Source organism: Dermacentor silvarum, chromosome 11 (genome assembly GCF_013339745.2).
Source record: "Dermacentor silvarum isolate Dsil-2018 chromosome 11, BIME_Dsil_1.4, whole genome shotgun sequence".
NCBI classification, from domain to species: domain Eukaryota; kingdom Metazoa; phylum Arthropoda; class Arachnida; order Ixodida; family Ixodidae; genus Dermacentor; species Dermacentor silvarum.
In genome coordinates this window covers 2,989,564-3,061,652 of record NC_051164.1, presented here as the reverse complement: position 1 = coordinate 3,061,652, position 72,089 = coordinate 2,989,564, and the positions used below count along the sequence as shown (strand labels likewise).

General features: G+C 46.3%; 2 long non-coding RNA genes across 3 annotated transcripts in view; both read left to right on the top strand.

The window, feature by feature from the left end:
• The first annotated feature begins 22,491 nt into the window (after window positions 1–22,491).
• Window positions 22,492–32,117, top strand: LOC125941422 (uncharacterized). 2 transcript variants are annotated; one of them, XR_007464260.1, is made up of 4 exons: window positions 22,492–22,976; window positions 24,112–24,213; window positions 27,159–27,294; window positions 32,023–32,117. It is a non-coding gene; the product is annotated as an uncharacterized LOC125941422 (long non-coding RNA). The 2 variants fall into 2 exon arrangements; XR_007464259.1 differs by having other exon boundaries at window positions 22,495–22,976; window positions 27,159–27,281.
• Window positions 32,118–64,105: 31,988 nt separating this feature from the next.
• LOC125941425 (uncharacterized) overlaps window positions 64,106–72,089 on the top strand; it is a 13,703-nt gene continuing 5,719 nt past the window's right edge. The window contains exon 1 of the long non-coding RNA XR_007464265.1: window positions 64,106–64,448. This is a non-coding gene — a long non-coding RNA (uncharacterized LOC125941425). The remainder of the gene's footprint in view (window positions 64,449–72,089) is intronic.

The window sequence follows — 72,089 nt, the reverse complement described above, 5'->3', positions numbered from 1 at the left end:
TGGGCACAGGTTGGCCCAATAAACAACCAGTTTCGTCGTACACAGTTTTACGACTGTTTTCTTCAGCGTCACTACTACGTGACAATATTAATCTTGAAATGACCTTTGATTATTTGGTATAAGAACTCAAGTCTGGAAACGCGATTTTTTTCGGATACAGATGTCAAACCAGCCTTATCTAACAGATCAGTTACTGATGTGCGTCCATAGTTATTGTAAACAAAACGAACTGCTTTCTTTTGTATGTTTTCAATTTTATTAATGTTAGTTTTAGTAAATGGATCCCAAATTATCGCCGCATAATCTAATATTGGAAGGACAACCGATTTGTAAGCTTGAAGCCGGACTCTGGGTGTGGAGGGTTTTAGTGCTCACCTAAGAAAAAAAAGTTTAAAGTTAGCATTGCTTATCACCTGATCAATGTGCTTAGTCAAGTCAAGGTCGTTAGTAATCCATAATCCTAGATATTTGTATTGTGCAACTTCGGAGAGCATATTGTCAGCAAAAGAATATTGGAATATCAGGCGATTTTTCTTGCGAGTTATTCTCATGTAAACGGTTTTTTGAAAATTTATCGGCATCTGCCAGGCATCACACCATTCAATAATCTTTTGGAAGGCCTCGTTCAGTGTTTTTTGATCGGATATAGTTTTAATTTCGGAGTAGAACACGCAGTCATCCGCGTATAATTTAATATGAACTGGAATGTCTTTTACGATGTCATTTATATAAATGATGAAGAGAAGTGGCCCAAACACAGAACCCTGAGGGACTCCAGAGTCAACAGAAAGAGACTGAGATGAATGATTACGAAAAGTGACATATTGTTGACGGTTATTCAAGTATGTTGAAATACAATTAGTATTCTTGTCATTTTTTATTATGCTATTAATTTTGGAAAGCAGCTTTTTGTGAGAAACTTTATCAAATGCTTTTGCGAAATCCATAAAAATGACATCTGTTTGGTTTCCGTTATTAATAGAGTTAGGAAAGTGATGTACAGTCTGGACTAATTGAGTACAAGTAGTACCTTTCCGAAATCCGTGCTGAAGATTTGTAAAAAAATCATGTTTTACAAGAAAATAAGAGATGTGGGTGTGTATTATGTGCTCCATAATTTTGCAACCTGTCGATGTTAGTGAAATTGGCCTGTAATTATTGATGCACTGTTTCTTACCGTTTTTATGAACTGGTTGAACTCTGGCCGTCTTCCAGTCGTTCGGAACCTGTCCTTCGTTTATAGATCTGGAAAATAATATAAACAAGTATTTGGCTACCCACTCTGCATACCTAGTTAGGAATGCATTTGGTATTTTATCGGGTCCGGGGGACTTCTTGGTATCTATATTCAAAAGCACTTTAATGATACCTTGCTCGCTGATGACAAGATCAGGCATCGGAGGTAAACATGTTTCGGAAGCTGGCAGTATGCCATTATCATTAGTGAAAACAGATTTGAAGTATTCGTTAAAAGCAGATGATATTTAGTTTTCGTCATGGGTTAGAGTGCCGTTGACTTCAAACGCACGACAATCTCTGGATGCCGGAGAGATTGTGCCCCAGAATTTCTCTGGTGAAGTTGAAATAAAGTTATGCAACAAGTTGCCAAAATATTTTTCTTTATCGAGTGCTATTTGACTTTTTAATCCATCAGGAAACATCAGCGGACGCAATGGTCACGCCAATGGCAACAGGACAACGCGGACACGGCGCTTATCCGCTGGATGCCGCGTCTGTCAGCGCCCTTGCCCTGTCAGTCACGTTACTGACAGGGCAAGGGCGCTTCCCATAGTACTTTTTTACAGGTTCAACCTGATGCGCGAGCCCCTATGCCCTTGTGTCTCTCGGCGCGAGCCATTCAAACACTACGTCTACGAACGGCCACTGACCTCTGATCTCGCTTAAACTATGACGCCGTCTAGTGACCGGAATAACCCTGTCCTGCTCCGATCGCGTCGCAACATTTTCATCAGATCGCAGCTCTATTCTCGACACGCATGGCGGCTGCACGGCCACCATTATCCGTCTCGTTGGCAGTCGAGAGTTCACGTGTTTTGAAATTTGTGCCGGGAAACGCAAGTTTAGCAAAATGCAATTTTGCGTTTTCAACAGAATGACGAAACGTGACATGGAGCTGCAAATATTATCGACTAATACTTTTTTGTGGTCATATTGCGACTTTAGCGCTCTCGCGAATATGTGGTGGCGTTACAAGATAGCCGGCATGTCAGCTTGTTGATTGGTTGAAGGAATATCCCGAGAGGAGCGTCACAGGAAGGGCCGTTTCGCAAACGTCAATTTGACGTTGCGTGACGGTGCGCTGAGCCGCCATTGCAGAGATTTTCCGCCATAATTTGTGGTGCGACGAGCCGCGTAAATTATGGTAATGAGCGGCCCGCAATGGTGGTCGAGAGGCATGCGTATCGCTCAATTTTCCCTGTCATTTGGGGTCATGAAAATCTTTTGTTCACAACGCGTGCTCATGGCATTTGCATCGCTTTCGTGTGGTGTTGGCATTTGTGTCTTGGGCCATCGTTTTTATTAAGGACACGTTTATTTGAAATAATATTGGTAAAACATTACAAACTTTCTGTGACTTTTTGCATTTTTCACTGCTGCGTTTGTATGACAACGGCGGCTTTTGAATTTATAAAAAGAAATGTAGGCAAGGCGGCGCCTTTAAGTATCCTCTCGCGGTGCGAGTAAGCAGCCAAGTGAACGGGAGATGGCAGCGCTGGCGCTTGCGTCGCGCAACGCTATTGATGATATTCGGCCGCTTCTAAACCCTACCAGTTGGACTGAGTCACTTGCGTCATAGAGAAAGGAATTCAACAAAAGCGGACACTCCCATAGGGCCCAGCGGCCGAATGGACTGCAGCGCGCCAAGCGTCGGCATCAATCACTTCCGTTTTCTGTTTTGGGCGCATGCATTTTGAACGCTAGCTAGCACGCCGGCTGTGCCTTTTCCCCCCCCCCCCCCCCCTTTTGTTGATCGCCGGGACTCGCCCCCAGGAGGCCGAGGAGAACAGACGTGTCTCACATGGGCTCCCGCTTTTCGTGCTTCTCACCCCGGAACAAGGCCAGTGACGAATCTAAGTTTTGCACCGGTGCAACCGGCAAGACGAGATAAATCGCCGGAAAATAGCCTATTTCGGGTAAGTGCACCTTATTTTAAGATATCAAGTCGACCGCACACCCACCCGGCTAAGCCTAACGCCAAAGCAGCTCCCGCAATCCCATCGGAGGAAACGCCGTCGCGGCGCACGCCACGTGAGCACGAGCGCTCGCCTACGCCGCGGCGAAGAGCCCCTACGATGAGCCGAGAGGCAGATGCAGCAAGCGAAATGTCAAAGGCGCAGAAAGAAGAGGAAGCAAATGTAATGCAAACGGACACTACGATGAGCCGAGAGGCTGCTGCAGCACGCGAAATGTCAGAGAACCAGAAAGAAGAGGAAACAAATGCAATGCAAACGGACCGGAGGGAAGAAAACACTGGGGAAGATATGTGGAACTATGATGCAGAAAGCGGCAGAACAATCGAAGCGGAAAGCGCCTGGCTCACGAGGAGCAAAAAGGACAAGAAGGACACCAGGAATGTAAAGACGCCGGCAACAAAACCAACTAATGAGCAGACGTCCAATCCAGCACCGTCACAGCAACAACACAGACCCAGGATACGGTGGCTAGATGGGTAGGTGTGCCGACCGGCGCGTCTGGAGCGTAGTTCACCACATATCGAGCAGCGCTGCGCTGCTACAGGGAAAAGAAAGGTGACTTTATATTGTTTAAATAGCAGGCTATGTAACAAGAAAGTTCCTGCAAAGAACCAAGTGCTGCGATTGCTCAGGGACATTACTGAATTCAACAGAATGAGTAGGTCAGGGCTGTTGCTCCCTTCTGAAGCACTAAAAAAAAAAAAAAAACTGGTAGCATTGCTCGAAGACGCCTTCAAGCTGTGCTTTAGTTTAAATGAGTTACGAAGGAACAGTATCGCCGACTTTGCGTCCTTTCTGCAGCTGAATTCATCCTCCGAATATAATCGGCTGTGAGCGGCACAAGAAAGAGCTAACAAAAAATGTTGTGAAGTTCTATTCAATTACGCTCCTTTACTTTCTTGTCAAGGACAAGAACATGGCGCGCGAAAGCAACAGGGAGAAGAGGAATCTCCTGAAGCGGAGCCGTGTGCTGTGAATAATGTTATGATGTGGTGGACCAACGTTGCGACCTTGCTGGCGCTAGGGTATTTATGTTGGTGCATCTGCTGACTCAAGTTATGAGAGCGTTTTTTGTATTTTAAACATATTCTTGAATGTAGCCCAAGACGTATTGCTTTATTTTATTGGAACCAAACAGTGAACCATGTGCACTTACCAACACAATTCGTCTCGTAACAACTTAAATACCGTAACTGAGGCAGCAATAAGCACAATAGCTAGATTTCTCGAAATTGAAACATGAGAACTTACTAAATATCACGTAAACACGTTTCCGTATACCGTATAAACCACTGCAGTATTGTTTTATTCATGGAAAAAATGCATCTACGTATTTAATGCAATGGGCTGGAGCGCCGCATTTGTACCAATAAATGTGACCAATCGCCAAGCTAGAAAATTTACTTCAGCATATCGTGTCTTCTGAGTAGACGACCGTAACAAATTCGCCATTCTAGCTTTGCCTACACTGCTCAAAACGGCATTGTATAACGCGTACTTCAAAGCTAGAGCAGAGGCTGCAGCGATACTATATCAAACACGCTGCTCGTCTACACAGCGCAGCCGACGTTGCGCGCAGCCCAGCCGTTATACTGTCCGCAGCGTCACTTCTGCGTCATGATGCGGAGAAGTGGGGAACTACGCTCGGTCGGCACACCTACCCATCTAGCCACCGTATCCAGGATGCCGCCCCTGCCACTAGCCGACTTTAAGATCGTCTACCGCTCGCAGGCAGGTCTCGACCTCGTGAAATGGAACATCGTTGCAGTTATGCACGCCATCGGCCGAGCAAGTGGACTATCGCAGCAAGACTTCAATGACAAAGTACGCGTGCAAGTACAGAGAATCGAAAATTTAATCATTGCAAGCACGGCCGACAAGGAACATGCCAAGATGCTTGTCAGCATCAACAAAATACAGCTTGGAGGCACTCATCACAACGTTAAACGCAACATACGAACCCCTGATGACGTCTCCAGAGGCGTCATCAATGGCCTCATACCCGGAACGAGCACCGCAGAACTCATATGAGGCAGGAATCCGAGCACCGGCAAGAGTCACCGTTCTTCACGCCAGAATGCTGGGTCAGTCGACCACGGCAGTCCTATTCTTCGAAGGACCGCACCTTCCCTATTACATCATCTTCCAGAGCGTTGATTTCCGCGGCAGACCATATCGAAAGTCAGTGCAGTACTGCCACAGCTGTGGCACAACGCGACACCGTCACGACGTCTGTCCGAGACCGGTCCCGGATTTCTGCTACAAATGCGGCAAGACCGGACAACCACAAAACCACGATTGCAAACCAACCTGCAAGCTCTGCGGAGAAGGGCACGAAACTGCAAGTACAGAGTGCAAGAAAAGACTGAAGCCAAGCCCCCCACCCTATACAATATACGGCAACAGCGCCTCAACAGGCTCCAAGAAAGAGACAACCGCTGGAGCTCCAGCAGTGAAGAGTTCCCGGAGCTGAGCACCTCGGCTCGAGTAGTATCAGTGCGGGCAGCTCCCCAAGGCGCAGCAGGTCCAAGTCAATACTGTGAAATGCCTCGCGCCCCCGCTCTCGTTCTCGCTCGCGCTCCCACTCGGTCAAGCGCGCGAGCTACGCCGACGTGGCAAGTGGCTCGAGCGCCTCGAGGGGTACGAGCAGCTTGGACTCCTCGTCGACCGAAGCCACAGCCATACGGGTCCTCGAAAACAAACAGCAGAACCAGCAGAGCAAACTGCAGAATCAGCACAGCAAATTGCAAAGCCAGCAAAACCTCATAGACAAACTACTCCGCAGTCAATAGAGACAGCAAGAGCTCACCGACAAACTGATCCAAAATGCAAGGATCAGCAAGAACTCACAGACAAGCTGCATCAGAAATACCAGGAGCTCGAAAACATTAACAGACAGTCGGGAACGACGCTGACAAAGACAGATGTCGAAGCCATAGTAGATGCAAGGTGAATGATATTTCAAGAAGCCTTTATGAACAACATTCACGCCACGATGAAAAAAATCGTCCAATCAGCCGTCGAAAAAACAGCCGCAACCTTCGAAAACAAGATCGCCACGCTAAACGCCAAGATCGATGGGATCGCGCCACAGTTCAACAACTTTATCGCGTATGTAAAGAAAAACTACGTCACCAATGCACAGCTCGACAATTCGCGCCACACGACTAGGAAGAAAGCGCGGGCGAACAGCCACAGCGACTCTCGCTCCATCTCGCCCACTCGCGATCGCCGACGCGAATTCGAATCCATCGACGATGGCGACCACTAACCACAAGGCGAAGAACCAGCATTCAACTATACGCATATGGCAATGAAACTGTCGCTCTTAGCGCCCTCGACACGCAAGCCTGCAAGAATTCGTCAAGCTGAATCAACCCGACGTCATAGCACTACAGGAAACCAATACTCAGAATGTCCGACTGCACGGGTACACCACTTATGCGCACACCCAACGCACTGCCATACTGGTCAAGAAAACTCTCACGGCGCAAGAACACGACATAGAGAACACCCAGACAGAACACACCCTAATCGAGATTTTACCGGAACGAAAGACGCAGAAAAGCCTATTCATGGCCAGCTTGTACAGCCCCCCTCGGGACCAGTTACCGGACTTCGATCATTTTGTACGAAAAATCAAGAAGTCCACGAATGGCCACGAAGTCGTAATAGTGGGGGACTTCAACGCCTCGCACACGGCATGGGGCTATCATACCACCACGAGGAAGGGTGCTAGAGTGTACGATGCCGCCCAACAACACAGATTCACCCCTCTGGAATGATCCTCTCCAGACCACGAGAATTTGAAACAGCGTCTCCAGGGACACAAACCCCGATCTTACTTTTAAGGCGGACGTCCCCTGGGCAGAGTGGAGTCAACTTCCGGAAACCCTAGGGAGCGATCACCATATCCTTCAATTAGATGTAGCACACACCCGTAGACAGACCAAGACCGGAATTGCACGACTAACTGAATAGAAATCCTTGAGGGACAACCTATATTCCAGAGCAACTATAACCGACATTGACGAATGGCTCAAAAATGTGCTAGATATAGCAGAACGCCACACCAAGGTCATACAACTCGATGCCGATACGCCCGCGGTCGACGCGCATCTCCTCCACCTCTGGGAAGTGTTACGAACGGGTTGGCGTTACATCTCAGCGCTGCCATCCGTTGTTGCGGGTCGGAGATTAATCCGCCGCTGCTGCCAGTTTGTTGAGACTCGGGTAGCGTTTAGGCCGGTGATCCTTCAGCCAAAGGGATGAGTACGTCCGGGAGTGAGAGCGAGAGAAAAAAGGGTTTATTTTACATATTTACAGTGGCTCCAAATATCGAAGCCCACTCCATGGGGGAGCACTATGAAAGTCTCAGCTCACTACATGTCTGAGCACCTATCAGAACAGGTCAGGACACACCACTGCACGCAAGGTGTCTCCTTATAAAACATCGGTCTTCCCTAGTCGACCCGGCTAGGGAATCAGATGACCTTCATGCGACCAATCAGAGGGGTCGTATTGTTCACCGAACTCCGCCTCTAATGTTTCACCTTCGAAGCAAGGACGAGGAAATCCGGAAACAGGGGGTTGACACTCCTTCTACGAAAGTCGGTGACCTGTTTCTTGCCCTCCGACGGTCAGCTTGGCCGGGTCAGGAGAATGGCCTTTGCACTAATCCCCGCGTCTAACGAAGGGGGGCAAGCTTCGTGAGCTTCTTTGTCATCGCGTCCCAGCTGGTGTCGCGCCGCGTCGACAAGTAGGCGGCGGCTGATGAAGGTGGTGGCATCGTGGGAAGCACCTAAAGAATGCGCACTGCCTAGTTGGGGCGCTTGTTTGCCTGTCTCGTCGGTGTCTGGCACTGTCGCCGTCTCGGCGATGCTCATGAAAGGGCCGGCCTCGATGGGAAACAATCAAAGAATGCGCCCGGCCGATTCGGGACGCAACAGACTCCTCCCCCGCCGGAAGATCCGACCTGAGGGTGACCAGCTGTCAGGTTGCCCGAAGCGTCGGTGGTCGGTCGAGAGCTCGGGGTTTCTTATTGAAATGATGGCCGATGACACACTCGAGCATGAGGTCCCAGCATCAACCTCTCTGTGGCCTTCTCCCTGGGAATACACAAGCACACACACGACCACAGGGCACAGGAAAGCGCCGTGCTCGCACCGAGAGCCATCGGGTCTAGCGAGCAAATCAACGCGCCTGCCCTTATCTAATAATAGCACCAAAGCAGCCATCAAATCACTGAACCTTCGCTGAAGCCCACAATATTAAGATTAGACCAGGATTCACAATCTTCTCGCAACCTCCGACAGAGAAGAGCAGTCCTGGTGACAAAGCACCACATAGCGCTCAAGCTCCCGAAATCCGTTTAAATCCACCAGGCCTCGCTTGTCCCAATAATTTGGACCCAAAATTTTGTGCCGCCAAAGCGAGCTCACATGTACCTCTGTGTTCAACAAAACCAGATCGCTGTGTTGCAGAGAGCAAATGTAGAATACTTAAAAAATGCTCTAAATAAATGATAAATAAAATATCATACGGAGCACAAATGCCATGAACAGTCTTACATCCGCTAGTATTTCACGTACTAGCGCCACTCAGAGCCACATTAGCATCATGGATGTACTGTTAGAGTCGCTTTAACTTTGCGGACAAACTCACAAGTAATAAGTGCGAATCACGCACTAACAATTTCTTTCTCTTGTCCACATAGGACACACACTTAAGAAACAACAACAACAAAAAAAATATTGCGCAAATTACGCGCTAACACTACCGAAAAGTAAACTGATAATCAAGCGTGTCACTACAGGCTTCAAACAAATAGCCTGGACTTGACACTGCAAGCGTATCTCCTACAAAAAGAAGCCTATCTGCTTAAAAGGGAATGACACGTTGAAAAAAAGTTTCAAAAATTTTAACGCGAGCGAACCATCTCTTTCAGAGTATCGATGAGCTTATAAAACAAACAATTTAAACAAAGCTCGAAACGTGCAAATCGAAATTATCTCTAGTTTCGGAGATCTCAAAACGTATAACCAAACACTAAAAATAAAGAAACAAACAAACAAAATGATGTTTCCGCAAAACCTGAGTCGCTTTTGAGTCCGAGTAGCTTATGGTTGCGTCAAATCTTTAAGCCGTACTCGAGGCGGGCGCGGTCTGAGAGCCTGTCTCGTCAACCAGGTTGTACAAAGGGCATGTAGGTTAATCTCCTCACTGCCCACCCTCGACACTGTACAAACAGGCAGCATGCCTTTTTGGCATCGTACTGCGATTTCACTGCCACACATGCCCAATTCGCGTCGCCTTACCGGCTCGCTCTCCAGTGTCCTGCCTAATACACCTCGAAAAGAACCGGACGAGGGGGAACATAATTGCCCCCTTCGCGCCACCTTCGCTTTTGTACTCCTTCGCGCCGAACGGCCCTTTCTTTTCTTTCTCGTCCGGCGGTTCGGACGCGCTCTGTCTGAAAACATTCCAAGTAACAAACGCGCCGTTCGAACATTTTGACAGCGCTCCCCACTGGGTTTAGCGCCTTTATTCGGCCGCGTTGCCCTGTCTACCGCATTCCTGAGTTTGCGACGCCGCTTCATCCTAGCACGCTTTGTAGTGCTAATTTTCAAGCCTTCCGCTTGAATCTCCTGGTGACCGGCACTTATATCATCGGTCATGATTTCCGTCTCAACCGCAAAGGCACAGTCCGAATGATTTGCGGGTAAATCATTCTTTTCAATGCTACCTCGACTGGCGGAGAGCTTCAAACACTCAGGGACAATGCAGCTATTATCTTTTGCGAAACAGAGCTCGTATTCCTGGGAGTTGTCCACAACTGCACTGCCCTGCCTACAGTGTGCTTTAGCGCACTTTCCTGACCGATTGGACTCTGCACAGGTGCTCTTGTCTGACGACTCGGGGCCACTTTGGGCTTCTGCAAGAGCTACCTTCGCGACGTACTCCCCGGATAACTGTGCCAAATCGTCCACAGCTGGCCTAGCTGCTTCTCTAGTATTCCATTGGCACAGTATCTCGTCGCGCTCAATACGGTCCCCATTAACGGGCTCCTCAAGAACTACGTCACGGTCTACGGATCTGGCCTCACCTGTGAACGTACATTTAGGTTCACTAAGATCAACCTTTCTTTCTACCATCGGTAGAACCGTGCGTGCTAATCCTTCGCACCTTTCGTGCGCTATTTCTACGGGTGCCTGACATTTTTGTTCCTTCACTTCAAAACCCTGTTCCAATCTTTCAACCTCCTGACTGAGAGCTTCTATCTCTTCGTGTTGTTGCCTAATCCAATCCTGTCTTTTCAACTCCTCCTCATTCTCAATTGCTTCCTGTTCCTGCTCTTTTAGAATTGAGTTGCCGAAGTATTCAAAGTATTCCTGATCACTGTTGCTTTCTAAAATTGCTCTAATTTCGGCTTCTGATTTATCATCCTCTATTTCTACGTCGAGTTCTTCACACAACCGCAACAAGCTAGCTCTCGTCAAACTCATGAGGTCCATGGTCACTACTTTAGGCTTTGGCTCAGCTATTCCACAATACTTGCTGCGAAACCCGCACAAATTGCAATGCAAGTAAAAAAACTACCAGCGGTTCAATTCTGTTTTCCCAAGAGAATTTGAAGCCTGGAAAATATAGCAAAAACCAAACGCCTACACACAGAAGTAGCACCAAGTCCCCAAGAACTGCTCCACCGCATCGAATCAATTCAAAGAAGACGAAAATCCTGGGCCGCCTTTAAATGATAAGAATTACGGTAGTTCTCCACTTCCCAATTACTCCCACACAAGAATGAGGTCCGGCTTTAGTAGCTGGTTCAGATCTATGCTGAAAGCTGCTTTCTGCTTGGATGCGCAACAACCACAGTATCAAATGGGCAGTTGTACACGCTTCATCGGTTTTTAGAAAGTCTAGGCTAAATGATCCGATGACTCAAGCGCAAAGCCAGGCACTCACCCTGTACCGTGCAGTCATGATGCGCTGCGTGCATCCAGCCGCTCGCGAACCAGTTGGCGATTGGCGTGGGCTGCAGGTTCCATCTTGCCGCTGTCATCCTGTCGCTCGTGAATCAGTTGTTGGTGACTGGCGTCGGCTGCAGCGTCCATCTCACCACGGCCATCCAGTTGGTCGCGAAAGAGATGCCGGCGACTGGCGTTGACTGAAGGGTCGATCTCACCATGGCCATCCAGTTGCTCGTGGCTCGGGGCTAGGATTCATCCCATAGCTGCCATCCAGTTGGTCGCGAACGAGATTCCGGCGACTGACGTTGACTGAAGGGTCGATCTCACGACGGTCATCCAGTTGCTCGCGGCTCGGGGCTAGGATTCATCCCACCGCTGCCACCAGTTTGTTACGAACGGGTTGGCGTTACATCTCAGCGCTGCCATCCGTTGTTGCGGGTCGGAGATTAATCCGCCGCTGCTGCCAGTTTGTTGAGACTCGGGTAGCGTTTAGGCCGGTGATCCTTCAGCCAAAGGGATGAGTACGTCCGGGAGTGAGAGCGAGAGAAAAAAGGGTTTATGTTACATATTTACAGTGGCTCCAAATATCGAAGCCCACTCCATGGGGGAGCACTATGAAAGTCTCAGCTCACTACATGTCTGAGCACCTATCAGAACAGGTCAGGACACACCACTGCACGCAAGGTGTCTCCTTATAAAACATCGGTCTTCCCTAGTCGACCCGGCTAGGGAATCAGATGACCTTCATGCGACCAATCAGAGGGGTCGTATTGTTCACCGAACTCCGCCTCTAATGTTTCACCTTCGAAGCAAGGACGAGGAAATCCGGAAACAGGGGGTTGACACTCCTTCTACGAAAGTCGGTGACCTGTTTCTTGCCCTCCGACGGTCAGCTTGGCCGGGTCAGGAGAATGGCCTTTGCACTAATCCCCGCGTCTAACGAAGGGGGGCAAGCTTCGTGAGCTTCTTTGTCATCGCGTCCCAGCTGGTGTCGCGCCGCGTCGACAAGTAGGCGGCGGCTGATGAAGGTGGTGGCATCGTGGGAAGCACCTAAAGAATGCGCACTGCCTAGTTGGGGCGCTTGTTTGCCTGTCTCGTCGGTGTCTGGCACTGTCGCCGTCTCGGCGATGCTCATGAAAGGGCCGGCCTCGATGGGAAACAATCAAAGAATGCGCCCGGCCGATTCGGGACGCAACAGAAGCCAGAAGTGCGCTCCTCAAGAGATGGAAGCGACAAAAGCTCAACAGAAAGCTAAAGACACGCGTCGCTCTCCTTACCAAGCAGGCTCAAGAATATGCAGACCAACTCGCCAGGCAGAACTGGCACGCTTTCTGTGACAAGCTACAGGGGACTCTGAGCACCAAAAGGACCTGGCACCTTCTACGAGCACTCCTAGCCACGGAACCTACCAAAGCGGAACAGAAGCAACATCTCCACAACCACGACGGATCAGAACACCTCCTCCGAGAAATACAAAAGAAGCTCTGCGGAGATGCACCTTCTCGTGCGTCAACTAGCAGCAAAGTATACGCTGGAAAACCGAATCTAGAACTCGACCGACCCTTCACGCCGGCCGAACTCCACGTAGCCCTATCCAAGCTGACTAGAAATACCAGCCCCGGCAAAGACCGGATTGCCAACAAGCATCTGCGCAACCTACTGCAGCAGGCCACTGCGGCTTTCCTCCGGTACTACAACGAGTTCTGGGAGAAAGGAGAACTACCTGCTCTATGGAAGCACTCGGAGCCCAACAAACATTTCAGCCTGGAGAACCTACGCCCGATCTTCCTCACCTCGTGCGTGGGAAAGCTCTTCGAACACATGGTGCACGACCGCATTACCCAGATACATCGAAGATAACGGCCACCTACCGGACACCATGTTCGGCTTCAGGCAGCACCTTTCAACGCAAGACGTACTCTTACAACTGAAAGAAGGCCTCCTCGATCACCTTAACAATCGAAACAAGTACTGCATACTGGCTGTAGACGTCAAGGGAGCCTTTGATAACGTCAGTCACGACGCGATCCTCAACAACCTCGAAGGCACCGGCTGCGGCACTAGGACCTACGCGTACGTCAGAAACTTTCTGACCAACCGCACGGCAACCGTCGGGATCTGTAACATCCGCAGCGAAAGCTTCCAACTTCCAAACAGAGGCACCCCGCTTCGGTCATCTCACCACTATTCTTCAACGTGGCTGTGATCAAGTTATCCAAACTCGTCGAGACCATACCAGATCTGCATCACGCGATGTACGCTGATGACATCACGCTCTGGACCAGAGCTGAGAACATTGGAAGGCAAGAAAGCGCCCTACAAGAAGCCATAAACACCATCCAAAGCTATCTCCAAAACTGTGACCCCCGCTGCACCCCCGAGAAATCTGAGCATCTCGTCCTGAAAGCAAGAACGAGAGGCAGGCCACCCAACTACCAAGAGCCCAACGCCTGCATCACCCTCAATGGGACCCCAATCCCGAATGTTGATACGCTACGAATACTGGGACTCCTTATTCACAAGGACGGATCCGGAGCGGCCAGCCTACCAAGACTACAACGCACCCTTTCGCAACTCACGCACCTCGTCAAGAGGATCTCAAGCCAAAGAAGCGGCCTCAAGAAGCAAGAAACGCTAAGAATAATACAAGCACTGCTCACCAGCCGCATCACATACGGCATGCCGTACCTGGCATGCCAGAGATAGAAAAGATCAACGTCATGATAAGGAAGGCAATCAAAGTCGCCCTGGGACTCCCCTCCATGGCTTCTACTACACGTCTGCTCAAGATGGGCGTCCACAACACGTGGAAAGAGCTCGCTGAAGGGCACAAGAACAGCCAACTGGAATGACTGAAGCTTACACCCACCGGTAGATCAGTGCTCCGACTCCTGAACTGCAGCGAGACGTACGTCGCAGACACGGACAAGAAAGATCGAATTCCATCGGACGTTCGAGAGTCCCTCTACATTACACCCATACCGTGCAACATGCATCCCATATACCACAAGAGTAGAAAGCAAGCTAGAGCCAACGCCTACAAACGAAGATTCAAGCAAGACCCACACGCCCGCTACAGCGACGCGGCCAAGTATCCGCATCGAAACGCGTACGCTCTCAGCGTCGTAAACTCCCGAGGCCGTGAGTTAAAGGGAAATTGAGATTTCCACCCAAATGTAGAAATTTGCTACAATGGAAACCCAACCGGGTTCCTCGAAAGAAAGCCTCGCAGTTGAGGAAGTCTCAGTTTCCCTTTAATTACTTATCTCCACCTAGCGGATTTCCGCTGAACTATTACATCAAACAGGCCGCGAGTTAGCATCGGCAACCGTCAAGGCACGCAACCCAGAAACGGCGGAAGAAGTGGCAATCGCTCTCGCCACCTACACATGCACACAGCAGTCATTTTCACCGATTCTCAGGCCGTCTGTAGAAATTTCTCGAAGGGCCGCATCTCGGCTGATGCACTCAAGGTACTACAACGACGTAGCGCTCCGCTCCTGTACACCTGCGTAGCGTGGGTACCTGGACACGAGGGACTAGAGGGGAATGAAGCGGCCCACACCGCTGCCCGCGAGCACGTCAGCCGGGCTACCCTCGCCCCAGACGCCCTCCGACCAGCGGCATATGAGGTGGAAGCCGTACCCAACTATTCGGCGATATTGCAACACTACAGGCTCGAGCGCCGCGTGTGCCCTCCACCGCACCCAAACCTCGGCAAAGAAGAAAGCGTGGTCCTCAGACGCCTACAAAGCAATACTTACACTCACGGAACTATAATGCACCACCTCTACCCGACGCTCCACAGCTACTTCTGCCCACTGTGCAACGTTCCAGACATCCTGGCACACTTGCTCTTGGAATGCCCCTGGCATGAAGACATCGAAATGCAGCCGGAAATGGACGCTAAGCGAACACCACAAGCAAACGAATACCACCTATTCGAAACGTGTAAGGCCAAGCTCGCCCTCGGGGACCTGGAAGACGAACGACAACTCGTCGTCCGGGCCAAGAGGGCAGCCGAAGCCAGAGGGTTCCTGTACTAAGGAACCTTCCCACCTCAGGGTGATACCGGGCCTCGCTCGGGACACTGTTTCAAGAATAAACGTTTCTTTCTCTCTCTTCTTTGCTGATCGCCCGCGTACGGTCTTATTATTCGGTTTATTAATTGGTAAAAATGATTGCGAACGATGTTGTCAAGTCCCACCGAATCGGTGCCTGGTGCAGTTTCACAAAGTAGACGTAAGACCCCTTGTGAAATCAGGAAATATTTATTTTGCTTCATATGAAAGCTCGTTCCATGCTTTTTGTGCGTTCATCCAACGTTGTGAGCCCAGGTAAGCAGTAGTTCCCGAATGAAGCTCCACCGGACGGCATCAGCTGAAACAAAGTAAATTACAAGCAGGTTACATTTACAAGAATGTAACAGCATGTTACAAGCATGTGTCATTTTGGTATTTAGACATGGGAATACTGCGTGTAGAGACGAAACGTGTGAAAGCGGGGAATGGGCGGCATTACAAACGCAAGCAGTTCGCTATTACATACATGGCGTAGAAAATACCCGACTCCTCCCAAACAATATCATAAAATACGAAAACATCTGATTTCCAAACATTCCCCAATTTCTGGGCATTATTTCCTGCACTTTGGCAGCACAAATACATGGACGACTTCGCTTTTCCGAAACTTGGCATCGGGCGACGCGACGGTACGCTACATACACAGAGATGGACGTAACAGAGGCTCCCAGCCGGACCATGCTAGACGTTCGCAGAATGCCTTCTATTCGCACCCAAGACAAATGCGTGGGTGCAAAGCCTGTTTTCAGTCCTTTAGAAGATGGAATTTTCGAATTACAAGTTTCTGATATGTTCCTCAGCGTTATCGTTTGCGCGTTCTGCCGGCGCCAGCAACACACTCCCATGTTATGACTCTTGAGAATCACCTATCGCGTTTTCGGCAGGCGTGAGTACCGAAAGAAGGTATATGTTGTTGCGGGGCCATAAAAAAACGTCACAAACTTGTCCCTCTAAGATTCATTACACGCCAAACGAACTTTCTCATCACACCACGGCCGCGCTGCTTATCGCTAACTGCCGCACAGCACGCTGTGCGGCCAGCGTGCCTCAAAAGTACCCCAAAAAGTAACGAAATTACTTTTCAGTAATGTCTGGCGTCAGAGAAATTGGCACAAACTTCTCCTAGCAAGATGCACTAGACTATGCACCCCGGCCGAGTTGGTTCTCGCTAACTGCGTCACAGCGCTCTGTGCGACCAGTGTGCCTCAACAGAACCGAAATCAGTTACTATAACCCCTAGGAAGCGTTATAAACATGTCCCAGCCCGATTCCTTAACTCAAATTGACTGCGCCGGGACTGCCGAGCTGTTTTTCGCTAACTGGTCCCGTGTCGTAAGCCTAATTGCGTCGTAGACTGAAACAAAATTTCTCACCTTGCCGTAGTCTAACAGTGCAGTGGTGTCTTCTCGCAGTGCAGTAGGAACGCAAGAATACGCCGGGAGCCCAAGAAACCAGGCTAAATTTGAACAAAAAGACACAGAGGGGTCGTCGCGGGCGAGTGTCTGGCGGATGACGCATGAGCCTGTCGCTAGGTAATGCAAGAAAAATAGGTTAAGTTCATTTATACCCAAAATGTTTTAGTTTTCGTGGCAATGAATTAAAAAAATAAAACAATGTTTGTTAACTTAATTTCTCTTTTTTTTCGATGCTCGCGGCAGCTAACGTTCGGCATCAATACTATAGCGTGACGTGTTTCCTGTTGCCAGTTTTTGCCGAGCGTCCGGTCTTGTTGAATTTCTTTCTCTATGCTTGCGTTTCCCGAGATAGCGATAACACGACCTAGAGCGTGCGCTCGTCACCACTGGTAGGTCGCGTGTGTTGTCTCAAGGTTGAAAACAAGCCCGTGGACGCGAATATACGACGACTCATTCCGTCACCCGTGGCCAAATACAGCCATTATTATTTGCAGTTTTATTTGTGTATACATTTTCACATTCCACTATACGTACGGCAATCCTTTTTTTGCACAACCCGGTGTAACAAAATGTGCGTGCCGCCATTACGGTCGGCCCTTGACGTCATCATCAGTGACATCATGCTTGCACAGAACACTTTTTTGTTGGGCCCGGAAGCTCTTAAGTTCTAGCGAATCGCTGCAGCTAGAGGGCGAAATCAGTGCTGTTATTTTATGACAGATAGTACTGAGTTATTATTTTCAGTAATTTACAGTAATAATATTAACTACAAACTCGGCTTTTTAGCTGTCGTGAACGCAAAATAATGTTTACAATCATCGATCTCTCACGTCATCTCTGCCTACGGCGTAAAAGTTCAGCTGTCCAGCGGTCTGCGACGTGTTCACGGCTGCTTTTTTAATGAGCTAAAACAAGTCTTTCGTGCTATGATATCTCGTGTTATTTGTCTCATCGTCTTATCTTGTTTTCACTTTTTTTATTTAGCTTGGCCCGGGTTAGCTGGTACATGTTCATTTACATCAGCCTGGTCGCCATCTTAGGTCTCTAGCACGGCAAGAACATGCGTTAAAGTGTCAGACAACAGATGCCACTCGCTCTCTGAATCGGTATAAGCGAAGCTTTAAAATATTACTGCGCAAAACGGCACACCAGTGTAAGAAGCGCGCAGTCGTTTTCGGCGACGAACACGTCCCGAACATAACTCGCTCGAAATGGTAAAAGCCGCGACAGCACGCAAAGAACAAAGGTAAACAACAAATTGATAACTTGACAACAATTGATAAATTGATTGTTTGTGCTGTGAAAACCGGTTACTGTCAAAAAGCGAATCATGTTGATGTGCTAATAAAGATTTAGAATAGGGGCCCCCATCGTTTGGGGCCCCAAAGAGCTTTGCGGGTGTTAGCGTTGGGTCATAAATATTAAAATAAAATATAACATTTTATGATAAGGGTAATTTAGATTTACGTGTTTAATGACGATTTAGAACTAATTCTATTAGCAGCAAGCAACGTGTTGCGGTTAGTTTTGAGTAACCAATTTTACGTACCTTCACGCAGCCAAGTCTATCCGTGTTAGGCCTACGAGCCAGGAATTCGGAATCAGCGGTGTCTAATGAATCAATCCTCATTACACATGTTAGTTGAGAGAAAGCGATAACCGCCATCACTTCTCCTAGCTTACGAACTTCACGCGTTACCACGAATTGAGCCCAGTTCGGTGCTAGGTTAGAGCCGTCGCTTCGATGGGCGCCGCCATGTTTGTTGACAAAAGCTTTTGGGGGATCTTTTGCGGCTCCTGCTAAATCGCTGAAATAGCGTGCCTGATGCAAAATCCAAGCACAGTTTTCGTCTTGCGCATGCGCAGTGGCTTTGACGCTATTTCTTTGGGGCCCCCCAAAAGTTTGAGGTCCCTATAGTAAAGCTCTCTAATAATTGCTGGGGTTTTACGTGCCAAAACCACGATATGTCAGGAAGGCATGACGCAGTGGGAGACTCCGGATTAATTTTGGCCACCTCTTTTTCTTTAACGTACACCTAAATCTTAGTACACGGGTGTCCCTGCATTTCGCCTTGATCGAAATGCGTACGTCGTGTCCGGGAATCAAACCCGCGTCCTCCAGCCAGCAGCGCGACACCTCACCTGCTAAGCTAACACGGTGGGAGCGGTGAAGTTCATGTGACGTGGTGCACTGATGTCATCGTGGCAAACACGTTTCAATATTATCAAAATGAGTATCTGCATCCGTGACAATACGGGCAAACCATCTAGAAGTAAAAGCACCAGAACCCACCTTTGGCTCGTGGTCTTGCTCCCATTATTTTTTATACGTTCTTGCATACTTGGCCCACTTCCCCATGTTTGGATTCTCCTCTCTGAGGAGGATCCGATCTTACGTCCAACCTATCGAAATGAATCTCGAATGTAAGCACGAACAAAAATTCATCTAGCAGGTGAAAGAAACTGGATGTAAAGCTTCGCGCGAGATTGCTCGGTCGAAAGCTGTGCCCGGCGCGATACTTCATCCAGAATTAAGACATGGCCATGAACACACTGGGGCGTGTCATCCACCCGTGCTTCCATTCTTGCATGTCGGCGCCCCGATCCCTCGACGGCCCCGACCCTATGTTATTGCTCTCCCTTCCTGAGCATACCCATGTTAGTACAGTGTACTGTGAAAAACCCACCACTACTCCCAGATTCATCCCCATGTCCGGGGATAACGCTCAAGCGGGGTGTAAGTTTAAGTGCATCAAAGATCAAAGCCACCGGCTCAGACAACGGCGCAGAGAAGGAAGGGATGGGGAGGGGCGGTCATTTCGCGCACGCACACATGCACAACCGCTCTGCCGGCTCAGCCAGCTAAAACAAAGCCTTCGATATTTGCTTCTACCCCATCAAAGTGACCTCTGGAGCGTGGATTAGGGCGCCACTTATAGCCCAAACAAAGCCAAGTCGCAGATTTTCAGTAGCCCAAATATTGCCACATAGCCAACTCGTCCATGTCGACGCCAAATTATTTTTTCCTGTAGATCAATTTGGCTATATATATATACAAAACTGCGATGCCGCGCACATGTACAAACAGCGTGGTTTCGTTTACAATGACTTGGTTTGGCTCGGCTAGCAAGAGAATAACGACGCCGGGGTCCAGCCAACCATGACGTACGCGCGTACTTTGGCAAAAATGCAGTACACACATGAGAAAGGTCTAGTACAACAACGCAAACTTTTTGTTTCAAAAGTGATTGAAAAGGTAAAAATGTAGGAGGTTAACCACAGTTGCACTCACTCCTGTGAAAGCAGAATGACGAGTGGCTTTCACAAAAAGCAAGGCAGGCCATCCGCATCGCTTTCACTTCTGTATGTTTCCTTTTAAGTTTTAGAGGCTTCTCAGATCGAAAAACTCTGTTTACAAAATATCCACGCACTTTTGGAAGTAACCGCTGGCGGTGTAAACACTACCGAGGTTGAGCCATAAAAAAACGAATTCCTTAAAAATCGGTGGTCAGTCCATTTAAGGGGAGGGTATTGACCCGTGTACTGCTCTCACCGGTGGCCAATTTTCACCGGCAAACAAATGTTAAACGTTATCGCTCGGCGCAAGATGCGCTTGCATGTATCGGAAGCTTCTCAAACGTTATCGATGCTTCTATCGGGTGTCTGTTGTCACCGACGCTTATGTAATCTGATTGCACGAGCGACGCGAATTGTCTAGTACTTTCTGGAAGACACGCGGGCACCAGGGATTAATCTTGAACCTTCGATGAGTCATGTATAAAAGCCGACGTGTTTCGCCGCTGATCAGATTTGCGACGATTGCCGACTGTGTTCGCCGCTATCGTTGTGCTTCGACTGCAATTTGCCCTTGTGGGCAAAGGTTCGTCCTAAAGTCCCTATGTAAGAAAAGTACTGCCATCCTCACACACAGTCACTACCACGCCCGCGTCCGTATGTGTATGTGTGTGTGTGCGCGCGCGCGTGCGTGCGTGAGTGAGTGAGTGTATATACATACATGCACGCACTTATACAGGCTGTTTCACGTAAATTGAACCGATGGTTTTAAAAACAGTGCTTAGCCACAACTGAATGAAACCTAGGGTATAGCTTTTGTAGTCATGTGGCGCTCCTTAGGGTATGTTTTATGTTGCGGTTAATTAGTTTATCCATTAAAATAAATTACACAAACTTCACTTTAGGGCAAAGTGCGTTTCGTTTCTTTTAGAGGGCATTCCAAAACGACCGATCCGATTGTTTTGCGGCAGCATACATGCTGGGTGATTTTTCCCGGCGTTTAATGAAACCCCAAGAATCCCGCGAATGCACGCAAAGTGCTTCGAGCGGCCAATCGCGCGGCAATTCTGCGTGTATTCGCGGACTCCTTTCACGCTCGGAAAACACATGTGGCACGTATTGAGCAACAGAAAGCTGTGTCGGGAGTTTTTCATGTTACTCTACAATTTTGTCATCGACACTTTGATAATTAAGGCAGTACTTCTCGAGTTAGATAATTATTTACAATTACGTAACTAAATCTCAGCAACAAAAAAATTACTGGCGGCTACTCCACAGAACTGGAAACAATACGCCCTAGGTTTGCTTCGCGTAACGCCGTTCCTTTTTTTTTTTTTTTTTAAATAGTGCTGCGTGATAGCTGAGGCGCCCTGTGTACCCTTTGAGAACGCAGTAAAATATTTAGGCAGCATGAAAATTTGGCTTAGGACAAGGCAAAATGTATGCACTGAAACATAAGCAGGGTAATATCATCAGCAATTTCGATGACATAGTAAAAGGAGCGGACGAACTCTATACAGACCTATACTGTACCCAGCGCATCCAAGATACTCTCATTCGAAGTAACGATCAATAAGATACGCAGGAGTCTTCTATAACTAGCGATGAAGTTAGAAAGGCCTCGAAAGACATGACCAGGAGAAAAGCTGCTGGAGAAGATGGAAGTAACAGTTGATTTTACCAAAGATGGAGGAGATATCATGCTTGAAAAGCTTGCGGCCCTTCCCTACTAAAAAATCCTATTTAAATTCAAACAGGGTTATACAGGTTTAAACGGGTTTTAACGGGGTCCTGTTTGGCAACATACAGGTGTAAACAGGACCCGTTTACACACAAACAGGTCTGAACGGGGTCCTGTTTGGCTTGCAAATAGGTTTAAACGGGACCCTCCCACACAGAAATAGGTCTAAACAGGGGCCCCATTTAGCGAACAAACAGGTTCATACTGGGCACTGGCACCAAACAGGGGCCTATTTGGCCCGCAGGCAGGTTTTAACAGGAAACTCCGACACAGAAATGGGTCTAAACAGGGGACCCGTTTGGTAGTTAAACCAGTTAAACTGGCTCATAGTGGTCCCACTTGCACCAAAAAGGTCTACTTGTAGCTGTCATGCTCGATTTAATGCTTGAACTATTTACGGTAAAATTCGATTTGAAATTGGTACACACGAGCGAGCGCTCCGCAACACCCCAACGACAGCCGCTTCGCGTCGGCGCCGGGGCACAACCAACGGCGCTGCCAAGCACAGAGAAAAAAAAAGAAAGAAAAGGTTAATAAATAAGAAGAAAAAAAAAAACAAAAACAAATAAGCCAAAACGGGATTTGAACCCGCGTACCGCAGATCTCATGGCAAGCGTCGTAACCACTCGGCTACGCAGTCCCGCAGATCCGGCGATTGCTGTCCTCACTATTGAAAGGAATGTGGCTGGAACCCGCCGTATAAGATGCATGATATCGAAATACTACCACAGAACACCCATACAAACTACCGCATACTACGCCGTCACGATACATGCGGTCACCAAAGGGCCGAAAGTGGGCAAAAGCACGAAAGCATGGTCGCTTTCGGTGCCCCCAGGAGGCGCTGCCACTGCCCCAGGGGCATGACCGTGCTGTTGCTGCCTGTTGCTGTGTGTGCGCGCTGCATTGAGGCAGGTCGATGTGGATGTTTAATCGTGTGTACGCTGTGCCGAGAGAAAATGTCGTGCCCCTTGTGTGCTTTGATGATCACCTAACCCCTGGGACCGCGTAACGTAGCTCGTAGTACCTTTCGCGTGGTTCGCCGATGTCGATTATCGTAGTTATGGCCCGCTTGCGCTTTCTTTGTTCCCGGCCTCTGATAATATCGCATCGGATCACAGTGCACGGAACAATTTGTTGAGCTATTACGTGCTGTAGTTCATCCGCAATTCAACAGTGTTTACGTCGGAAGGATGGTCGTGCAGTCGACGCCGCGACCTGACATGAAGGAGCGTTTGCCGACTACGCCTAGAAAGGTAAGTCTGGCGCTTGCGCGCATTTTTGTAGTCAATGGTTCGTGAAGTGTGAATTGTTATAACGGATCACGAAATGATTAGTAAAGCGACCACAATGATAAATGTGTTTTTCGAATCTTCGTTCATGTCGCAGTGCACATTTAGCGAACAGTCTCACAAAAAATGTCCTGAAACGTATTGGACGTTGCCAGGAGCTTTATCATGTATTTACTTTCTGCTATAACGTATGCTAACGGTGATTGTTTGACCTGATTGGTAAAGAAAAAAATCAAGCAGGGAAAGTTACTGCTTGTGTACGTAATTTCTGTATAGGTATTTCTAGAAATACAGCCTTCCGCATTTGTAACTATATTGCGCGAGCGTCGATCATGGGCCATTTTAGAGCCTTCAACGGCGATACTTAGCGAGACCGACAAAAGTAAGCAGAGGCGCATAAAGCACTCTCCAGCGCAAGCGTCATCTGCTAAGCTGCTATTCTCAGGACGACGCACACCCATTTCATAGTATGCTGGTGCGATATAGTTAAAAATGCGGGAGGCTGTACGTCAGCTAACGGCTGCGCGAGATGGTACTAGATTGTTGTGTCTGACGCATGGCCAGATTTTAGCTTGTACGCGAATTCTACTACATATAGTGTCGCCAGACAGGCTGTATTTCTTGTGTTGGGTGTCCTGTGTGTTTTCGTGTGCTTGTAGATGTTTATTTCAGAGAAGCCGAGATTACAACAGCCGTGTTTCTTTTTCATCGAATTTTTTTTTCTGCTGAAAAATAGAGCGTTTGTTCTTGGGGTAATTTCCAGTGCATCGTCCTTCGAGACAATGCTTTGTTCCACCGCATAAAGAAATTCGATTTGGAACACTTCATGTGCTAAGGAATTTTCTTCGTAGTACAATTCACATTTAACTTCCTACAGATGTGCGTTTGTGTGAAGCTTTTGATAGATTTATGTTTGCTGCAGTTTCATTTCAGTTAAATAACCGCTTGTGATGTAACAATCAGATGTTTGCACAACCAGATGCAGCTTCGTGTAGTTTGGTTGTATGAGACTTTTCAGAATGTAACATGATCTTGTTAACTTGCAAGCTTGCAGTTTCAGCAGGGATTACAGTAAATTGGAACATTTCTTATTGTTTAGGGATGTCAAGATTTCGTGAACCAGAGGCACCGCATAGGAACCTAAGACATTTCTGCAGCCGGAACAGCACGGCAAAGCATCTGATCTGCATGCTGCGACAAGGTGTGTACAAAATGGTCCCTGCCACTTACACAAGCTGCAGGTTTTGTTGGTATAATTCATACCTGTCAACTCTCCTGAATTTTTCGTATTTTTCGTGAAGATCTCTAACGAGCATACCAGAGGGGGCACTTGCGTTAGGCCAGTTTGTTCAGATAAATTTCTTAAACAGGCTAAATCGGCAGCAGCAAGAACACTGCAAATGTGCTCTGGTGATATAAACCAGTGTTGTAAGTTCTGGTGTTTCAGTTCGCTGCTGCTTCGTGTGCTGTTAAATAATGGTTAATTATGTGTGTATCAATGCAACAGTGTGGGTGCTGAGAGGAAGCTTTAAAAAAATGTGTGCTATCTCGCCAATAAAAATTTTTGTCTGCAGAATTTTTACAAAATATAAAGTTCACAGGTTGGCATGTATGACATAATGTACAGCACTGTTGCTATGAGTATGCTATATTCATAACTTGCTGTTTCGGTCTACTTGAATTGCATATTTTGAATCTGGCCTACCTTCATTTTAATCAGTTCATTTAAGTAGCCTCCTCTGAGTTAAATGTAATTGGAGGCTATTGTAGAAATTCATGGTGCTCCCTACTGACTGCATTGTGGCAATTTCTTTAGGGACCATCTTGTGAGGCATGCATATCCTTTCATGTCTTGCTATGATTTGCCCAACAAAAGCAGCAGGGCTTTGGTTACCTTTGTTATTACGCATTCTTGTAGACTTCTGTTTCTCTCTCTTCTAACATATGTGCATGCGCAAATTCTGTGTTCTTAATTATATTTCTGTAAGTTGACCTAATTGTGTATTACATTTAAAAAAAATTTGGCGGGAGCGGGGTTATTGATTCCCATAATACTAGAGAGAAGGGACCTCAGACCAAAAGGCCACAAAAGGTGGCTTAAAGTGTTCGAAGCTCAGAATTTAACATTCTATCCCCTAAAGCACTACCAGTATGAAACTGTTTCTAATTGCTTTGTTTTTATAACCTAGCTGCCCGATTTGCAGCCACATTGCGAGAGAGTATGTTTTTTTCTTGTTTTGTTTGAGTTCTTTTGTTGAATGTTCTCCTTTTTAGTTCAGAAATTTTTTCCTACCACCTCATGCAATACTCCAACTGGAGCCTATGAGGTATGTTTATAAATAAATAAGCAAATTCCTGAGGCATGCAACAAACCATGCAAATCAGTCCCTAAAAAGCCATAAAGAGGATCTATTATTTTCAGCAGCTGCCTCAGTCGTACTGTGCTCACTGGCGCACTGACAAAAACCATTGCAGCAGCAAAGCACTACTCTAAACATTTTCCTTTCAACATTTTTAACTCTCATATGCTGTCTTCTCCAAATCGTGTTGAGTGCATCTGGAATGTTTCGGCAATTGTTTTTACCTGAACCATTATGCAAAGCAATCATGCAAAGGTTCAGCTTGTTGACTGTTGCTTATTTATACCTAGCCTGATCTGTGGAGTTGACTGTATGCTTTCTTTTTTTTTGCATACCTTTAGTGGCTATGGCGTTGAGCTTCTAAGCACGAGGTCTCGGGATGAAATCGTGACCATGGCGGCTGCCTTTCCAAGGGGGTGAAATGCGAAAACACCTGTGTACTTGGATTTAGGCGCACGTTAAAGAACCCCAGGTGGTCCAAATTATTCCGGAGTCCCTCACTACGGCGTGCTTCATGATCAGACTGTGGTTCTGGCATGTAAAACCCCATAATGTAATTTAATTTTTTTACACAAAAACTAAGGTTGCTTTTAATGATGCCACCTTTTCACATTACTGCATAACCACAAGTTTGTCGAAATAATTGAACAAATGTCATCAGTCTTCTGTAAAAGCAAACTTGTCTTGTACAGCAGCTCGAATAAGCCATTTTCAGTGCAATAGCAGGCTTAGGATGTTGCTAGAAAATTGTGTCGCATAAGGATGTGCTGCATCAGAAGGCACGTTTCTTGTTCATTGTATTCATTCTAGCATTATCTCATCTCTATGTTCCTTTCAATGGTATTCACTGTGCACACATACTAAAGAGATAAGGAACATCCACAGTGCACGCATACCAAGGAAGTCACAGTCAGACAGAGAGCGATAGAGCACAGCACGCTTTCACTCTCTGTCTGTCGCTTATTTCCCTCACGTGAGCACCACCAAAATGAAGTTACCGACTTGCCCAAGCTTCAACTCTTGTGCTTGGTGTTTTTTGTCTACAAAATGCCCATAATCAAGTCATAGTGGTGGTGATTTTCGCATGTATGGAAAAGGCTTATTCAATTCCAGAACAGCTTCATTTGTTCTAGGCATAGTAAAGAATTTGCCAGTGTTTATTTTAAAGGCTGAATTGGTCGAAAACTATTGTAGTATTCCTAATGGCACCCTTTTGCATTAAGTTTGTGCAGATGCTTGAAGCTTGTACTATGTTGATGAAAATAGAGTTGAAGCTATAGAAGCATATTTGTCAAAATGTAGTGAATGCTTCCCAGTAGAAATCTGGAGTTATGCTTCCTGGGACACTTATTGGTTAGCCTTATTGGGTAATGCGATTAGCCTTATCGATGCTATAATGTTGCAGGATGGCCAGCGTTACAAAAAAATTAACATCATTGTAAGAATACGTGTTCTGCAATAATATTAGGATTGGCCCCCCCAAGTGACAACGCTTGCTTACACTGTATCTGGGATAAACCAGGTTTACTCAGCTAGACAGCCATCCGTGCATGAGGGGGAGGGGGGGGCGGCAAGAAGGGGCTTTCGAGTAATATTCAAGTAGATGGCTTATACATCAGATCTTTCTTACTGTGCATGCTATCTTGCTCAAAGTCAAGTTAGCTGTGGGTACAATGTCTGCATTTTATTACTGTTTATGCCTAATGAAGGTTGCTTTGTTCATAGTGTCACTTTCTATATTGTTTCTCTTATGGCACTAAGTTCACTTGTTTTAATGCTGCTATAGGTATGGCTGGGCCTGGTGATGAAGTGTAAGCAGAACATGCTATGCTGCGAATTGGTGCCAATCTTCACATCCGAGTTGTTCCCACGACAGTCAAGCACCACTGTGATTTGCTTCATTGGCAAGGTAATATACTATGGTGAGCTTGCACCTCAATATTGGTATTGAAAAATATGTCAAGTAAAAGACACAAGAGTTGGCCTTTATGAGAGATACATTCATGTTCTTTTTTTAAAGAGCTCTTTTAGCACTGTTCTTTATGGGCATGTTTTCAGAGGATGCTTATACTCCTTTCTTACAAACTGCCATGGAGCTAGTTTGTGTGTTAAACTAACACTCTTTCACTAAGAAAAAGTCCAGTTTTTACTCGCACAGTGATATGGTGCCAAGGACGAAAGGGGTGGAATGGATCAATCTGAATGCATGTTGCTCACACAAATACAAAAAGGGAGCATGGCATGGCTAGCGCGATTTGTTTTACAGTGATGATAAGCAGTCTCAATGTCTAATAATTCTATTGATAGGGAGCTAACACACTGGTTCCCCGTCATTTGAATAAAGAAAGATTCACATATCTCTGAAGCACTCTGGTCCTTATATTTTGCCACATTCAAGTGGTTTTTAAATATGGGTGCACATTGCACTGAGAGCAGTGCAATACTAATGCCAACTGACCCACACATCAAGTTTGCGTGGTTACGCAGCCTGTCATTTATACATTTGGCTTGTTTAGCCAATGTAGCATCTACTGCACAATAATGGTATGTGATAGACACTGCACCTGTGTACTCTATGCTTTTTTTGCATTCAATTTTTTTCACCGGTAGTGATGCATGCCTTTTCAATATTTATGTGCCTACACAACAAGCCAAGCTTGTTCTTGGCCGAGAAAGAATTCTAGGAAAAGCCTACGTGCTGCAACTTTTCTTGGAACGAAACTAGCTTGGCTCGTTGGGTTAGGTTAAATGGTTCGATGGGTTTTGGAGCCCATACGGGTTCCTTGCTCACACTAAGACACATAAGCTTGTAGACTGTGCTTCTGTAATTTGTACAGCTCACTGACAGTGCAGGTGCAGGCCTCATGAAAGTATGAAATTTTTGTTTATGTAGCTGCTGTCAGCATATTCTATATTATCATTTGGTCTTATGCATATACTGTTTGCTCTAAAAAAATTGAATTCTTGAGTTTCACATGCTAAAACCACGATATGATTATGAGGCATGCTGTAGTAGGGGACTCCGGAGTATCCCTTGAACCCTTGTTAACTCAAACTCTGATATCTGAACATATCAGTTAAGTCGAAAATTTTTTCGTGGCTCGGTATCGACTTTATGTATATTTGACCTCTTATCTAGCAATGCTTCTGTGCTGTGCTTCGGGTATCTCGAAATCTTGACTGCAACACTGTAGGGAAAATGTTATCACCCAAAGGTTTCCATACGTTGTACGCAGCTGCGATATCTCCAAAAGTTGCAAGATCGCAAGTTTGTAGCAAATTCTGCTTCATTTCATGCCACTCTTGTCATCCACTGTTCACGACCGGCAGAGATCTCATTGGTAATCCGGGCAGAGTGTTTCTCTGACCCCTGACAAAATGCAATGAGCATGATAAGGCCTCCCGCTTTTTAACTATATTACATAAGAACACGTGCATCATCCTGAACGGGACATCGCATTAGACGACTTTTGCACAGGATAGTGCTTGGTGCACCTGAGAGTACTTCTACATGTCTCGCTGATTATTGCGCCTTAGAGGTACTAAAATGATGCGGGGTGGACGCTCGCACAATATGGATAAAAATGCGGGAGGCTGTACACCTGAGCACCACAACATACATGCTCATGTGTACGCATAGAGTTGTCAGCTTGCTCATCTCCTGTGCTCTGTGTTTCTGTGTGGATCTGCGCGCTAGGCCATACCGTGTGCTGCGCCGAATGTTTGGCACGTTATTGGTATTTTTTTCATTAACAAGTTCAGGGCCATGATCTTGTAGCAATGCGTTGTCTGATGCAATTTCTAATCGTGCTTCGTCAGTTGTCATAGTGACACTGTGCCCACGTTATCAGTACGGGTTTGATAGAACATCGTATAACAGCGCTGTGTGAGAACGGATCACAGAAAGAATGCACAGAGGACAATCGCCGAACTTCAGCTGAGGTTTACAGCAGAAAAATTACACAAGCAGCAGTTTCTGCGCAGAAACATTGGACAAAATACCGCCATGGCGCACATTGTGTCGTCACGATCACAACAGATGGTCATGTCATACAACTCTATGGAACATCCTGATCTGCGCAAGATCAAAGACACATTTGTACTACACGTTATGCAATCAAGTTACGCTCTTCAAGCCCGCCAACTTGCAAACCTTTTGCAAATATGTCTCTTCTCTTTTGACAAATTAAGTGATGCGGTGCTAATGCAACCTTCTCCTTCCTTTTTTCATGTGAAATGCCTCAAGCAATTCACTCTCTTTTTGATCCTTAAAACTTCCTAGTATACAAGTGTCGTCGTACACTGGAGTGCAAGGACACCTTTTGCAATGGTCAGCCGAGTGACCCCCTGCTACGAAAGCCGGCACGGATGCTCGATGCTCCCTCAAATGGTCATTAAAACATCTACCAGTTTGGCTGACATAACACCTGCCACAAGAGAGCGGCTTGTGGTAAACCACCTCCACCTGGCAGCGTACGAAGCCCTTAGCATGCTGTTTCGCACACTTATGTGAAGTGCGTGCACTGTTCACTGCACGGCAAATTCACCCCAGTTTTTCTGAGCGGAGAACACTATGGGAAGGCCGCACTTTCCGGCCACTTTCTTCAAGTGGTGGGAGAGGTGCAAATAAGGCACCATTAACGGCTTCCTTGACCATTCTTTATCGGCTCCCCTGCTCCCCACACCAGACCTTACTTCACCAAATAGGCTTTCAACAACAGAAGCGATTGTTTCACCAGGGAAACCCGCCTGCTTGAGCCTCTTGGTTGTTTGCACTCCGAGCTTTCTGATGCTCACATCACCATTCGAGCGCGGATCTGATACTGTTCAATGCGATGTCTCTTAACAAGTTTTGAGTTCCAATAATCCCATAGTCTCCTCCGCTCGGAAAAACTGGCACGAATGTGCTATGCCGGGAACAGTACACGCACTTCACAAAAGAGTGCAAAACAGCATGTTAAGGGCTTCGTACGCTGCGAGACGGAGGTGGTTTACCACATCCCGCTGTCGTGTGGCAGTTATGTCAGCCAAACTGGTAGATGTGTTAATGACCATTTGAGGGAGCATCGAGCATCCGTGCAGGCTTTTGTAGCGGGGGGGTCGCTTGGCTGACCATTGTAAAGGTGTATTTGCACTCCAGTGTACGACGACACTTGTATACTTGGAAGGTTTAAGGATCAAAGAGAGAGAGAATTGTTTGGGGCATTTCATATAAAAAAGAATGGAGAAAGTTGCATTAACATCACATTATTTAATTTATCAAAAAGAAAAGACATATATTTGCAAGAAAAGGTTTTGAATTTCGCGGGTTTGAAGAGCGTAAATTGATGATGGGGTATAACGTGTAGTACAAATGTGTCTTTAATCTTGTGCAGATGAGAACGTTTGTAGTGCTGTATGACATGATGACTTTCTGTTATGATCGTGCTGACAATGTGCACCATGGCGGTGTTTCGTCCAATGTTTCTGTGCAGGAACTGCTGCAGTAAACCTCAGTTGAAGCTCGGCGATTGTCCTCAGTGCACTCTTTCTATGTGCCGTCCTCACATGCACCGTTATAACATGTTCCATCAAATCCATACTGACAACATGGGCACAGTGTCACTATGACAACTGACGAAGCACTATTAGAAACGGCATCAGAAAATGCATTGCTACAAGATCGTGGCCCTGAACTTGTTAATGAAGAAAGTACCAATAGCATACCAAACATTCGGCACAGCCCGTGGCATGGCCTAGCACGCAGGTCCACACAGAAACACAAAGCACAGGAAATAAGCAAGCTGACAACTCTATGCATACACATGAACATGCATGTTTTGGAGGCCAGGTGTACAGCCTCCCCCATTTCTAGCTATATCGTGCGAGCATCCATCACGCGTCATTTTAGTGCCTTTAAGGGACAATAATCAGTGAGACCGGCAGAAGTACTCAGGTGCACCAAGCACCCTCCTGTGCAAGAGTCATCTAAGGTGATGTTCCCTTCAGGACGACGCACGACCATATTATAGTGTTCTCGTGCAATATAGTTAAAAAGCAGGAGGCGGTACCTTCTCATGCTCATTGCACTTTGTCAGGGGTCAGAGGAACACTCTGTCCGGATTACCAATGAGATCGTGGCGTAGAAAGAAGCAGAATTTACTACAAACACCATCATAACATGTTCCATCAAGCCAGCAACCAACTAGCCCATCTAAGTCTCATAATTATCACTATGGGATAAACCAGCCAAACGTATGCTAAAGCCACTATTCCACAACGGTATTTACTTTGCTGGCAGAAAGGTAGCTTCCAAGTAATTTATTAGCGTGACGTGTCCATGCTGCTTTTTAAATGTGCATTTTATGCTTGTACTACTTCTGTTGCTTTAATACTATTAACCGAATGAATGATGTCTTTTTGATTATAACACTTGTTTCAGTGGCCCGCTAATTGTGACAGTTTATTCTACCACAGTAATGCATGTTCGCTTAGAATCATAGCCATATTGCCTGAAACCAGTTACCATTGAATGAGATTTGTTAGTATCTCCTATATTCTAAATGCTTACCCATTCTTATCTGTGTGAACATACGCAAAACTGCTTTTGCCTTTGTGTGAACCTGTTGCACAAGTGAAAAGAAATTGTTGGCTTTTCTTTACTTTTTCAGGTGCCCTGCAAGCTCTCACCAAAGCAACACATTCCACTGGTTTTCTGTCAGAGTACCATTATAGAATTTCGAATAAACTATGCTTGTCAGATGTGTGACATGCCCCGTCTTAAAATCAGAGCGCTTCAGTAATAATGTTTGAATGGGTGTACATAAAAACACACGTAAAGTATACTTATGTATTTCTTTTACAAGTCCTCTTCACCCGACGTTTTTCCAACTTAAAATTACGCTTTGCTGTACATTTGTTTTATGCACAGACCATTACAGCAACACAACACTGCAGTAAAATGAGTACAAATGATAAAGCATGCAGTACACCTGCAAGAATTACATTTGCATACTTGTAGTACATATGAAAATGAGCTACCGATCTTTTTCAGGTTGCATAATATTATAGGTCATACATGTCAAGCGCACTCATAGGTCACACAAAACTCGTTCAAGGCTGATCTCAAATCTCAGTGACTTATGTTAAGTGACATCGGACCAGTCTAAAGAAACCTGGCTCAAATAGGGAAATAAGTAGGTTCGAACAGGGTCAAATGGGAGTGGACTAAACGGGGACAAACAGGTCTGGGCTAAATGGGTTCAAACGGGGGCAAACAGGTCTGGGCTAAATGGGTTCAAACGGGGACAAACAGGTCTGGGCTAAATGGGTTCAAACGGGGACAAACAGGTCTGGGCTAAATGGGTTCAAACGGGGACAAACAGGTCTGGGCTAAATGGGTTCAAACGGGGTCCCGTTCCATAATCCTATTTGATGAAACCCGTTTGAAATCAAATAGGATTTTTTAGTAGGGAATTGATACGCAATGCCTGACGACTTCAAGTGTACCAGAAAGCTGGAAGAGCGCCAAGAATATACTCATTCATAAGAAGGGAGATGTTAAAGAATTGAAGAATTATAGACCCATTAGCTTGCGTTCAGTATTCTTTAAAATATTCACCAAGGTAATTTCCGATAGAATCAGGTCAACACTTGACTTCAGCCAACCAAGAGAACAGGCTGGATTCCGGAAGCGATATTCTACGATGGATGATATCCATGTCATAAATCAGGTAATAGAGAAACCTGCGGAGTACAGTTAACCGGAGTATGGCTTTCATAGATTAAGGAAACGCATTTAATTCAGTAGAGATACATGCAGTCATAAAGGCATTGCGTAGTCAAGGAGTACAGGAGGCATACGTGAATATCTTGGCAAAGACGTGGATTGCACAGCAACTTGGGTTCTCCACAGGAAAAGTAGAAGGATACCTATCAAGAAAGGGGTCAGATAATCTGTCCCATGCTATTCGTTGCATGCTTAGAAGAAGTATTCAATCTCTTAGACTGGGAAGGCTTATGAGTGAGGATCAGAGGCGAATACCTCAGCAACCTTCGGTTGGCAGATGACATTGTCCTATTTAGCAATAACTGGGGCGAATTACAGCGAATGATGGAGGACCCTAACCGAGAAAGTGTAAGAGTGGGGTTGAAGATTAATACGCAGAAGAAAAACATGATGTTCAATACCCTGACAAGGGAACAAGAATTCAGGATTGCCAGGCAGTCTCTATGAGTGTGTAAAGGAGTACGTCTATATAGGTCAATGACTCACAGGGCACCCTGATCATGAGAAAGAAATTTACGGATGAAAAAAAATTGGGTTGGAGTGCATACGGCAGCTATTGCCAAATACTGACTGTCGTTGAATACCACTGTCGTTGAAAAGAAAAGTGTACAATCATTGCATTCTACCGGTGCTAACATATGGGGTAGAAACTTGGAGGTTAACAAAGAAGCTCGAGAACAAGTTAAGGACCGCACAAAGCGCGATGGAACGACACATGGTAGGCCTAACGTTAAGAGACAGGAAAAGAGCGGTGTGCATCAGAGAAACAGGGATAGCCGATATTCTAGTTGACATTAAGCGGAAGAAATGGAGCTGGACAGATCATGTAATGCATAGGATGGATAACCGGTGTACCATTAGATTTACAGAATGGATACCAAAAGACGGGAAGCGCAGTCGAGGATCGCAGAAAACTAGATGGGGTGATGAAGTTAGGAAATCTTCAGGCGCAAGTTGGAATAAACTAGCGCAAGACAGGGGCAATTGGAGATCACAGGGAAAGGCCTTCGTCCTGCAGTAGACATAAATAGGCTGGTGATGACGATGATACCCTTGGCTATCGATTTTCTATTTATCGTTTCATGTTGAAAGCAATTATATCGACACTCCAGGCAAATTTTCGTTGTTGTCGTCGCCGTGATGATCCGTATTAAATCCAAAAGCCATATAAATGAGCGACCCATACACTCTGGGTGCGGGAAAAAGCACGTAACACAGAGAGAAAAAAGGTAAAGGAAAGAGAGGGAGGTTAACCAGAGATTATCTCCGGTTGGCTACCCTGTACCGGGGGAGGTGTAAAGGGATTCGACAGGAGAGAGAGAAAGAAAAGTAAGTATTGTGAGCATTATATTACCCCTTGATCTTCTTCATCTGTATATACTCATCATCATGGCCAGCGTCATTCGCTTCGGCGCGCGGCCTGCATAATAAACCGTCGAGGTTTAACAGCTGTCTCGCAAGTGGTGGAGAGTGCTCTCGATCCCTTGGTCCTCTACGACTTCGAGTTTCCCTGGAGCTTCGTTCCGGTCGCCGCTTGCCCCGCCTTTCCGCCACCATGCCCCAAGAAGATCCACCAGGAGCCCCTAGCGTCACCGTCTCTGCCCCACCGGCCGTTCCTTCATGGACCGTCAGCGCGCGGCAGCGCGATCCCACCATGTTCGCTGGCCTTCCTAGTGAGGACGTTGACGACTGGCTGGACAATTATGACCGAGTGAGTGAGTCTAACCGGTGGGATGATTCTCACAAGCTTCGGAGCGTCGCATTCTACCTCACTGACGTTGCCAGGACTTGGTTTCTTAACCATGAGCGCTCCTTCCCTGACTGGGCGGCTTTCAGACACCAGCTTCGGCAAATTTTCGGCGCCCCCAACGTCCGCTCTGAGGTAGCCAAGAAAAAGCTTGATGCACGCATGCAACTTCCCGGGGAAACATACACCTCTTATATCGAGGACGTCCTCGCCCTTTGTCGCCGGGTTGACGCAGCCATGACTGAATCAGATCGTGTTCGCCATATCCTCAAGGGCATTGCCCACGTCGCGTTCAACGCACTGGCCATTAAGAATCCAAATACCGTTAACGATGTTATCGCGACTTGCCAGCATCTGGACGCCCTGCAGGCCATCCGTTTACAACCTGTCGCCTGTGACACGCCTCCTTCCTCCGATACGGACCTGCGTGTCCTGATTCGGACTCTCATACGCGAGGAGCTCCAAGTGTACGGCCTGCGCAGTCCTCCCGTTCTTCAGCCGCAACCTTCGGTTCCTGGCCTGCGCGACATCATCAAAGAGGAGCTGTCCTCCATGACCTGCACTGTGGACTGTGTCCCTCCTTCGCCGGCGCCCTCGTATGCTCAGGTTGCGGCTATGCAACCAGCGTTCGTTCAGACAACGCCTCCTGCTCCTGCTACTCCCAACCATCTGGCGACTCTGGCACCTCGTGCACCTGCCACAGCATATTACCCTACCCGGCCTTCGCCCCGCCCCATTTGTTATTACTGCGGTATTCGCGGGCACATATCGCGCTTTTGTCGCAGACGACAACAGGACGAACGCCGTGGTTACGATGTTTACGAGCGAGACCCAATGCCTCTTCCAAGTCCCTACCAGCGCCGGCTTTCCCAACGCTCACTTACTCCGCCTCCAAATCCCGAAGAGCATCGCAACTACCGTCCAGGGCGCCGCCGCTCGCCTTCCCCTCTCCGACGCTCGACATCACCTCTGCTACCGGCCTCCCGCACTCCTGACTACCGATCGGAAAACTAGATGGCGCAGTTTTTGGAGGAAAAGCTGCATTGCCCGCACAGACTACAATTCCTCCAGTGTGCCCGGCCAATACTTTATTAGTGTGTGTAGAAGGTGTACCCGTTCCTGCATTGATTGATACGGGCGCAGCCATTTCTGTTATTCACGCTGCCTCGTGCTCTCGTCTACGCAAGGTTACCACACCTTACAATGGAGCTATTCTACATGGCGCAAATAATGTTGTGATTCGGCCATCGGCGCAATGCACAGTTCGAGTTTCGATTGACGGGATTCGCCACCATATTCAGTTCGCAGTGTTGACTTCCTGTGCTCACATGCTTATACTAGGGTGGGACTTTCTCTCTTCCGCGTCCGCTTTTATTTCGTGCCGTCAACGCCTCGTTAAGTTGACCGAGACCGACAATTCCGACGACGTGCCCGACCCGCGCCTTCGCTTACGAACTGCTGACGATTGTATGGTGCCTCCTGGCCGCGAACAACTTCTTGTAGTTAACTCTGACATCGCCGATGGTGACGTTTTAGTTGTACCATCAGCTCGTTGTCTATCCAAAGGGATTGCTCTGGCACCTAGCCTTGTTCGCTTCACCAACGGTACGGCCACTTTGGCTGTACTCAACACAACCACTGAGCCAGTACTTCTTCCTAAAGGCGCTGTTGTCATTTGCGTCTTGGACACTCAGCCTGTCTCTGTGCTTACCTCGACTACTGCTGTTTCACAGGCACCTACTGCTATAGAGCCAGCCCCTGCTTCTGTTCTCGCTAGTGCAATCAGCACTGATCTAACGCCACAGCAGACGGAAGAGTTACTGGCGTTGTTATCTAAGCATAAAGACTCCTTCGACGTGCACTCTCCTCTTCTGGGACAGACTTCTGCAACGGCTCATCGCATACACACAGATGGAACTTCCATCGTGCGCCGGCGGCCATATCGCGTTTCTTCCTCCGAACGCCAGATCATCGATACTCACGTTGCCGACATGCTGAAACGAAGCATTATCCGCCCTTCCTCAAGCCCTTGGTCGTCACCTGTCGTTTTGGTGCGTAAGAAAGACGGCTCAGTGCGATTTTGCGTAGACTACCGTGCCTTGAACAAAATAACCCGCAAAGATGTATATCCACTTCCCCGAATCGATGATGCATTAGATTCATTACAAGGCGCGGAGTATTTCACCAGCCTTGATCTACGCTCCGGATACTGGCAGATCCCCATGCACGAAGAAGACAAGGAAAAAAACTGCCTTTGCCACTCCCGATGGACTTTACGAATTTAACGTAATGCCTTTCGGCCTGTGTAATGCTCCCGCCACATTTGAGCGGATGATTGACACCGTACTACGGGGCCTAAAGTGGAAGACTTGCTTATGCTACCTTGACGACATCGTCATATTTTCGTCGACCTTCCATCAGCACTTGCAGCGCCTCGACGAAGTCTTGACATGCCTCTCTGCTGCTGTCCTTCAGCTGAATACAAAAAAGTGCCACTTCGCCAGCAAAACCATTAAAGTACTCGGACACCTTGTCAGCAAGGAGGGCATTCGACCTGACCCCGATAAGATTACCGCTGTCCTGCGCTTCCCCAGGCCTCAACGCGCCAAAGACTTGCGTAGCTTCCTTGGCCTAGCCTCGTATTTCCGGCGCTTCATACGTAACTTTGCCACCATTGCGGCGCCGCTCCATCAACTACTTCCTTCTGGAGCTCCCTATGTATGGTCGGACGAATGCCAAACTGCTTTTGACGCCCTCAAGCGTGCCCTCACGTCCGAACCTGTGCTTTGTCATTTCGACAACACCGCACCCACTCTTCTACATACTGACGCCAGCGGCTATGGTATCGGCGCTGTTCTTCTGCAACGTCAGCAAACTTCCGAAGAACGTGTGGTCGCATACGCAAGTCGCACGCTAACCCCTGCAGAGAAAAATTATACGATTACCGAGCAAGAGTGTCTTGCCGTTGTTTGGTCCGTCCAAAAATTCCGGCCTTATCTGCACGGCCGCCACTTTACGGTCGTTACTGATCACCACGCCTTGTGCTGGTTGGCGACGGTAAAAAATTTAACGGGTCGTCTCGGCCGTTGGATACTTCGTTTACAAGAATACGACTTCGACGTCACCTACAAGTCTGGAAAGAAACACCAGGATGCCGATGCTCTCTCTCGTTGTCCCCTACCACCGTCTTCTAACACTGCCTGCTTACCACCTTCCGTGAGCAACCCGCCGGACGTCTCTCCTGCATTTCCTTCACTCGCAGCTCTCGACCGGCTCCCACCTAGCCATTCTCATACGTTTGCAACTTGCCAACGTAGTGACCCCTACTGCCACTCCGTTATGGAACGTATTCGGGGATCCTCTCGCACACCTAACGCTCGACTCCGTCGGCAGTTGAAGAACCACAAGATTGAAAATTCGGTGCTATACCGGTACGTGTTTCATCCCGAAGGACACCGTTGGGTCCCTGTAGTTCCCCGATCACTTCGGACCCACACTGTAAAAAATTTCCGTCAATATACGGAGTATTTCCGTCATTATACGGAAAAATTGCAGTAAGAATACGGAAAATATCTAATTTTCAGAAATACAGCAAAATTTCCGTTAAAATACGGAAAGTGCTCCCCGTTTTCAGTTTTACGGACATTTTTCCGTAATAAATACGGAAAAATTGCAGTAAGAATACGGAAAATATCTCATTTTCAGAAATACAGCAAAATTTCCGTTAAAATACGGAAAGTGCTCCCCGTTTTAAGCTTTACGGTCATTTTTCCGTAATAATACGGTGACTACACTGTTCTGTACGAAACAGACAGAATTCTGTATTTTTGTTATGCGATCATCCGTATTTTTGCAAGGAAAACTATACACGCTGTCTGCGTGAACGCTTGTACTCACAAAGTTTCCTCTAAGAATATTTTTTTGCAATGCAAATGGCGCCTGTGTTTGTACTGACGTTTATTTGGTGTCAGCACTATATATATATATATATAAAGTTTTAGTGAACGAAGAGCGTTGGCCATACATGAGAACGTAAACAAACCTGCGCCGTTCAGGTGCTGGTGCATTGGCAATTACATTGGTGCGCTATGCAAAAATGGTGCGCACTCTAAATCAGTACCGAAACGCAGTATAATGACCACGATTGCGTTTACATTTAACAAGAAATGGCCGCGAAGAGAACTGGCGGCCGTATCCAAGTACTGCGGCTATAGATGAAATTTTAGACGGAGAGAAAGAATTAACTCAGGAGTGGAAGGGTTTTACTGAACTGTACAGTATTTGGTTTCAATTGCCCCATAGTATTTGCAAAATATCTCTGTCAACTGCCATTCATTGACACACCCCCATTACGCATATTCTGCACTGTTCAATTGTTGACAGTGTTGTCAATTTTTGCGGTAAGATGTAATCGCAAGCATTTATTCTTATTTATTTATTTAGATACCCTAAGGGCCCACAGGGGCATTACATAGGGGGGGGGGGGGGGGGACATAAAGCAGAACACAATTTTCACAAATGAAGGAGCATCGCAGGTGGTAAATACAGCACTTTGGGGTACAGCAAGTCGTGAAACATATTAACAAGGTAAATATTCTTACAAAATTCACACTCAACGAAGCAAGAACAAAATAGCGAAAGCGAATAAGTGCTCTGGGAGAGAAAAATGTTACTAAAAGTGCTAGGATTGTAAATACGTTAGTAATGCTGAATAAAATAAGGAAGACTGTGTTATCGTGGCAATTCTGGAGGGTAACTGATTCTATTCTTTTATTGACAAGGTTAACGGCGAATTGTTGGACTTTTCCGTCCGGGCAAAGATAGGGTTAACTTTGTAGGCATGATCGATGCGATGTGAAGTATGAGGTGACGGTAAAATGTGTGACCGGGCAAATGATGAGTTGCTGTGATACAGTGTGTGAAAAAAGCATAATCTGGCGAATTTTCTGCGCATTGCGAGTGGCGGCATGTTGAGTGTTTGTTTCAAAGATGAAACGCTTTGAAATCGGGAGTAGGATGACATGATGAATCGCGCTGCTTTATTCTGGACGGCTTCGAGTAGATTGGTAAGGGCGATCTGGTAGGGATGCCAAATGACTGATGCATATTCCAGGGAGGGACGCACGAAGAAAGTGTACGCTTGAAGCCTGGTGTCCCTGTCGGCCAGATGCAAGCGTCGCTTCAGAAAGCCAAGTTTCTTTTGCGCTTTAGTTGTGATATATTTTACATGGTCAGTCCATGTTAAGCTAGAATTTATGTAGACACCGAGGTATTTAGCCGGTGTAACTGAGTTTACTATGCTATTGTTTAAAATATAAGTATTAGTTTGAGACTTTGGAACGGAAGTGAAGTTCAGGTGATTGGTCTTTTCTGTGTTAATTTGCATCTGCCATTTGCAGCACCATTCCGTTAGTTTATTAAGGTCAGATTGCAGTGTTATAGTGTCGTTAGGGCTAGCCATATATCTCTCTGTAAATCACACAATCATCGGCAAAAAGGCAAACTGTTGAATTAATATTTAATGCTATGCCATTAATGTATATCATCATGTATCATTTAGAGCTTCATCTTGAAACAAGAACGGCGAGCGCACACTTTCTTGTACGGAATTCTGCTGTACAATAACAGATGGACGCATTGTGAGTGAAGAACAGAAACGATGGATGGTTAGGCTGCTTGACTCTCGGCATGTTTGAATGGGCAAAGTTCTGAATTTGTCGCTGTGTGGTGTATGTTTGTGTGCTCGTCATCTGCCGTCATAGCGCGGGTATACTTGCGCGGAATGTGTTTCACTCGGCTGCAAAACTTTGCACGCTGCGGCATCGAACACGCACCAATACGTGTGCAAACTACGGGAAGGTGATCGAAGATGAGGGATATAGCACTGTGTGTACTGTCAAAAGGAAAGAAAGAAAGAAAAAGAAAAGAAAAAAACGCCCTGTCTTGAGTTGGCATAATGATTCAACCTTTATTTCTTCTTTAACCCGACATGTAACACCATTTATTACATGAGCTTTATCCGTGGGTAAAAGTAATGGCACAACTCATTATTTGCCCGTTCATTACATGCACCAGCCAGTCCAAATTAACACTATACTAGAGCTTATTGACGCATCGCATTACACTCTAGCACGGCATTGCAACGCTCACCGGACTCTCGTCTGGTTGACTTCTCTGCCTTTCTCTCCTTGCTTTCTCTATCTCTTTGTATACAATGTATACAATGCCCTGTGGCAGAGAAAGCGATCTCCTCTTCCAGAGTTCAATTATTTGTCAAGCAATCATTTTACTCTTCCAACAACTACTGCATAAATGGGAAAACGAAACCGATTTTGTTTTGTTCTCCGCTCTCCCAGCACCAGGTGGAACCACGCGCGGCGCTTCCGATCTCGGAGGATGTAACAAGACGAGCGGTTGACGAAGCTGCATTGTGTAGCCAGCCGGTTTATCTTTTTATGTTGTATAGTTTGTTAGTTTACCGTAAATTTGTCTTGATTTGTACTCAAGAGTGGAGCAAGGCCCTATGGAACAGAGATTGACGCATCGTGAGCGAAGAACAGACGCGATGGATGGTTAGGCTGCTTGACTCTCGGCTGTACGACTCTCGGCATGTTAGGACTGGCAAAGTTCCGAATTTGTCGCGGTGTGGTGTACGCTTCTGTGCTCGTCAAGTGCCGTCAGAGCGCGGGGATGTTTGAACGGAATGTGTCCCTTCGTCTACAAAACTCTGCACGCTGCGGCATCGAAGTCCTGTCTACGGGTGCACGTATGCGCTTGGATACGGGATAGCCTGCCCTCAACGGATGTTCAACAGTGTACGCACGCTGCGCGTACGCGTACGTATAAGGTAAGCCCGTTGTAATTCTATTTGTTCGGTTTGCATAGTGTAGCTGTTTAGATGATGTGTGGTAAGCTGGCGTCGCGAACTGAACTATTTGTTTTTCAAAAGGCCAGTAAACAGCGTCATAGGGCAAAAATTGGCGCGTGAGTGGGAAAAAGGATCACATAATTTCACATCGATCTCCATGGTAGCGCGATCGAAATTTTTTGTGTGGCGCGTATAACCTATTGCTCATGCGCTTTAAAAACTTAGAATAAGAGTGCATTCAGTTGCGCACATAATTCCTATTGACGCTTGTACTGTCACTATACGTGCGATAGTTGCCTCCTTGTTTGCATGCATTTTCATTATAGTTACCAAAAAAAAAAAAAACAATTGTTAGCTCTGCTGTGTCTTTCCTTGGTGCAACTGCTTGTGGTGCAGCAAGACGTTTTGCTTCTAATGATGTCTGGGCAATCCAAGCGTTCGTGTCGTGTAGCTAGCTGTAAATGTATCAGTTGCAAAAAAATTGTACATGCCAGAGAAGCAAATGCAATCAATATAGACTGTATTTTATAAATCCTTCAGTTGAACTGCTTAAGCAGAAAGTAGATATGCGTGAAAATCAGATGATTGTGCTGATGCTTAGCAAGAGCAAGGTAACATAACATTACTGATTCAATATTTTCTTTTACTGAAAGACTAGTTGCTGGTGTCCTGCTGGAGCTGAGAAGAGATCTGCTGCCTGCCATGAGGCCATGTCTTCCAAGTTACCGCAATATTGTTGCCTTCAAAGTAAGTGGATTTGTTTCTCTCAGCATTTTACTACCAACCTGCATCATGGCAATCCACTTAGCTGTGTAGGTGATCACTGTTAGTGACATTGGAGTGCTGGTGGACAAGCACCCTTTGAATGTTACAACACACAGCTGTAGCAATATGTGAAGCTGTTAATATACAGAGTGTCCCAACTATGATGCATGAATATTTTTTTAAATAAAGATGCCACGTAGCTGGACAAAACCAAGTTATTATTACGTTTGCCATTGCTTGGAGATACTGAGAATATTCTTTGCATTCTGCCTAATTAGATCATTAGTCTTAATTAATCAACCTCTCAATTACTCTAATGAGATGAAAAGTGTAAATGAGGAAATTGTAGAACACCATGAACTCCCGATACAGCATCCTGTTGTGCAAAAAGTGCTACATAAAAGTGTTCTTCCGAGCGGGAAAGAAGCTCGCGAATACACATAAAATTGCCGCATGAATGGCCGCTCGAGGCTCTTTGCGTGTATTGGTGGCTTTCTTTCACGCTCAGAAAAACTTTCATGTAGCACGTATTTCATGTGATTATAATATTTGAGAAGTTGATTAAATAATTTACACTTAATTATGCAATTAGGCAGAATGCAAAAAAGTGAGTATTTCCAGGTGATGGCAAACTTTACCTTGGTTGTGCCCAGATACGTAGCATTTGCATATTTTCAAACCTTTGTGTGTTGGGACACCCCGTATAAGCCAGATTTGTTTCTCCAAGTTAATATACTGATGACATTCGATTGTGGTCTAGCAGGCAAAAATGCTAAACAGGAAGGAATTTTAATTTGCTCTTGATAGGTTGTTCAAGCAAATCAACCAAGTTGTTACGCATGAAATGCGGCATTTGTAGGTGTGTTCTGCAACACTGCAGCCCTGTAGCCCTAAATAACTTCTGAGTAAAGTGCTACTACTATAATTTCTCTAAAGCATGCAGCAAGGTTCAGGATTCCAGGAGGCTGGCATCAAGAGAGATCTATTTATATGAATTTCATATGTGAAAATGAAGTGTTATTGTTTGGATGACTGTATAATTTTATGCTTTAATTACAGTCTTGCATGAGGCAGACTTGGACGGGAAAATTGATTTCTTTTGGGCGATGTGGTACAAATGCATGGGGTAATGCTTGTATGCATACACATTACATCCCTATTGCTTAACCAAGGGGTGCCCCTGCGTGTTAAAATTTACAGGGCTCAGATTGAAGAATGTCAACTTTTGTAAAATCAGCTACACCTTTTAGATTATGAGATTACAATTATTGCATACCGTCATAGTGTGGTATATGGGCTGAATGTTTTTCACTTTGTCTATAAAACCCTGCACACTGCGGTATCATGAAAATTTATTTTATGTAAAACAAGCCATGCTGCTTGCCGATTTAAGCAAATATAAGGCAACTTTTCTAGGAATGTTTCTGGCCTTGTAATGTACTTCATGTTATATTCTTTAAGACTATAAAGCAGATTGTTCTTCTGTACATTTTCTGGAAACTTAAACTGCGGCGATCTAAACCACTTGGCAACAATGCTGTGATCGCTACTGCGTGTGGAGCAAACGCAGCTTTGCCTTGTTCAATTGTGTCGCGGGCACTTCTGAAGCGCTGCCTATTTAGTAAATAATCTTGGTGGCATGGAAGCGCCATCTGCTTCTATGCATTGCTTTGTTTTCTTGTGGCATCACGTCACATTATAATCGTGATATTTTTTTTTCGTTTTCTGAGAGTCTCATATTGCCCCCCCTCATCATGCTGTAATTGTGGTTTTTATGTATATTGACCACTGCTCCAAGTTCCATTTTATCGCAAAGTAAGCTACGAATACCCAAGGAATTATGTATAGCAAAATACCAAAGTCAAATTGCCGAACACAACCAAGCAGACTCAGTGCACAGTCTCAAACCAGATTGCATTGGTCATGCAAAGGTGCACAGCATACCTCTTTATTACTTGCTGAACAAGCTGTGAGAAAATTGAATATTTATGTTTGCTTCAATTAAGTGCTGTCAGCCATTACATCTGCCCTCGGCAATTGTGGACTATTATCACGGCTTTTCTTTTTATAACTCATTTTGCTTATTATAGAGGGATTACTGCCTGTGTTCATAGGAAATAAATCACATGGGCAATCAAACGCCAAGACTGTATAAACTTGGAACATTGATTGTGCAGTTTGATGGTTCAGAATAAGTAGAAATACAGCATAAACACTTAACTTTTACTTGAAACAACAATAGAGCAACAATAGAGCTGTAGCCCCTGTGCCAAGTAAATTTCAATTCTGCTTTTTGCATCCTATCAGAGCGCTGGTAACATGTTTCACATTTCTGTCAGCCAACTAACCTGTCTTGTAACAGTAAAAATGTGCCAACTATATTTTTTAACAACATGCTAGAATATGCAGGCAGTTCGCTTAGAAAACTAAAGCCATAGAATCAATACAGTGATGCAACTTTCGGTTTTCATGTTGAGAAAAGTAAGGTGGGAGCTGTTTCGAATGTTCTGACTAGATAGCAAAGCTAGTATAACAAGTTGAACACCACTGAGCTCTACTATGGGGGGCTGGATAGCGCATTGAGCGCCTTCGACTGAAGCCATTGTCCCAGAAGTTGGTACTTCACGACTTTGCTGTGGCATTTCACCTGCACAGGAGTGCGGCATTTCTTCTGCTATAATGCTTGCCCTTTGTGCCGCAAGCTACCGAAGCAGTCCAGAGAAGTATTTCGAGAAGACGTCCAGAATTTTCCATCACAGCACTGACAGCATCGCTAACATGAGTGGCGCGTGCTGAAAACACTTGTCAATCAGAAAATGCTTTCTGTAAGAAAAACTTATCACGTACGGGTTCAGAACATCGTAACATCTCTCACCAGACATGTGGAGACATCGCCTAGATGTGGAAAACCACGAAGAAAAATTTTATGGCAGAAATATTGTGCAACGGCACACACTAGTAAGTGCAGCGTATGCCCTACTTTTGGGACAAGCCGCTGCACGGCACTGCATTTCTGCTGGCTTCATCTACCCCTGGCTCTGTGGGAAGCGAAGCGGCATCCAGCAAAACATAGTAGAGATCAGTGGTGCACATAGTATTTTATGTCCCCTTTCTCGATGCCAGCTGAACACACGGTAACTGTTTCCAAAGCAGAAAAACTAAGAGCAAGGGCTCTGTACACATTGCATCATAAAGTGGCTGATGCTTGGGCAAAGCAAATACTGTGCATGGTAGATTTGTGTGAGGCAAGCTAGGAGTCAAAAAGCCTGCTGCATACTAGGAAATGACCAACATATTGTTGCATGGTGAAATTCTTTTTTTATTCCTCATCATTCATTTGTGTAGGGGAGACGGCTCTCACAACTGGAGAAGCCTGGGAAGCATGCAGTACTCCACAAAACCGGTTTCAACGTAAAATGTGTCTGCATCATAATTTCATGGCTGCAAGAGTGAGCCCAATGGTAAACACATCTGAGTGTTCATGATGTCATGCATTATCCACTTTATCTGCACGTCATACCTATCTTGACAAAGCTGATATTGCCTTTAGAGAAATTGTAGATGTTGTGAGCTTGCATTTCAGAACGCACAACAAGCTTAACACGTACAACACCAGAACAATTGGTTGAGAATTTCGGATCAGGAATCTTCGAAGCACGATTTGTTTAGTGGTGTTAAGATTCTGCTTAAGGTTGTTGATTATTACATTCATATAGTGTTCAAGCATTGCTGTAACAACATTCTTCGCTTGGAGTACATAGTAAGGGTGTACTCCACATGAGCTGGTGGCATTTTGCTCCATATTCAGAAACTGGTTTCTTCTTCAGTTGAGATTTTCAAGTTTGCATTCTTTATTAGCTGTTGTATGTAACCTATCCTAAATGTTTGAATAGTGAACACGTGACCTTTTTGATTGATTTTGTGGATTGTACACCCTTGCTGCAAACAATTTGAGATGATAACTGCTTCCGCCTTAATGAAAAATAATTGCTTGAAGCAGCCATAGTCACCAATAATACTAGCATGACACGATTATGAAAATTGTGGTATTGTCTTTGATTTATAATGTTTTTAAACATATGGAGCTCTGCCTGTGGTGTAAATGGGTTCCTGATATCCATTCATGATGCAAGAATTTGAAGAATAAACTGAAGCAAGAATGTTTACTTACTTTTCAAGAGAAGCTCATGGCAATTTCCTCATGAAAAGTAAAATAACTAGAAATAACTTTACTGAGCTGAGAAGAGTGCTACAATTGTCTCATTCGAATAGTGCCATATACAGAAGCTACAACAAATGTTTACTATTTTGGTTGCATTTGTATATATGGTCTTGTCACGTGTTGCAAGCTGCATTCAGAATGGCCACAGCTCAGTCATGATTGTGGCATTGTGCAATGAAGTACCGCTAGCATCACCCGAAAAGTGTCGCCAAGTTACAAATACAACTTTAAATGGGTTCTTTTAGGAAAAAAGACATAGCTCAGAAAATTATCCTTTTTTATGTAGCCTGTCGAGACAAGGTTTCTTTACATGGCCATGGCGCTCAAGGAAGAAACCGAGACTGTAGACTGCCAAAGTTCATTCCTGTTCTGGCAAAGACGGGCCAGCAGTAACCAGCAGGATTTTACAAAGTGAACTCATCACAGCTTGAGCCACTCCATGCCACAAGCAGTTGCTCCTCGAGCCACCATGCAAAGGTTCCTTGGGGCACAAGTCCAACTCAGCGCCACAACCTTTCTTCTGCAGTTTTTCTACCTACTTAGCTAACCAGGTGGGTCAAAGATGGCAGAGGGAAAGGGAATCACAGCTTTAAGCATAGAACCTGCTCAAGCTTAATGCAGTTTGAGAGTGAACAGTGAACGAGAAATAGGTAGAGAGAAATAGGACACCTCTTCTCCCTCAGAGAATTGGCAGTGAAAAAAAACTGCTTATGAAGGCTTGAATATTGGTCGGAATAATTTGGCATAGGTAGCATAATGACTATGAATGTTTCCGGCTAAGGTAGTGGTAGTAGGCTGAATAATCAAGGAGTTTAGATATAGATTAGAAAACAAATTTCATTACACTACCAGAATTTTAAATCATCCCAATAATTCCTTTAATTGACGGTTTATGCGTGTTGAGCAACAATGCTTCTTGATGCCTGCTTCTTGCTGAGATCATTCTTATGCTGCATAATTCACCTCTTCAAGTTCCATGTTTCTCCCGTCCAAGCAAATTTACATTCATCACAAGAAAATGTATAGATGATTTCCAGAAACTTGCTGATTAAATGACAGAGCAGCATGGCACCCCAGGCTTTCTTAGATGTGCGTTCAAGAGCCTCAGATCTCGTGAATGTTAGACATACTCCTGCTGAGCAAGTTCTTGGTATCATCTACAAGGTCATTTCAGAATATGAGTTTGCTTAAGTTGGAGAAACAGTCAATCGAAGACATGTCAAGTGATATCGCTGTCGATGCATCTACATTCCAACTGAAATAAAAGTAAATATAGCACCAAATGCAAGAATTATTGGGATGATGCCATTCTTGCAGTGGAATGAAATCCTTCTTCTAATCTAAATATGCAATCCATAATAAATCAGACTACTAAATACTTCTAAAGGGGTTGCGTCGTGAATTATGCATGTTGTATTCCGTATTTTCTTACTATAAGACCCAACGATGCTTAAACAGCAGAGAAAACATTAAGAGCTGAGTACTTAATACATTATATTGCTCCATAAATCAGTTTCCCTGCCAACCTCAGCGTCCCGCGCTAATAATGTTTGGGAGAATGTGTGAAACAAGGCACCTGACCCATAGGGTAGTGCTGTTCACTTTGTTTTGGAATGAAGGTCATACTGTACATGTATGTGATAGCCATACGTGTCATTACCTTTAAAAAAAGGAAGCAAAACTGCGAGTCTGCCTAAGTGGAACAGATTCATTTAAAAAAAATGTTTTGTGCATAAACAAACAAGAACGAAGAAAAGGAGCAACACAAGCACGATCGCGTTCTAACAACTGGTTTTATTTTCGAAGAACCATTTACTTAAGAACCCAGATCTGTGCTATCCAGTCAACACAACACATCAATAGCGTATATAACAACACTTGTGATAAAATGCCACGGATAAGCGCGACCCGCTCAACATAAAAACAGCAATGCGCATTAAACAAGCACTTAAGATGGAAAAGACAGGAGCGAATATAGCAGTCAAACAGAAGGATGACTGATGCATTTTTCCTTCTTTATTTTTGCAATCCAGTGCGCTTCCACAATTTCTCTCGCGATTTGATTTCGATGCCTAAACAATATGCCGGTGCTTCAAAGTCAAGGTGAGCACGCATGTTCTTGACAAAGCATAGCCAAATGCTTACTAGGGCCAGCTTTCAGACTGGACAAGTGTTCCCTTAGTCTCGTGTTAACGCATATTGCAGTCTGCACTATGTACACATGACCTCATGTCATAGGAACCTGATACACAACTTTCTTCGCGCAATGAAGAAATTGGCTCTCACGTGGATTTTTAATACTGCATTCTTTCTTTGAAAAGGTTTCAGTGATTCCATATGTGCATGGCCTTTCACACAGACTTAAAAAGGTGGCTGGGAGTTATGAAGTAAAAGTGGTGTTTTCGGCTAAAAACAAAAGAGGTAATGTGTGTTCTAGAGTAAAAAGTAAGTTCGAAAGTAAGGGTGATGCAAAGAAAGAATAGTATTAAACATCCGCATAAGAACCAATTTCTTGATTGTGTGAAGAATGTTGAGTATCAGGTTTCTATGACATGTGGTCATGTGTACGTAGGGCAGACTGCAAGATGCATTAACACAAGACTAAGGGAACACTTGTCCAGTCTGAAAGGTGGCCCTAGTAAGCATTTGGCCATGCATTGTCAAGAACATGCGTGCTCACCTTGTCTTAGAAGCACCGGCACATTGTTTAGGCAACGAAATCAAACCGCGAGGGAAATTGTGGAAGTGCACTGGTTTGCAAAACTAAAGTAAAAATGCATCAGTCATCCTTCTGTTTCATTGCTAGATAAAGAGAATTCGCTCCTGTCATCTTATCTTTAACATAGTTTCATCTTAAGCTTTAACATAGTTTCATCTTAAGTGCTCGTTTTATGTGCATTGCTGTTTTTATGTTGACGGGGTCGCGCTGTTGATGTGTCCTGTTGATTGGATTGAGCAGATCTCTGGGTTCCTAAGCAAATGGTTCTTCGTCCTTGTTTGTTTGCGCGCAGAAAATTTTTTAATACAAAGAGTTTTTCAAAACTGTAAGGAAGTTTTTACTGTGTGCAGTTTAAAAAAAGAAAAAAGCTTCACAGCTGTTACTAAATGCACTCTCCAGAGCTTTACACTATGCAGCTCTACTAGTTTACACAGAATACACTTCACGTCTCGTCACGGCCCAGGTGGCTATTCAGGTTTTTCAAGGGTGTTTCATTGTATGGGACGGCACATACAACATCACTTATTTGCAAGATATTGCATTCCAATTCTGTCATATGAGATAAATTCATTAGAGAGTTTGAAATTGCCCTAAATGTATTACAGCTGTGGACCAGTACACTGGCAGTAGCTTGCAGTAACTATAGCTTGTGGAAATATAATTGCAACTGCCATGTTATGTGTACCTGCTAGTGCACAGGCATCGGCCACAGAAATCTTTAGGGTACACTAGTTTCTTCTATTTTGGAGTACGCATCCTCCACCAGATTAAAATGTGAAGTGGATTGTCATTTGCGGCGTATACTCCTGTGTAAACTTTATAACCATTTCTCCTCATCTGCTCTACAGATCATTGTTGCTACAACTGCAAAAGCAGGGTGCCTGTTTACAGCACCTGTAGAGAGCAAAGTCGGCGAATCTTGAATGAATAATCATATAATTTTAGTATTTTCCAGCAAAGTTAACACTTTGTGTCTTCCACTGTGGTGTTTTTCAAATTCTAAGGTTGACACATGTGCACAAGGTTTCACTACAGTATGTCATTTTGCAGGAAAAAGTGTATTTGCGCGTGATGTTCTGCTGCACAGAATGTCATGAGTTTTCTTATGTGTCGGTCACCATCTCGCAAACTGCTCCTTTCGAAGTTGGAAGGCAACATTAATGCGAAGCACATTTAATGTTCGAAAAAAAAAGGATGTGCCCTCTGATCCCCTTATTTCGATGGGGGCGAAATGCGAAAACACCCGTCTACTTAGATTTAGGTGCACGTTAAAGAATCCCAGGTGGTCCGAATTTCTGGAATCCCCCACTATGGCGTGCCTCATAATCAGATCGTGGTTTTGGCACGTAAAACCCCACAATTTAATTTTTTTGATCTCCTTATTCTCCTCACTTGATGCCTAGTGTTCTAATAGCATGATCGACACGATGAGCATCAATGTGATGTGCAATTATTGTCTATTGGGGGCCAGGGTACATTCATTTTAGCAGCTTTTTCGGTTGACTTGAATCAGTATTGTAGAATGCTGTTTGCTTCTTTTACTCATTGTTACCAAATATCACTTTTGGCTGCTGCAACAAGTATAATGTTGTTTGCTAGCACTCCTGCCAACCGATATAACTTGAAGGCATCTGTGATAAAAAAAAACAGCTAATGATTTCCCAAGAGCTAAGGTCCAGTGAGACCAATAAATTTTGAGCTAATACCTGTGGATGGTACTGCTGAATGAATGCCCATCCAGTAGGACTGTCCATACCATTTTCTTCCATAAAATTACATTGAAGATTTGAACAGAATCTGAACATAGACTTGTCTGCAAAGTGATCCATTTCCTTATCCAAGTAATACAGCTTCAGCAGGAAGACTGAAACTTCAAGTCGTCAGTAGTGGCATGAACATACAGTAAACAGTGCTAAACTTTTCCCTATCTTGCACCTTTTATCATTTCCCGTCCCATTTTTTTTTCACAGGCTGTTCATTACTATTTATGGTCATACCCAGTTTAATTTGGTGTCCTTACTTATAGACGTCAGACTCTGGAGTTTTGCAAGACGCGTAGCGCCACCTGTCGGTGCGAAGAGGTAATAATTGAGTAGTGCAAAGTCGGACTCCCTTGCTAAGTTGCCTAAGCAGCTAGCGAGTGCAAAACGATTTAACTTAATTTTTGTTCATATTGCGAATGTTTTGCGCATTTAACAGCCAGAATGAGAGCTATGAATTTCTCCGCTAGTCGGACGTGCCGCCGAACTGCCGTAAAGTTCGTGTTGGCTCACTCCTTCTATGGCGATGGCGAGCACGACGGCAACCGCGACAGCTCCGCGCGCTACGAAGAAACGCCGCAATCGACGTTACTGTTGCGTTGTAAATTGCCATGAACGTGAAGGACTGAATAACAACGTTCAGTTTTACCGATTTCCATCGCGGTCGTATGAAGGAGAAAGGAGAGAGCGCTAGATACGGGCCGTTCGCGTGTTGGGTAAGCGAATTACTCGCATTCTCCACAACACAGCCGCTCACATGAGAAAGTGTGATAATGTTGTTCTGCTGTAATTGTGTTGCGTAGCCCTCACGGGGGACTATGGAAACCAAGCGAAAACTGAGGAATCTGCAGCCGCCTCTTCGTTGGCAACAGAATAAACAAAGTTGTGAACCATCCTGCGTATGTGCCATCGATGTTTCTACCTGTTTACACGTACACGTCCTCCTCCACTTTACTCAGCAAGTGTAACGGAGAGATTTGGCAGGTCAGTTTAACCAAACATTTTGGTTCCTTTATGAATTCAAAATCATGTTCTAGGGAATTGTGGTATCGCGAGCTTATTTCTAGTTTCGGCTTTTTCGATACGACGAGCACGTTTCGCAATGCACTGAGCCCTCTTGACAGCGTTTTTCTTTTTTTTTTTTGTAATCTGAGCAATAAAGTTGCTGTGGGAGCACTGGATGAGCAATTGCGAAGTAACGCACGTGTTTAGAAAAAAAAATGTCACGTTTCTTTACATTAATTTGTGCGCGTGTGTTGTTTTAAGCGTCTGCTGGTTTGTTTTGCCTTCGGTTGTATCCCGCGAAAGCGGACACGCACGTATCTCCATTTGCAGTAAATACAAACGGAAGACAACCGTGAAGAAAACATTCGAAGATGCGCGATAACACGCTCGAACGCCCAGGAAGCGAGAGCTGAAGCGAGAACGCAACTGAAAAGGCGAAGGTCGCCAGGGCCGTCCGCCGCTGATAAAGCGAGCTTTGTACCACTGACCGTAAGCTACATAGTTACCTGACTTAATCATATATGTACTTCATCGCTTTGATATTATGTACGTACCCAAATTTAACACATTTAGGCGCTAGAGAACGGACGTCAGAGTGCTTGCCTCGAACTCGACGTTGTACGATGCTCGCTGTACTTGCGAGTTGCAGCGCGCCGAAATAACACCTGAAACTTCTTTTACATTGTACACGTACTTCGCTCTGCTCCGTTTCCGAAGCGTGGATGGGCGGAAGAAGCTTTCCAGGTCCTTGATTTTTAGGAAACCGTGCCTTTACAGAACCGAAAGACGGGGCTCTATTGTGGCCTATGCAGCTTCGCTTGCTGACAGCTCTCTTTGCACTACTCAGTTTGCGCCAAGGCTGCGATGGGGGCGCTGGTGGCGGGTTTTTCCGCAGCGCCGCCTGGGCAGAGTCTGACGTCTATTTAATATTTGACCAATACCTTTTTTTCTTTATCGGATCTTGATGAAATGTTTATTGATAACGTACCTTCATTTGCCATTTCCACTGATCTTAACCAGACAAATCATGTTACAAAGTTTATTTTGCCTAATTCTTCATTGCTTTTTTTTGCCAAATGTCCAAACAGTTTATTTTAATTCCTATGTTGATTTCTGGGAAGAATAGGTCTACTAGGTCTACAGATCGTTTTCTGTTAAGGTCATCCCTACTCATTGTAGCAACTTACAGCAGTGCCCCTACACACTCCATCACAATCACTGCGAAACACACCCTTCATACCTTTATTTTAACACTTTAGTTTCTCTTGACCTACTATATGCACCAGATGAGGGTAGGGGCGAGTGAGCTATGCACATCCAAAACCGCTGCCAAGGAAAACAGTTGCTGCCCTGATGACACGTATCTGTCGAAATGTTGGCTACAGCAACATCCCTTGTTTTGACAATGTTGAACCACGTTCATGGTTTTTTAATACTTCAGTTACCGCTTTGTTGTGTTCTGTGATTGTCTTTTGTTGCCACTTCCTTTAGGATGGAAATTCACCAATATTATTTGTTTCTCCTAACAGCAGCAAGTTTATCCTTGCAAGGCATGTGCGAACAGCTTTCACCAGGAAACAGTGCAAGACGAGTGGTCGAAGAAAATAAAATTGCTTCTGTGATCTAAAGTACTTGATGAATAAAATTTTGCACTTATTTTTATATATGTCGTGCAAATTCATTCATATCACAAAAAGCAAAGTGTTTGATCTTTTGAGCTATTTCAATGTGTTGGCCAGACAGTTTTCTCCATAGCGACCTGCTGCTTCTGCAATGAGCTGCATTCATGACATTTGCATTAAAGGATATGTACTATCGGGGACAAAAGTGCCCAGGACGTGCGAGTGTCGACCAAATTGCATCTCTGCACTATCAGCCGCTATCATCTGCGTTGCAGATCACTTTCCGAATGCAAATGTTAGCGTGGCTGATCCCAGCAGAAAGTGCACCAATAAAATTCGGTCGTCATTCGCACATTTTGGGCACTTGTGTCCCCGATAGTACATTCTCTAAATAATCAATATGCTCTGTAAAACATAATGCATGAAACACCTCTATTTTAACGATTGGACCGTATAGTACAGATTTAGCATACGGAGCCTTTTTATTTCTGAGTACGGAAACACCTGTATGTTAACGGTTGGACCGTATAGTAGAGATTCAGCATACAGAGTCGTTTGTTTTCTGGATACAGAAACACCTGTATTTTAACGGTTGGACCGTATAGTACAAATTCAGCATACGGAGCCTTTCGTTTCCTGGATACGAAAACACCTGTATTTTAACGGTTGGACCGTATACTACAGATTCAATATACAGCGCCTTCCGTTTTCTGAATACGGAAAGCACCTGTACATTAACGGTCGAACCATACGATTCAGCATACAGAGTCTTCCGTTTTCTGAATACATAAGCACTCGTATTTTGTAATACGGTCTCTATTTTTACGGTTGTCCGTTCTACGGAAATGACCGTTCTTTACTTACAGAAAGTGTTCGGTCACAAATTACCAGCAGATTTGCCGTAAAACCAAAGCAATTTTTTTTACAGTGCAGATACTGGAGACCTTTCATGACGATCCCACTGCCGGTCACTTTGGTTTTCATAAAACCTATGAGCGAATTCGCAGCCGCTTCTGTTGGCCTGGACTTGCAACAAGCGTAGCAAAATACGTGGCTTCCTGTTCGCTCTGCCAACACCACAAACGACTGACCTCACCTCCGGCTGGACTGCTACAACCTGTCCCGTGTCCTGAAGCTCCTTTCGCTGTAGTTGGTATCGACTTGTATGGACCACTACCCTTATCGGCTGGCGGTAAACGATGGATTGTCACAGCTGTAGACCACTTGACACGGTACGCTGAAACAGCCGCACTACCTTCCGGTTCCGCAGCGGAGGTTGCCTCCTTTTTCTTGGAAGCCATCTTTTTACGACACGGAGCCCCACGTATCCTTTTGAGTGACCGCGGCAGGACCTTTCTTTCTAAACTTCTCGACGATGTTCTCCGTGCGTCCAATACCATCCATAAAACGACTTCCAGCTACCACCCTCAAACTAATGGCCTCACAGAGCGCTTTCATCGTACGCTGTCCGACGTGATTTCAATGTACATCAACCCTGATCACACCAATTGGGATGTTATTCTCCCATTCGTCACCTTCGCTTACAACACGGCCGTCCAACGCACAACGGGGTACTCACCCTTTTTCCTTGTGTATGGTCGTCAACCAATCACTGTCCTCGACGTCTCTTTCTTTGACGTCCCCGTGCCCTCGTCCACATCAACGTGTGAGCAATTTGTTTCGCGAATTACCCAGTGTCGCCAACACGCCCGCCTCAACACCGACGCCAGTCAACAAGACCGCAAAACTCGCTATGATGCATCCCACCGTGTCGTTTCTTTCCAGCCTGGAGACGAAGTGTTGCTGTGGACTCCAGTTCGCGTTCCTGGTTTATGCGAGAAATTTCAGTCCCGTTTTGTCGGGCCTTACACAGTTCAGGAACAGACTTCGCCAGTTAACTATCGTGTCGCGCCCGTTGTTACGCCTTTGGACGGCCGTTGCCGTACCACAGAGATTGTGCATGTTTCACGTTTAAAGCCTTTCATACGGCGTTCGCCGCCATAGCCAGCGGCGAGATTGGCCGCTTCCATGCGCGGGGGTAATTGTGTGAGCATTATATTACCCCTTCATCTTCTTCATCTGTATATACTCATCATCATGGCCAGCGTCGTTCGCTTTGGCGCGCGGCCTGCATAATAAACCGTCGAGGTTTAACAGCTGTCTCGCAGTATAAAAAAAGGGGGGGGGGAGGAAAGAAAAGAAAATCGCATACACACACAAACAGAAATGTTTCTGTGGGCATTGTCACGCATTCTGCGAAGGCGTTCTAGTGTTGCACAGTGTCAACGTCCCATCCAACGTCACACAGTGTAGAGTCACAATTTGACGCTCCAGTGCCTTCAGGGCGGCTCGCGATGTTGTTCGTGTAGGCCAGTTTCCAAGGATGTTGATTTGCGTTATTGGGCGTTTGTCCAGTTGATCTATCGTGGCTCAGAGAGCTGCTCTCTGTGGGTTAAAACGAGGGCACTCACAAACAAGGTGTGCGGTTGTTTCGTTGCACCGGAAGAGCGTTCTAATCACAGTCGGTCAGATAGGCCGGTGGCTCGCAAGAAGCGCAGAAGCGCCTGTACGGCCTTCTTCTGTGACGTTAAGGCCAGTCTCTGGTGGAGAATTTTTTCTTCCGACAGAGGCCGGTCGTCCAATTGGTTGAACGCCTTTGCGCACTGCACTGCGGGTAGTCGCACAAAATATGTACAATTGATTCATCATTGCCGCAGTTGTCACAGGATGCGCTTTCGGCCATTCCTATGCGGAACGCATAGGCGTTGGTAAACGCAACGCCCAACCATAATCTGCACAAAATAGTTGCGTCTCCTCGGCGAAGCCTTGATGGTACTCGAAGGCTTAAGGTTGGGTCCAGAGAGTATAAGCGAGCATGCATGAAGTGCGAGTCATTCCATTGTGACCTTGTGTGTTGGCGAGGAAGCACGCGGAGCTTCCGTGCAGCGTCAGTCCTAGAAAGTGGTATGGGTCGTATGTGATCTTTATGAGTTGTGCGGGCAGCTTGATCGGCCCGTTCATTGCCGATAATTCCAAAGTGACTTGGAAGCCACTGAAAAGTTATTTCTTGCCCTATCTCAGTCAGATTGTGTATTGCCTCGGAAATCTCAAATACCAGCTGCTCGTGTGGACCGCGGTGTAACGGTGATAGTAGAGACTGCAGAGCCGCCTTTGAGTCGGAGAAAATTGTCCATTTGTGTATCACTTGATCACTAATGAATTGTAGCGCGGCACAGAGCGCTGCGAGCTCTGCTGCCGTCGATGTTGTGACGTGAGACGTCTTGAATTTAATAGTTTTGCCCATCGTTGGTATCACAACTGCCGCTGTAGAGCTGTTCGGCAGGACGGATCCGTCGGTGTATATATGGGCAGAGTCTTGGTACTTCTTGTACAACAGAAGTAAGGCGAGCGGTTTAAGGGCTGGTGATGACAGCTCTGCTTTTTTCTGGATGCCAGGTATTGTCAGGTTGATATTTGGCTGCCTAAGGCACCACGGAGGAATCGAAGGTCTTGCGGCAGGAGTGAAGCAAGTTGGTAATGATTCACCATGCGTGGCTATTGTTTGGCATAAACAGGTACGTGGTCTGTCCGCTGGTAGAGATGCCAGATGGTGGTGGGGAGTCCGGGCAAGATGTCGTATATGTGTCCTTAATTCTTCAACCTCAATGTGAGTCTTAGCGAGGTGGTCTCCAGCAATTGCTATAGTCGCCACTGTTCACTCCTAGGCAGGCCTAGGCAACTGCGGAGCGCATGCGCTTGAACACTTTGTACGGTGCGCAGACTCGTTTTGTTTACGTTATTTAAGGCTGGCAAGCTGCACCATACAGCACATTGTATAGTTGCAGCATAGCACTTGTGGACATTCTCAATGTCTTTCCAGTGAAGAACTTAAACAGGTGACAGATGCCTGTTAACCGCTTCTTCATGTATGAAACATGAGGGCTCCATGACATGTCTCTGTCAATTATAACGCCTAGAAACTTTTAAGATCGAATGTATGGTATTCTTTGGCCATTTATCAATACGTTGTAGTTCGCCATGGGCTTGCGTGTAAATGCCACAAGTGCGCAATTCTCAGACGATATTTCCAGACCTCGATTCCAGAGGTCGATTCCAGTCTGAGATGCGGCTTTCTGGATCCTCGCTCGCAGTTGTAGGCGTGTTTCTGCGGACGTCCAAACACAGATGTCATCCGCATACATTGATAGCTGAACTGTGCTTGGTAGGTGCTCAAGGAGAGAAAGGAGAGTCAGATTGAAGAGCACAGGGCTGACTACACCGCCCTGGGGGACGCTGCGGTAGCTGTAATGTAGAGGTGTGGCCGTCCTCACTGTTCACGAAAAAGGATCGCATGGAGAGGTAGTCGCGTATCCATCGAAACATCCGACCACCCACACCTACCTCTTCGAGAGCAGCAAGTATGGCTTCATGTGTAATGTTGTCATATGCCCCTTTCACGGAGAGAAACAAAGAAGCGCAAAGACGCTTTCGGCATTTTTCGTGCTGAACGTAGGTGACAACGACGACGTTACCTATCGATGATCGACCACGTCGAAAGCCCGTCATAGCCTCTGGGTAAATGTTGTGGTACTCTAGGTACCACTCCAGGCGTCCTAGGATCATTTTCTCCATTACTTTGCCCACACAACTAGCCAAAGCGATCGGGCGATACGATGAGAGCTCCAACGGCGATTTGCCACGCTTCAGTAGTGGAACCAGGTGACTGGTTTTACAGCTTATTGGGAGCGTGCCATCTCGCCAAGATTCATTGTAGAGCTCTAGGAGAACAATGCTTGCGCGCTCACCCAGATGACGTAGGGCTCTGTAAGAAATGCCATCAGGTCCTGGAGCCGATGTACGACCACACAAAGCTAGTGCTGCCAAAGCACGTAGCAGTGAGCCAAAAAGAATGGCGGCTTGATGGGCATTATCTTCCCACGCGCTCAATATTCGGGTTAGTTGTGACCATACAGGTCACGTAATCGTGACCTGTATTCGTGACCATACAGGTCACGTAATCAAACGCGAATCGCATGGAGATCATGCGACTTCTCTAGCCCTGCCGTAGCTGTGAATGACTGTTCGCGGCTGACGCTTATACGGCCCGCGTGCCATATCTAATTGTGGGTAATCATTGGGGTTCATGAGAGTGGCTTGTTGGGCTAGTTGGTACATGGTTATACTTGGAATGCCAGCAAACTTGGAAGTAGAAAAAATCGAGAAGACATAGACAAAGTGACAGGAAGGTGGCTGGACTAACAACTCTTGTTGTTAGTTGTTAGTCCAGCCACCTTCCTGTCACTTTGTCTATGTCTTCTTCTCGATTTTTTTCTACTTCCAAGTTTGCTGGCATTCCAAGTATAATCATTGGTGGGCGCAATGATAAAGGACGAACAGGGATGGCTGCGAACTTCATGCGCGCTGTCTTCTTTGCGGAACTTCATTTTATTAAACAAGCTCTTATGAGAGCTACGCGCACAAATGTTTTGCATTTAAGCTGTTTGAAAGCGCAGCTGACGCGCCGACCCTTTTGTGATGTTGTAATTGCCATCAATGGCATGGCTAAGTGGGTTCAAGCATTGCGGCCAGCCCGCCTTCGTTATTATTTATTCACTTTGCTTTTTTGAAGGCAAGCAGTTTAATTTCTTAAGGTCGATCTAGCAGCGCGCGCGTGACACCAAAAGTATGCGGGGCCGCCGAAGCGATACGGCACAATGATGCTGCAGATTTAGCGCGTCACCGACATCTAGACATTGCGCTGCAACCGAAGAAAGACAACAAAGGTCAACCGCTAGACAGCTCCTCGCGACGCCGTGCCGATGGTGACGGTGCATGAATGAATTAACTCGACACGTGACAATACACTTGCTGCACGGTGTTACTGCAAATTACTGCTTTTCGTCGCTGTGTCTAGCGAAACGAATACAATGCGTATAGGTAGGACACAGAGTGCCTCGATTTCCAGTATGCCATTTGTTAATTCGAGTTCAATGGCGCAAGAGCGACTAAGGTCATGCTGCGCCAGCCACAAGATAATACAAAATCAAATGATAAGGCAGCAAAAGCTGCGTTGCCTTATAGTCTATGTAAATAACCGGTTTCATCTGAAAAGTTGAAAAGTCAGTAAATGGCGCTAGCGTATCGTCTCCCACTATTGAGGCGGGGTTTAAAGGTTATACAGATTGTGTAAAAGCTTCCGTCTCAGTGTTTCAATGTGCGTACATGTCATAACAATGTGCAGTATGGCATTTGCCCGGGCACGTTTATGTTACGGAAGATGCACCAAGTTTCGGGCTTTGCATTCGTTTTTAACTTCACAAACCACAGCCTAAAGTAGAAACATGCGATGTTGTCTACACACATGACTAATACGCTACTACTTGTTTCTGCAAGTTTGGCAACAAATGTTTCTGCAGTTAGGCAACAAGACGAAGCTGTGTTGCTGCACTTACCTTCACCTTCCCGATCTGCATGCCTTTGCTGGCGGCATGGTAACGCGGAATGCCATTTCTGGCATCTCGCTCTGCACGGCACTGGCTGCACTTCTTGGTGGAATTCTTGGAACGTAGTAATACGACAGGTACAGCAGTATTTTGTCTTTTGCCGCATATTTCTCCTCCTTCCGTGACCTGAAAAGACAACAACAGGTCCGCTGTTTTCTGAAACGCGTCGCTAACGCCTTGGCGACACTCAGGCGACATGATACGGAACGTGTTATCAAACGGTGCTGCTTTAGCGAACGATTACGAACAAACAAATGTGATTTCATGTTGGTGCTATACGTACTGCATAATATCTACGGACAAGAAGTCGAAAGAACTCACTTTTTTTAAGTTCCTTGTGTCTTGTTGCCTCCAATGTCGAATAAGGAGGACCACGCCGTCCTTTATACCACGAAGTGTCAGCTCGCGTCCAAGCGATCGTTTCAGGTCCGCAATCGCAGTCATCCACTCGAAATCGTCGCACAACTGTCTCGTTGCTGAAACCTCTCGCAGGATACAGAGGTTCTCTTCAGTGGTGAAGCACCTCGGAGGCTTTTTCGCCTGCAAGCGAGCCAGCGCCGCGCCTGAATACGGCGCCGACGAGATGCGCTTCCTGTTCGTGCGCGTGGTCGCCATTCGCGCCGCAAGCTCGTGCGCTGCGCGCTCCGCTGGTATCGCTGGCCGCCCTAGCGCGTTGGCGTCTGCGCTTCGCCCGTTGACCCGATAGCCCGCTGAGCTATAACTTTCTATTCTTTTTATCGGAAAACTGGCGCAGCGCAGTATCGCTGGCAGCCGCGACGGTGGACGGCGTGGGCGTGCCGAGTGCGTTTCCAGAACAGAACCGAAAATATCTCAGTATAGGGGGATCGCCCAGCGCCCAAACCCGATGTGCGTGTCTGTCAATGGTGATGACTGGACGGCGCGCACTACATCTTCACTTATGCTTGGGCCACGCGCTCCGCAGTTCCTGTTTCATTTGACGCTGATAGTACGATCAATCAAGCCTGATGAACCGATGCCTTGATCCGTAGATTGGATTCCGACGAAGGACGACTTTGCTGCGCAGCCATCATCGCTGTGCTCTGAGTTTTATTTTTCCAGCGCAAGCTCGCCTAATAATGAGTCAGATTCGTGACTCCCTCTTTTGAAACTGCCTGGTTCTTCACATCACTACAACTTGAAAGCATAGACATGCTACATTTGATTTAGTGATGACCGCGGAAAAGACTAGGGCTGTTAAAGTTTGTGTGTTTTACACATTTAACGATATAATTTATTATTCAGAAATTACTTTTTAATCTAAGAGGTTCTGAAAGGCAGCTACCCGGAAAATAATGCTTATTAAATACAGCTTTACCCGATGGCACGGAAGGTGCCATCGGGTCAAATACCCTTAGGAGAATCAAAACCACATCCGCTTGAAAACATTTCACCCGGTGACCCCGTGCTCATCTGACGCTGATAGTACGATCAATCAAGCCTGATGAACCGATACCTTGATCCGTAGATTGGATTCCTAACGCCCATCGGTGAGTCGCGCGCTCCTTCCAAGGATGTTCTTGCTGAAATCGAGGGTTCGACGGAAGCCCGTCTGGTCGGGATGAAACATGAAGCAACAAAACGACAGACAGCGACCAAAAGAAAAGCTTAAAAAATAATAAAAACTGAATAAAAGACGTTTCGGCTTCGCTAAGGAAGCCTTGTCACCAATGGGGTGAAGGAAAATTCGTGGAAGCTTATGTATTCTTCAGCACGTGAGGCAAAAAGCGCGTGTACGACGGGGGGAGGGTTCCCTCACTTCGATTGAGCGTGATGTGTTTTTTGTATTTCCAACGACTCCAGATAGAGACGTGATTTCAAGTTTCTTTCTTGGCCGATAATTCTTGACTTTTCCCAGTCAATCTAGTGGCCTGTTGCATCCGTATGTTCGGCAAGGGAATTCGAAACTGTTCGTTTCTTTTCGACATAGTTCTTAAGCTGCCGCAGTCTTTGTCTAAAGTTGCCCGATTCACCGATGTATGCGTAGTCGCGATCTGCGCAGGGTATCTTGTAGACCACGCCAGGAAACGATTGTCTCGGAAGCTTGTCCTTACCGCCCACGGGTGAGTGCCTCAGCTTACACACAGTAATTAAAGGGAAACTGAGACATCCACCCAAATGTAGCAGTTTGCTACAATGGAAACCCAACCGGGTTCCTCGAAAGAAAGCCTCGCAGTTGAAGAAAAATTCGTCCTGGTCCGGGACTCGAACCCGGAACCACCGCCTTTCCGGGACAGCCGCTCTACCATTTGAGCTAACCAGGCGGCTAGCAGATGGCAGGGCGAAGTCGAATTTGTCGACAACTCGAAGCAAAGGCAACTGTTTGATGTTATAGTTCAGCGAAAATCCGCTAGGTGGAGATAAGTAATTAAAGGGAAACTGAGACATCCACCCAAATGTAGCAATTTGCTACAATGGAAACCCAACCGGGTTCCTCAAAAGAAAGCCTCACAGTTGAAGTAAAATTCGTCCTGGTCCGGGACACGAACCCGGGACCACCGCCTTTCCGGGGCAGCCGCTCTACCATCTGAGCTAACCAGGCGGCTTGCAGATGGCAGGGCGATGTCGAATTTGTCGACAACTCGAAGCAAAGGCAAGTGTTTGATGTTATAGATCAGCGGAAATCCGCTAGGTGGAGATAAGTAATTAAAGGGAAACTGAGACATCCACCCAAATGTAGCAATTTGCTACAATGGAAACCCAACCGGGTTCCTCGAAAGAAAGCCTCACAGTTGAAGAAAAATTCGTCCTGGTCCGGGACTCGAACCCGGGACCACCGCCTTTCCGGGGCAGCCGCTCTACCATCTGAGCTAACCAGGCGGCTAGTAGATGGCAGGGCGAAGTCGAATTTGTCGACAACTCGAAGCAAAGGCAAGTGTTTGATGTTATAGTTCAGCGGAAATCCGCTAGGTGGAGATAAGTAATTAAAGGGAAACTGAGACATCCACCCAACTGCGAGGCTTTCTTTCGAGGAACCCGGTTGGGTTTCCATTGTAGCAAATTGCTATATTTGGGTGGATGTCTCAGTTTCCCTTTAATTACTTATCTCCACCTAGCGGATTTCCACTGAACTATAACATCAAACACTTGCCTTTGCTTCGAGTTGTCGACAAATTCGACTTCGCCCTGCCATCTGCTAGCCGCCTGGTTAGCTCAGATGGTAGAGCGGCTGCCCCGGAAAGGCGGTGGTCCCGGGATCGAGTCCCGGACCAGGACGAATTTTTCTTCAACTGCGAGGCTTTCTTTCGAGGAACCCGGTTGGGTTTCCATTGTAGCAAATTGCTACATTTGGGTGGATGTCTCAGTTTCCCTTTAATTACTTACCTCCACCTAGCGGATTTCCGCTGAACTATAACATCAAACACTTGCCTTTGCTTCGAGTTGTCGACAAATTCGACTTCGCCCTGCCATCTGCTAGCCGCCTGGTTAGCTCAGATGACAGAGCGGCTGCCCCGGAAAGGCGGTAGTCGCGGGTTCGAGTCCCGGACCAGGACGAATTTTTCTTCAACTGCGAGGCTTTCTTTCGAGGAACCCGGTTGGGTTTCCATTGTAGCAAATTGCTACATTTGGGTGGATGTCTCAGTTTCCCTTTAATTACTTATCGCCACTTAGCGGATTTTCGCTGAACTATAACATCAAACACTTGCCTTTGCTTCGAGTTGTCGACAAATTCGACTTCGCCCTGCCATCTCCTAGCCACCTGGTTAGCTCAGATGGTAGAGCGGCTGTCCCGGGTTCGAGTCCCGGACCAGGACGAATTTTTCTTCAACTGCGAGGCTTTCTTTCGAGGAACCCGGTTGGGTTTCCATTGTAGCAAATTGCTACATTTGGGTGGATGTCTCAGTTTCCCTTTCATTACTTATCTCCACCTAGCGGATTTCCGCTGAACTATAACATCAAACACTTGCCTTTGCTTCGAGTTGTCGACAAATTCGACTTCGCCCTGCCATCTGCTAGCCGCCTGCTTAGCTGAGATGGTAGAGCGGCTGCCCCGGAAAGGCCGTGGTCCCGGGTTCGAGTCCCGGACCAGGACGAATTTTTCTTCAACTGCGAGGCTTTCTTTCGAGGAACCCGGTTGAGTTTCCATTGTAGCAAATTGCTACAATTGGGTGGATGTCACAGTTGCCCTTTCATTACTTATCTCCACTTAGCGGATTTCCGCTGAACTATAACATCAAACACTTGCCTTTGCTTGGAGTTGTCGACAAATTCGACTTCGCCATGCCATCTGCCAGCCGCCTGCTTAGCTCAGATGGTAGAGCGGCTGCCCCGGAAAGGCGGTGGTCCCGGGTTCGAGTCCCGGACCAGGACGAATTTTTCTTCAACTGCGAGGCATTCTTTCGAGGAACCCGGTTGGGTTTCCATTGTAGCAAATTGCTACATTTGGGTGGATGTCTCAGTTTCCCTTTAGGCAATAGCTGCTGACCCGCGCGTAGCACCAGCGAAGTCCAAGTGGAGAGCGCTGCTGCCACGCACGGAAGTGACGTCAGAGTTGTGGCCACGTGATCGTGACGTTGTTTAAACAAGTATGGCGTGTTCCGGTTTATAATTTTGCGCGCGATGCAGTGCATGCTGCTGGAGCTGCTTCAATTTGATGGTTTCTTAGTGTAATCTGTGCTAGAATATTCTTCTGTCTAGTTGCGTTGGAAGAGCTGGATCGTGTCCGAGCTTGCGTTCACGAGCGACACAAGGGCGCAACCCTGGAGCCGTTCGTTTCTTTACGCCTTGCAGTGCGTTTATGGTTGGTATCGCGTGGTCTTGTGCATTCCGTTTTTCAGTACTGTTGCTCTTGTTTGTTGAATTTGCTGTTGTGAATTAGGCGCATGTGTGCTTCCAGCTAGGCAGCACTTTTTTGTCTGATGGTGTAAAGGTTTAAACTCGTTTTAAACGCTTGTTGCTGCCGTTGCCGCTTAGGTTGGCATCGATCGGGAAACAATTTCGTTTCCTCCTTCGTGAGACTTGTACGTTGCAGATAATGAGCGAGTAAGTGAGCTGTTGCATACTTCTTTATGGCACTCGATGAGCGTTTACCTCTACTGTTGCTTGCCTTGCATGTTCTGTTTCCCTGTTTATCTCGGATTTTGGTTGCTAGCGAATCACGACTTGCTTGAGCAAGTCTCGCCACAGTTCAAAAAGCACATGTTGAGTAACCCGAATATAAGCGATAAAGACAAATGTTGGGGAACGTGGCCCAGCCGCTGATAGTTCTACTCGGGCCCAATTTTGCTGTAAAGTTTAGCTGCCTTGAAAACCAAGGAAGTTTCTTAGATTTATTCCAGCTAGCTTGCTAAGCTGCTATCTAGCATTACTTCTTTTCGTGCTATGCGAGGTACTATGCTTGTAGAAATATACCTCGCATCTTGTATGCAAACACGACATAGGTTTATTGCAGGAACCTGCACTATGTTGTAGATGTAATATGCATGCAAATATGACCGGTGTAGGTTTGCAGGCCCATGTCACTCTCAAGCAAATGGCAAGTTTCCATTGTATGAATCTTCCTGCACTTTGCTGCACTTCACAGGGCTTGTTTGGTTATTCCCTTGATCTGTACAATGGAATGCTGATAAGTCTTGAGCCTTACACTGATCCTCTTGCCTAACAAAAACGTTTTAGGCATCGCATTAGGACATCTATCTGAGTGACAATGTGACAATTTTTGCTTTCTTTTCTCCCATATTTATCAGTAAAGTTGTCAACCACTCGTGACTTTGTTCAGAGTGCCGTGCAGTGACAGAATTTCTCTCGGAAAAGAAAAGCCCGTGAAGAAAAATTTTGAGACTCGATAGGACTTCCTCTTGGGCAAGTTGGTGAAGTCTGCTAAACAATGTTCTTGTGTGCAAAAATATATTTACACAGGAAGAACACATGCACATGAAAGTGCGAACTACAAACTGATTTAATGATTCAAAGGATGGAACATACGGTGCAAATTTTGTGCACACACAAGACATGAATGTTTTGACAGTGCTAGTTTGTCTCGTAATGCTACAAAGCGGCCTTAAACAAGTGCATCTCTGGGGAATATAAGGTAATTGAAGTGTTACTAACATGTGCAGGATCTTTCTGATAACGTATGCCTTCATGAGCTCATGTGCTGGTTTGGTGCTGCTTGTGCCCAGGATCATAATGTGCGAAAGCACGGCTCACGTGAGCAGGCCTTGCAACGAACGTGGCACCACCCAGTTTATTTCAAATAAATTGTTTGAATGAATGCTCCCTCAGATAGTCATTTAAGCATTGGCCCGTTTAGCCCACATAGAACTTGCCACAGCTGAGAGGTATCTCATAGACCACAGCACAGTGCACGAAATGGTTGGCATGATTTTTCATACACCCTTGTCTCGTGGTACGAGAACGCATTTGGGCTAATTTGACGGGCATAAAAAAACAACTGGGACATCGTACCTGGCAGGCACGACCTGAAATCTGTGGCTAAATTTGTGTACATATTGTCACGTGCCTTGTGAGAGAATGGGCGACGTGACGTTTATTGAGGGTAGCAGCTCCTGAAAAACACGGTGCTGGGAGCTGGCTATCGAGCGGGCGGAGAAGCACGCGCACTTCTTGTCCATGCCTGCTTTTTAGCACTGTACCCACTACTGCTGGTGGCAATATGGCAAGCTCAGGTCTTGTGGCGTCTGTACCTGTTACATCTGATTGGCAAGTCCTTGTCAAGCTGCTCTGCAGCTTTCAAAGAATGGATCCGGCCATGGCATGCATGATCTATAGGGTAAACCTGCTTTTAAAAGGCTGTCCATCTGATCTGCCTCATTTTGTTCATCAGTGATAAATTGACAGCTGTTACTGTAGCACCCACTTACTACAGATAGTTCAAGGTGATCCCTTTTTGGTCACTTTACCTGCAGAAATTTGGATTTTCTTAGGCCGAGGGAACAAATGTCTTCACTTTTCTTAGTTTTGAGATTGTACAAAAATAAGCGTGTGTCAATTCATTAAGAGTAGCCCACAAAAATAATTTGCCTTCATAATAGCATATACGTTCCTGACACTGCCAGGGGCAGCGTGTCGGAGCAAGAACTATCAGTGCCTCGCGCAGCAAGTTGAGTCAACACTGGCATGGACGAACTGTTCTGCCAGCATTGTGCTAGCATTGAACCTGCATGCATGCTCTTGCTTATAGGAACAGAAATGGAGCGAAAAGCCAATAGCAAAATTATTCGCTTTCACGTATGACAAATGTTGTATGCCGCTGCACACGTTCTCAGCATGAAAGAAGAGGTCTCTTTTTTTTCTTTTTTTTTTTGCTGAACAATGCCACATTCGAAGCAATGGAAACACTCAAAAAGTGATTTTTTTTTTAGGATGTTGCCACACCGCACATGAATTTATGCTTTGACATAGCAATTCAATAGTCTGCTAGCATGACTCAGCTTGGTGTTCGAGTAGCTGGCTCATTCGTGGCACTGCTTTGACGCTTTAGCGAGCCTTCAATTTTCGCTAACATTAGCATGCTCAAAGTGATTAGCCGCTTCTCGAGCTAATGCACACAGTGATGATGAAGCTGGATCTGCTATTGCGGCCACAGTTTGAAAAAAGCGAAATGGAGAACTAAGATTTAGGGGCGCGTTAGGGTAGACATAAATCCAGATTTTTGTGATAGGGCCGCCTCACGGTGGACTTCTGGCGCATTAGTATTATGCATTGCAGCACTATCGCAAGTTCATGACAGGAATCGCGCTATCCAAACGTAATTGAAAAATACAAATGGAATTAACTCGTCTCGAGTTCCAAATCAGAGTGAATGAGTCTAATTATCCAGACACCGCCGAGGCGTATACCTTCACCGGATGCTGAAATAACAGGAGCCTGCCCTGGCCACCAGTGTGGAAGCAGAGAGGCAATGAAGCTTATGAAGCATCGCAAGGGAAATCGAGCGAGGCATCAGATCGGACGGAGCAACTATCTAAAGAAGACATGTATTTCATGTTAATCTCAATTTATTACACAATTTTTTCGCCCTAGCATGACGAAGAGGACATCTTAACCAAGCCTCTATATGGACAGGCAGAAGAATGACACTGTTGGTTGCTAGCGCGGGCGAAGAGCAATGAGACCGTGAGCGACGAGTTCCAAACAAAGACTAAACTTCTTTATTCTCTCACGAGACACTGGGAGGCGCGTGCACCAACAGACTTGCCTTTCAGGTGCACAACATGGTGTTCAAGAGTGGTGCTATAAACTAGCCATTTAAACGCGCGCCAATTATAGCGGCGCGGCAGATGGAGTTCACTACATCACTTCCTCCCCAGTGAGCTGCCGAACGTTACAGGTCCAGTACAACGGGAACAGTGGCTCGCATCCCACTGCGTTTGTGCTGCACTGTTGTTCGGGAGGAAGTTGCAGTTGGTTCTTTCGTTGCTCTGACAAGAGTCGCGACAGCCGCGGGACCTTCAGAGTTCTTCATATGAGCCGGTTTCACACGGTCAGTAGAGACTACCTCATGTCGACCACGAATGTCCACAGTAAATTGCTTGTTTGTACGATGGAGGACTTTGAAAGGGCCGTAGTACGGTGGTTGAAGAGGTCGCTGCACTGCGTCATGCCGCACAAACACATGGGAGCAGGATCACAGCTCTGGGTGCATGTGGACGGGTCGCGGCGCTGGCTGACGCGGTGGTGTGGCGCGAAGCTTGCCCATGTTGTTGCGCAGCCGGCTGGCGTAGTCGCCAGTAGCTACAGGGCTTTCATCTCCACAGCATGTAAAAAATTCGCCAGGCAATCGCAGTGCTGTTCCATACACCAGCTCGGCACCAATGAAAGCCAATGTTGGCTTTCAGCGTTGTGCGGATACTAAGAAGGACGAGCGGTAGTGCTTCGGTCCAACTGTGCCCTTCCGTCACCATGAGAGCCGCTTTCAACTGGTGGTGGAAGTGCTCTACCATACCGTTCCTCTGAGGATGGTAGGCAGTAGTTCAGATGCGAGAGGTGCCGATCAGCTGTGTTATGCTGGCGAAAAGAGCCGACTCGAACTGCCTGCCACGGTCAGTCGTAACTGTGGACGGCGCGCCGAAGTGAGCCACCCAGTGGTACAAAAAAAGCATGGGCAGTTGTGTCAGCGGTGATGTCTGCGATAGGCACAGCTTCAACCCAGCGTGTAAATCTGTCCACGCAAGTGAGTAATAAAAGTGGTAGCGTTCCGACAATGTCCCAGTGTACATGCTCAAATCGTTCATCTGGCACTGGGAACCTCGCCAATGGCGTCATGGTGTGGCACTGGACATTGGAGCGCTGGCAGGCGATGCACTCTCGTGTCCACTGCCAGACATCTAGATTTATATATGACCAGACGTACCTTGCCGTCACTAGCTTTTGTGTCGCCCGAACACCCGGATGCGCCAGCTTGTGCAGCGACTGGAAGACGGTACGACGAAGGCCAGAAGGAACAAAAGGACAAGGGTTGTCCCTTGTTAAGTCACAGCACACTCGGCCTTTCGAGCTGGACACATGTAGCCATTTCAACTTCAGCGCGGTTGTTGTTGTCAGCAACTGACCGAGTTCTTGATCTGCTTGCTGAGCTGCCACCAGCCAAGTCAAATCAGTTCCCTTGGAAAGGCTAAAGGTGTTGACATGACTTCGTGACAGGGCATCTGACAGGGCAGCGTGCAGCATCGCTATGTTTCCTCTGGTACCAGCACCAACGGAATCGCAGCTGCTGTGGCAGTACACTGCGCTGCTCCAAAGGGCACGAGGTGCGTGCCTGCAAAGCTGCCACTGTTTCGGTGAGGCGCACGATCTCTTCGCGAAGCTCGAGGAATTTGTTGGAAGAGGGGGCGGAAGCACTCGCCACTTGCACGTTAGCGACGGAGGCGGAGGGGTTTGCCGCTGCCATGATGGTGTCAGCGATGGTGGCCATCTTGCCGAGATCCTTTTCAGCCACCGTAGCAAGCACCACGCGCACGTTGCCGGGGAGACTCTGAAGAAATATCTTGCACAGCGACGTGCTGTTAAGATCTATAACGCTTCCCACAAGACGCTGCATGTGGCGCAGTAGTTGAGATGGTGTGCGGTCGCCAAGGATCATGTCGTTCAGGAGCTGCCGTAAATGTTCGGGTTCGGATAGTGTGAGGCGTCGAATGAGTGTCGCCTTCAAAGTTTGGTAGGTGTTCTCTGCAGGTGGGGCGAGAAGCAAATCGCGGACCTCGCTGGCTGTAGCTGGTGGCAAGCTACTCACGATGTGATGGTAGCGCATGAGGTCGGCTGTGATGCGCCGGGTGGCGAATTGCGCCTCGACTTGAATAAACCAGAGCTCGGAGTCAGTGGCCAAAAGGGGGCAGCTTCAATTCGACTGCAGACACGGTAGGCGCGTCTGTGTCGCTGTGCGTTTTCATGTTGGGTCACCACTGTTGATTGCTAGTGCGGGTGAAGAGCAATGAGTTCCAAACAAAGACTAAACTTTTTTATTCTCTCACGAGACAACAGACTTGCCTTTCAGGTGCATAACATGGTGTTCAAGAGTGGCGCTCTAAACTAGCCATTTAAACGCGTGCCAGTTATAGCGTCGCATGGATGTCGCGAATGACTACAACACAAATGACCAGCGATGTCATTAGGAATGCGAACATGCGGGCCACCGAAAACATGCTCGCCGTCGATTTGAGGACCGACGACTTAACAAGAACCACAACGCAGAATGGGAAGCATAAGCGTCAGCGCCCATCTTTCAAAAAGATTCATTCTTTATTGAACACGCCAATACCATGCTGTGCCCCGACTGTTTTCAAAGCCGTGAACTGCGCTGTCCGACAGGGTGCCTATTTGCCATCTGTCCCATAGTTGCGCTTCTGCTGCGACATGTCAGGAATGTATACTTGCAATTATTTTCAGCAATTGGGGCACACTTAGCTATAACGTTCATGTTTAGTGCACTAGTGGTATTTACCCTAGGTACCTTTACAACAAATCAAGTGTCTGTGCTATGCATTTAGCTGAAAACTTTCTATTTTTTTTTTTACTGATCCTGAACAGTATGCACAATTGTCCAGCAGGTCACTTCCTTCGGCCTCCTCAGCCGTTCTTATCTTCCAAGCTGAAGTAGCCTGTATCAAGCTGAGCCATCATTCTTTTGACCAGATGATTAAAACAGACAATTAACTCGGAGAAAGCATAGGGTAAATTAATTGTGATTATTTGGAATTTATAAATAATACGAAAAAGGGAAATGAAAGTGGACGAAAACACAACTTCCTGTAGGTGGGAGCTGAATCCACATCTTTAGGCATGGGGTGCTTTACCAATTCAGCTACTGTGGCCCTCGCTTTAAGTATTTGTGTGTAGAATAGCAGCCCTGGGAGTTAGCCAGTACCACTCACAGCCATGGCAGTAGACGTAGAAGATTCTTTTAACTGCAGGTGTCATGTAAAACATGAGCAGGCAACTGCTCGAGGGCCCCAACTTCAGCTGCCTTGATGCCCTAAAATAGCATACAATGGTTTATTGGCCATTTTCCTTGTTGGGGGTAATGATGTGATTTCATCAAATGATTAGGCATTTAAAAGTCAGCTTCACTCAATTTTTCATGCATGCTGTGACCAAATCCGTTCTTTGAAAGTTGAAGAGCAGCTTGACTAGGACTCGCCATTCAGACGTGAAAGGAACATACATCACTAGACCTGAGTTTGTGCCATGTGTGCACAGAATTAGCCACAAATTGAAGAACTTGGCTGCTAGATATGGCGCTCCAGTCATTTCTCCCACAC